At 42.9% G+C, this 60,948-nt stretch overlaps 1 protein-coding gene, 1 non-coding gene and 1 pseudogene across 5 annotated transcripts; 2 read left to right on the forward strand and 1 right to left on the reverse strand.

The window, feature by feature from the left end:
- Positions 1-6,561: 6,561 nt before the first annotated feature.
- ACSM1 (acyl-CoA synthetase medium chain family member 1) lies at positions 6,562-47,276 on the forward strand. 3 transcript variants are annotated; one of them, XM_077141729.1, is made up of 14 exons: positions 6,562-6,687; positions 12,444-12,678; positions 18,352-18,562; positions 21,160-21,367; positions 23,900-24,040; positions 26,262-26,421; positions 31,677-31,756; positions 32,945-33,068; positions 35,400-35,480; positions 36,028-36,129; positions 42,783-42,910; positions 43,881-43,980; positions 44,907-45,026; positions 46,927-47,276. In XM_077141729.1, the coding sequence occupies exons 2-14, from the start codon at positions 12,493-12,495 to the stop codon at positions 47,011-47,013; spliced, it is 1,728 nt and encodes a 575-aa protein (XP_076997844.1). In that variant the 5' UTR covers positions 6,562-6,687; positions 12,444-12,492; the 3' UTR covers positions 47,014-47,276. The 3 variants fall into 3 exon arrangements, with proteins under 3 accessions (XP_076997844.1, XP_076997845.1, XP_076997846.1); XM_077141730.1 differs by having other exon boundaries at positions 12,448-12,678; XM_077141731.1 differs by lacking the exon at positions 35,400-35,480.
- LOC143667894 (U6 spliceosomal RNA) lies at positions 16,937-17,039 on the reverse strand. The gene has a single exon (XR_013168199.1). It is a non-coding gene; the product is annotated as a U6 spliceosomal RNA (small nuclear RNA).
- Positions 47,277-49,918: 2,642 nt separating the features above from the next.
- Positions 49,919-53,879, forward strand: LOC143667470 (KH domain-containing, RNA-binding, signal transduction-associated protein 1 pseudogene; annotated as a pseudogene). The gene is made up of 2 exons (XR_013168051.1): positions 49,919-51,491; positions 53,720-53,879. The product of XR_013168051.1 is annotated as a KH domain-containing, RNA-binding, signal transduction-associated protein 1 pseudogene (transcript).
- The last annotated feature ends 7,069 nt before the right edge of the window (positions 53,880-60,948 follow it).

Genomic DNA, 60,948 nt, shown 5'->3' on the forward strand with positions numbered 1-60,948 from the left:
TCTGGCCAGCGATCCTTCCAAGCAAAATGAACAACCAGGTGCTCTGCTCGAAGTTCTGCCCACTGGGAGGATTTCCCCTCACCACTGTCCTTCAAGGACACCCCAGAAAGGGGTTGTAGTGCTACAGCTGTCCACTTTCGGGTGGTAGGGATGGGTTCCATTTCTGGTATATTGCTCCAGCAGCTAGCAAACTAGAACACCCATCAATAGATGAGCGGATCAGTGGTAGAATTCTCACCTGCCATGCAGGAAACCTGGGTTCGATTTCTGGTCCATGCACTTCTCAATAAAACAAGCAAAACAAACAAATAAAAAAATTCAACAAATGGTGCTGCAATAATGGAATACTCACATGGAAAAATAATGAACACCATACTAGCATATATTAAAAAAAACAGTTGTCTGTAGATGCAAGGGGTCTATATCTAAACTCTCAATTTGATTCCATTGGTCAGTATATCTATCTTTATGCTAATACCATGTTGTTGTGTCCATTAGAGCTTTGTAATAGGCCTTAAAGTCAGGTAGTATGAGACTTTCTACTCTGATTTTTCTTTCTCAAGATATTTTTAGCTATATGGGGCACACTGGCCTTCCAAATGAATTTGATTACTTGTTCTTCTACTTTGGCAAAATATATTGTAATTTTGATTGATGTTGCATTGAATCTATAAACCAATTTAGGTAGAATTCACATCTTAACTAAATTTAGTCTTTCAAACCATGACCAAGGTATGTCCTCAAATTTATTTAGGTCTTCCTTGATTTCTTTTAGCAATGTTTTGAAGTTTTCTGTGCATGGGTCTTTTATGTAAGAATATCTCTTCACTTTTAGTTTTAAGAAGTTTAATTATGATATGTCTAGATTTGGTTCGTTTTGTATTTATCCCATTTAGGATTTTCTGATTTTCTTAAATATGTAAATTTATATCTGTCACCAAAATCATGAATGTATAAATTTTAACACAATTAAAAGCATTAATTTTTAAAATGCTGCTTTTTCAACCCAAGCACACTGAACCCAGAATGGGATTGAAGGCTTGTAATTCTGTATGACTTAATGTAATACTCAGATACATTCCAGAGTATGTTGGGCAGATAATTTAAAAGTATAGGCAAAGTCCATGAGGGGCTGAAGAAAAAACATGGGACTATTATGCTTTCCCACCTGGGAAATCCTTGATACTCTTTCAAACATTAGTGACGCCCAAGTTAATAGGTCACACCCCTGATCTTGAGGCTTGCGCTTATGAAATATATTTCTATAGTGAAGAAGCTAAACCCACCTATAATTATGCCTAAGGATTAGTTCCAGAGAACCTCCCCTGTGCTCAGATGTGACATCTCTCTCTCTCTCTCTAAGCCCAACTCTGCAAGTCTTATCCTTCCCACTACATGGAACATGACGTCCAGGGATGTGAGTCTCTCTGGAAACATGGGACATGCCTCCCAGGGATAAGCCTCACCCTGACACTGTGGGATTGACAATGCCTTCCTGATCAAAAGGGGGGAAAGAAATGTAGCCAAAGAAGGTAGCAGTGGCTAAAGGAGTTCAAATAGAGTCAAGAGTATTCTGGAGGCTACTCTTATTCAAACTTCAGCTAGATATCTCTAATTGCTATTATTTGCCAAACTTCAACCAACATCACTACTGCTAACCCTAAAGAACACCATCTATCTGAGATGCTTCAAAAGTTGCATGCAAACTGTAATACAATTATGTTAAAACATTGAATGAAGCTGAATGTGAGAATGATAGAGGGAGGAGGGCTGGGGGTACAAATGAAATCAGAAAGAAAGATAGATGATAAAGATTGAGATGGTATAATCTAGGAATGCCTAGAGTGTATAATGATAGTGACTAAATGTACAAATTTAAAAAATGTTTTTGCACGAGGAAGAACAAAGGAATGTCATTACTGCAGGGTGCTGAATATAGATGGTAATCAATATTTTAAAATTTCAACTTATGTGTGAGACTAAAGCAAAAAATGTTTATTTGGTACAAAATTTATATTTTGACTAGTGCATTTTCTAATATAACTTATGTAGATAGCTTAATTGAACACCATAAGTACATGTAACCTTGAGTATGATATGAGATTTTGTTGGTTTGTCTAGAATGATGCCCCGATAAATTCCAGGGTGATTTGAACAGTGAATAAAAAGTATTTGCAAAGTCCCTTTTGGGGAATGGTGAGAACAGGGGAAAATTCAACCTCCCCAAGTTGAATTCTTGATATTCTCACAAGCAGTGGGGACAACCAAAGCTATAGACTGAGCCCCCAGTCTTGGGGTTTGTTCATATGAAACTTAACCCCACAAAGAATAGGTCAACCCTACTTAAAATTAGGCCTAAGAGTCACCCCCAAGAGAATCTCTTTTGTTGCTAAGATGTGGCCTCTCTCTCCAGCCAGCACAACAAGCAAACTCACCACCCTCCCCTGTCTATGTGAGACATGACTCCCAGGGGTGTGGACCTTCCTGGCAACACGGGACAGAAATCCTAGAATGAGCTGAGACTCAGCATCAAGGGATTGAAAAAAACCTTAGAATGAGCTGAGACTCAGCATCAAGGAATTGAGGAAAACTTCTCGACTAAAGGGGGAAGAGTGAAATGAGGCAATGTGTCAATGGCTGAGAGATTCCAAACAGAGTTGAGAGGTTATTCTGGAGGTTATTCTTACCCATTAAGTAGATATCACCTTGTTATTCAAGATGTAATGGAGAGGCTGGAGGGAACGGCCTGAAAATGTAGAGCTGTGTTCCAGCAGCCATGTTTCTTGAAGATGATTGTATAATGATAAATCCTTCCACAATGTGACTGTGTGATTGTGAAAACCTTGTGTCTGATGCTCCTTTTATCTACCTTGTCAACAGATGAGTAGAACATATGGAACAAAAATAAATAATGGGGGGGAAAATGTTGAAATAAATTTAGTTTGAAATGCTAGTGATCAATGAAAGGGAGGGGTAAGAGGTACGGTATGTATAAATTTTTTTCTGTTTTCGCTTTATTTCTTTTTCTGAATAGATGCAAATGTTCCAAGAAATTATCATGATGATGAATATGCAATTCTGTGATGATATTATGAATTACTGACTATATATGTAGAACGGAATGATCAAAATAAGAATGTTTGCATTTGTTTGGTGTTTTTTGGTATTTAAAAAAAAATTTTTTAACGTTTCACTCACCAAATTTGTTCTTCATAAACCTACAACATCCAGTTGGTTCTTAGGCCAGATAAATCCTGAGGCCCAGAGATACCAGCCTCTCCAAAAGTATCAAGCAGTTTCATTCCTCTACCCTATAATGTTGACACCCTTTCTCAACATGAAGAAGTTAGAATGGCCATTGCCTAAATATCCCAAAAGAATAGGAGAAGGATCAAAGAAGAAGGAGGAGTTAATAAATGAGTATGACTCCTGAATCATTACATTGATATTTCTTTTTAGTCTCCAGTGACTCAGAGCAGCTACAAGGAGACATCTGAAATGGCGGAACTGTAACCCATACTATACTTCAAAATGTGTTCTAAAACTACTTACTAAAAATGTAGTTTGAAATTTAACTCTTTGTTGTATATATATTATATTCCACAATAAAATATATAGGTGGTAGATGACCTAGCACCTATCTGATTACAGAAACCAAAAGCCTGAGAGTCCATCCTTGATTCCTTCATTTTCTCATTCTTTCCATCAAACCAACTAGGAAATTCTCCTAAAGTTCTCCCATGTCCATTCACTTCTCTCCATCTCCAATGGCATTACTCTTGTCAAAGCCACTGCCATTGCTTGCTTGGACTTTCACAGTAGCCTCCTAACTATGCATTTATTCCAGCTGCTATAAGATCCCTTCTCAACTGAGCTGCCAGAGTGGGCTTTATAAAATACAAATACGACCATTTCTTTTCCAATTTTTTTTAGTTTTAAGCATTATTTTATTTCAAAATTAAGTACCAAGGATATTAGTTACCTACTTAGATCATGTGTCTTCTCTGCTTGAGATCTTCTCAAGACTCCTCATTATACTTATGACAGAATCTAAACTTCTTGTTATGGCTACCAAGGTACTTCACAATGTGACTAGGTCTCTGACCCCATCCTCCATCACCCTTCCCCTCATTCAGTAATATTCTGCCACCCAAGCCTGCATCATCTATTCCTTGAAAATGTCAGCCTCAAGCCATTGCATTTGCTGTGCTCTCTTCCTAGAATGCTTTTTCCATATTCTTCCCATGGCTGGCTCCTTTTTCTCCTTCGAATTTGAGCGGCTCCCTTCTCAGAAAGAAGGACATGACATTTGAGTCACCTCCTTATTCCTTCCCCTCTGGCCAAATGATAATATTATTCTGTTCTGTTTCCTTTTTGGCACATACCACTATTTGAAATATTTTTGTTCATTCAATTCCTTCTTTCCATATTTTCTTTTGCCTGTCTCCGATGGTAACACAAGCTCCTTGAGAGTGGTAACCTTGTCTGACAAGTTCAGGTGCTTCCCAACCTACAGACTGCTCACTAAATACCTGTTGGATGAATGGCTGTGCCATAGAGTTTGTTATAGGAGTTAAGATGATAGTGGATGTAAAGTGCTCAGGCTGCCACAGAGACTGCTACACAAAGTCATTCAAGGAATTGGGCTGATTGAATCGCTGCCATTTTGTGACAACACCATCTCTACACATGGTTTCCAGGGGCATTTAATTATGGAAGGAAGGCACAGAGAACTCATACCTGCTCTTAAATACCCTAGACCAGAAGTGATTTATATCCCCTCCACTTGGAGTTTCTTGCCCAGAACTGGAGTTCAGTGGCCTCACCTTAACTACACAGGATGCTAGGAAATGAAAGGGTTACACAAGGAATATTCAGAGTTATTTCATCTCTACCATATGCCCATTGTTAGAGATGAGAAAAGTGAGGCACAAAGGGTTCAGGAAACTGCTCAATGTCACAGAGATAGTAATTGATTAAAGCTAGGCTCAAACCCAGACTGCCTGGTGCCAGAGCCTGTCTTCTCAACCATACGGGGGTGTTACGGTTCCATATGGAAGATCTGTTGAGACCCAGAGAGTGTTTGATGGGCTCTGCCTCCCGATCACGCTCTCTTCTCAGAAATGACTGCCCCTGCTGATAAAGTAACAGGGTTGGTATGTACTTTGATGTTTGCTGTTTAATCTTTAGCTGACTCTATCTGGTCCACTAGCCCTGCTTCTTCACGCTCTCCTCTCCATAAAGGCCTGTCCTGAGCTGAAAGTTCATCATCAGCGAGGAAGATCAAGGCCCACCTCTCACAGGCCAGGCTTGCCCCTCAGCTCCGGGAAGGATGTTCTAGGCGTCTCTCTAAGAGGTCCAGAAAGCAAGAGCAGAATATGGTGCTGTGACCTCCAGAAGGTCTTTCACATGATCAGAACAGAGACCTATGGGGCTTTATAAGGCAGATATTAAAATTCACACATTCCAAAGATATTTATCAAGGGGCTACGAGAAGCTGGGCACCTTGCAAATCACTGGAATGTGACACTGAAGGTGTCCATTATTGATAGTGACCAACACAACTAGAAAAGCTGAAACAGACAGATAAGCAGTGTCATGAGAATGAATAATAATAGGATAGGGATGCTGGGGGGATGGTGGTATTTTTCTACTAGGTTCAATCGAATTTGGAAAGGAAAGGATGCTGGAGAAGTTGGGACAGGATACTGTAGACCTCCCATCCCCAATAATACTCCAAAAAGGGCCCTAGTTGGAAAACTAACGGTACAAACCACCCCATGTCTCAGTCTTGGCTTATCCCATGCAATATCAATATTAACTCAGTTTCTATGTCCTGACACTGGACTAGGGGCCTTACATACTTCACACAATTTAATCCTTTCAACAATCCCATGTGACAGATCTTATTAACAATTGCCCCCACCCCCACTTTATAGATAATAAGACCGAAGTCCAAGAAGTATGTAGCTTGACCAAGTCTTGAACTCAAAGCTTTTGGATTCCTGAATTTTGCTACTACACCAAATGGTTTCTCTTAGAGTCCCATATTAACAAAAACAGCCAAAGTCAGTTATGCCCAGCACTGTGCTTTTCATAGATTATTTCATCTAATCATACCAAAAAGTCTTGGGAGATATGTGTCACTAATATCATACCCATTTTACAAGTAAAGGAACCTAGGTTTAGAGAAAAGAGGTCACCAAAGCTCACAAAGATGATAAGCGGCACCCTTGACCCTCAAACCCAGATCTTTCTGCCTCTAGATAACAGGCGCTGAGCTACTAAGCTGCATTGCTTCTGGACAATCATGTTAATGTAAATATTAGGGGTGCAGGGCTGGTAAAGGGGAGCAGGCCACAGAGACCCAATGAAAGAGCTAATTTGCCTCTGTTTATTCATCCACAACCAGGATCATCCAACAAGAATCAGAGATGACATCAGAAATGTTTGATATTGTTTTTCTGTCTCTCCTTGCCTTCTGTCCTGTGACTTCTGAGTATCTCCTCCCCCTTCTGAACCACCCAATCCCTGCCAAGTTCTCTGCTCAGTTCTCACACGTGTGCCCAGGAGCGAAGTTTTCCTGTGTGCATACACCTGGGGTATACTATAGAGAAGCAAAGATATAAAGCTCCTTCTGCAATACCTATCCCAGACTGATCCCAACTGTTTCTTGAACAGCCCTAGGTAAGATGGAGGTGCATGACAGATTCTTTGGTGTGTGTGTGTCTGTGTGTGTCTGTGTGTGTCTGTGTTGTGTGTGGGCACATGTATGCATATGTATGCCATAGGGCAGGTAAGTATATTTGATGTCTGGAACTTAGTCCCAGAAAACCTGATTTCAAATTCTAGAAATGCCACTTACAAGTTGGCTGACCTTAACTGCAAAATGAGGGTGGTGGCATTAGGTGAGAGGAATAAATGCGAACATACAGGTGATATCCCTTGCGCAGTGGCCAGCCTATGGGAGGTGAGAAGTTCAATGTTGGGCAGCTCTGACTGTGGTGGGGGCAGCAGGGGGAAGGTGCAGAGGGGACTAAAAGGAAGCAAAAAGTGAATGCTTGAAAGAAAATGGCACTAGGCAGAAACTGGCTCACGTCTATAAGGTGAATACTTTACATTGAAAAATAATTTTTGTTTAATCTCCCTGGTTGGGGTGGGGAGGGGTTGGCTGCAGAATTTGCTGAGAGTTAGAGAACATCTTGGTATTTACCAAGCCCTTACTGTGTGCCAGATGCAGTGACAGCAAAGAGGTCTGTATGTGTTGTCTCTCTAATCATCTGAGAAATCAGAGGTCAGCGACAGAAGACCCCCAAGTTCAGGGAGTAAATCTTGTCCAAGGTCACATGGCTGGTAATGGTTGCGCCAGAAGCCAAGCTTCATTTCTGTGACTATGGGAGTCCCTCATAATGTGCTAAGTATGTTGTATCCATAAAATAAATAGATTTTTCAGCCCAGTGGCTTGTGAAATCAAAGCTCCGCTGCTGAGGGAGCTTTTCAGTATTTATTCCACAAATGTTTACCCGGGCAAAGAGCATTGGATCACCCCTCAAAGCGGTGACACCTAATTGCTTTCAAAATACCCTAAATAGGGTGGGCCACGGTGGCTCAGCTGGCAAGACTGCTCGCCTGCCATGCCAGAGGACCCAGATTCGATTCCCAGTGCCTGCCCATGTAAAAAAAAAAAAAAAAAACAACCCTAAATGCACCTAAAAATTGCTCTTTAAAAAATATTTCATAGGGTGCTGTTAGACTACAAGCTCTAATAGGGGAGGACTCTTTCAGCCTAATGAATCCCTCCCTTCTCAGAACCTAAAACTAAAACATGGCTGGCACGTAGTACATACACAATAAATACTTGAATGAAAAACTGTTTTTTTCTATGATCTAGATATTTTGTGGGCAGAATGGCTTTTCTCTTCCCAACGATCATCTCCAAGTTCCCTGAATGAAACTAAGAAAGGAAGAAAATAACATTTTGTTGAGTACCTATTGTGTTGCTGGGCACTATAAAGAATAAAAACGTCTATATCTAAATTATAGATGCCATAGAAATAGTTAGAGAAATAGATACAGAAAGGTAACACAATAATCCCCATATATCTATATCTATTTATATAGATTTCGATATAGTTGGATGATAAAGATGTAAGTACAGGTGTGATTATAGACACAGCTATAGATACATAGTATAGATACATAGAAATAGATACAGGAATAGAAATAGAAAGATAGATGTAGATGTGATTTGGATATAGATGTAAATACATAGAGATGTGGTGATTAAACATAGATACCTAGTTATCTCTGTATTTAGTCCTCTTTATACACTGTGAGATCAAGTTTTTATGTATCAGTGAAGAAGCTGGAGGCTACAATATCCACACTCAAGGAAATATCCCCATTCGTTCTCTTAGACTCCAGCCCCAAAAGTTTGGCAGCCATTTCTCTTTTGTGAGGCTTAGTTATTCCATGAGAGTTTCCCCCAGAGAGTGTTAAGTAATAATAGCTCATGGATCTTGATATGTCTTCATATTTCATTCGCCATGTGTGCTGGCTCTGTGCTAAGTGCTTTACCCAGGATGCCATTCATTACCACATCTCCAGGAAGCAGGTATTGCCAATATTTCCATTTTCTACGGTGAAATTAAGGACATTGTCCAAGGTCGCCTGTGCGGTGGGGGAAGGAGCAGGGATTGTGAACTGAGCTGACCCCTCAGGCCCTGCTCTCAATGTGCCAGGTTCTCCTGAACTGGGCCCTGGGCTCGACCTTCTCACATGGTGTCAACTATATTAGAATTGCAAACACCTATATAAGATGATGCTAAAGTAATTGCCTCTTTGTTTAATCAAGAAGGTGCACTGAATTTCCCCCATTCTTTCTCTCCCTTTTGGGTTGTTCTTTAACCAATAACTAAGGGGCTGTTTGCACTGCTGTGGGGAAAATAGTTGATAGGCATTTTAAGGAAGATCCTGAGGCCATTTAAACATCTATGTATAAAAGCAGCCACTGAATTTAATGTTCTCAGCCTGTGGAAAGAGATATATGCTGGAAAAAATAACAAAGCAGGCTGCCCCTGGAACAAGCGCTGCTATTGAACGTACCTGGCAACTCTTGGAGGCAGTCCCTGCCCCTCCAGGACGTTGGCCTAAGTCAGAAATTTTAAGCTCAAATGTCCACTGAGGTTGGGCAGGCGTGGTTAAGTGGAGAAGCAGACGGGTATGGCAACGGGGAGTGGAGGGGACTGTGGCAAACTGGAGAGCAACCCATGTGAATGGAACAGTCCTTTCTCAGATCCGGCCTGTCGATGCTGGGTTGAAATGAAGGCCCAGCATTGCCAGATCTTCCGAGTTGTGAGAGAAACTTTCGATTCAGATATATATTTTAATGAAATCTCCCCAAATTGTACATGTTATCAATTCAAATTTTTTTTTTCTCCAAAACCCAAGAGCCAAATAGAACATGTCTGAGGTCTGGCTGTAGACCAGCTGCTATGTTAGGGTCTTGCTAGCCCCAAAATGCTCTGATGAAATGAAAGATGGCCCTGTTGAATGATGGATGCTTAAGAAGAAGTTGGGGGGGGGGAGGTGCATCGGTGGTCCAGAGGTAGAATGCATACCTTGCATGTGGGAGACCTGGGTTCAATTTCCGGACCATGCACCCCCCCCCCCCCCAAAAAAAGAAGTGTGGGCAAAGAATCAGTGCTGACAAGCACTCTAAGAGCTGAGCTTGTCACACATTCCTCATTTCTACAGACAATAATCCAAAGGTATGTTTAGCAGTGATTCATCTATGAAGAACGTGGGGCAGAGTTCTGGGGATTGGTAACCAGAATTTAATTAAGGTTAGGTTTTCACGGCTCTAAACTTCCAGAAAATAAACTGAGTCAAGTTTTTTTGTTTTGGTTTGTTTTTCGCATAGGCAGGCACCAGGAATTGAACCCTGGTCTCTGGCATGGCAGGTGAGAGCTCTGTCTGCTGAGCCACCGTGGCCCACCCTGAGTCAAGTTTTATAAGTCTGTCCTATGGTACTATTGTAAAAGTACCGTATCACCTTATTGCCGAAACTCAACGTTGAGAAGGACCTTAATATATGAGGGCTCTGCTCCTTGTTGCAGGCACTTGCCAGTATTTGTGAGCCGCAAAGAGGTATCATTTCGTGTGTTAACTGTGATGATTGGTGTTGGCTGTGGGAACACTGTTTAGGGAACATCCTGAGGCCATAAAACTAATCCATCAGGGAAGGGACCGAGATCTTAGCAGCAACTGCCCTGAGCGTGGAGATGTACTTTGGGCAATTCCCTTATAGTGCCAGGTGACACACGGCCAGTCTCAGGCAAAGGAGAGATTGTTGGCTCACAGAATCCAAGACTAGAAGAGAGGGGCAGGGATGCAGCTGGGCCACCAGAACCAGGGACTGACTGCATCTGGGATTCTCTCAGTCCCTCATCTCCACCTGTCCCTGCCTATCAGCATCAGAAATCATAACCACAGCTAGTTCTCAAAAATGTGCATTTTAATGCTTTCAGCACAGAGACAACAACTGCCTTATACACACCCTGATACCAAGCACGAGAATGTGTTTATTTGGTTTTGTTTTAGCAGTTTTATTGATATTTATTTGCAGATTATACAGTGCATCCGAAGAGTACAATCAACGGTTCACAGTATCATCACAGAATTGTGCATGCATCACCACGATCAATTTCAGAACATTTTCAATACTCAAACAAAAACAAAAACAAAAGAAATATGTTCCCTACCCCTTACCCCACCCCCATCATTGGCCCTTAGCATTGGTGTGCTATATATGTTACTATGGATGAAAGAATATTAATATAATAATGTTAGCTATAGTCCACGGTTTGCAGTAGGTGCATTTCCCCATATGATACTTACTCTATGATTAACTCCTTATAATAGTGATATCCATTTATTCTTGTCCATGAACGGACATTTTTATATATGTTCTTTCATGAACATACAACAGTTCATGTTTATAGCAGTTAATCACAGCCCTTCCTTGCCCACCATAGGGCTCACTGGGTTCTACAGTCCCCTGTCTGATCCTCTCGCTTTCTTTCTGCTGACATCCTCAACTCTAAACCTCCCCTTTCCACTACAATCGCACACGTAGTTCAGTGTTGTTAATTACACGTACCATATTGTGCTGCCATCACCTCTGTCCATTTTCAAACATTTAAATTCAACTTAGTTAAACATTCTGCACACAGTATCTGCTCCCCATTCTCCTCATTCAATTTCCTGGCAACCTATATTCTAGATGTTAAGTCCTTCGAGTTTGCTTATGAAAATTAGCTCATTAATGAGACCATACGATATTTGTCCTTCTATGTCTGGCTTATTTCACTTGACATAATGTCCTTCAGGTTCATACACATTGTGATGTGCTTCAGGATTTCATTCCTTCATACTACTGGATGATAGTCCATCACATGTATACACCAACTTTGGTTTTTCCATTCATCAGTTGATTAACATTTGGGTTGTTTCCGTCTTTTGGCAGTTGTGAATAATGCTGCTATGAACATCGGCGTGCAAATGTCTGTTCACATCCCTGCTTTCAGTTCTTATTAGACACCTAGTAGTTGGATTGCTGGGTTATATGGCAGCTTTATACTTAGCTTCATGAGGAACCACCAAACTTTCTTCCACAGCAGCTGCACCATTCCACGTTCCCACCACCAGTGAATGTTTTCCTATTTCCCCACATCCTCTCCCACATTTGTAGTTTCCTATTTCTTTGTTAATGGTCGTCTTAGTAGGTATGAAATGATATCTCATTGTGGTTTTGATTTGCATTTCCCTGACAGCTAGTGATGTTCAACATTTTTCATGTGCTTTCTAGCCATTCGTATTCTTTCTTTAGAAAAGTGTTAATCCAAGTTGTATGCTTATTTTTAATTGGGTTCAAACCTAAGAATTTTGGGAAGGGATTATGATTGGCCCAAGTTGTGTTCAAAGTTGTGACCAACTGAATTTTCCAGAGGGTGGATCAGTGAAAAGTTTGTGCCCATTCCCATAGAAACCTCATGAATGGATTCAGGGGAAGAGAAGTCTCCAGAGTAAGGGGGAAAAGGGGTAAACGGCCTTCAGAATGGTGACTTTCACCACAAGGGGGATGGTCATGTGGCTTCCAGGTGGATTTAAATCCTAGGGGATATCAGAGAGGAACCCCAGGAAGGAGTAGCTAATAACAGCCGCCCCCTCCCCAGCATTTTATGCCTTGTGGTTCTTCAGTCACAGAGATAAGAATGAGGTTTGGCTTCACAGAGATGCTCTGACTGCACCTTCCTGCCTAACCCCAAAATTCTGGGGAGCTGGAACAAAGCTAAAACTCTGTAAATTAACTAGGAAGATACATGCATTTTGGGGAGAAAACACCTGGTGCGCCCTCAACCTGTCAACCATCTCTTCCCAAGGCAGGTGGTGACGGAGGGTTCTGTGCCTGCTTCCTGAGGCCCACCCACCATGCAGCGGCTGATGAGGGTCCGGGTTCTCTGGAGCATCCACAGATCCTGCCCCAGGTTCCGCCCTGCCCCTCGGCACCTGCGCTGCCAGTATTTCTCAGAAGCCCTGAAGTGGAATGACTACGATGTACCTGAAGAATTTAATTTTGCAGGGGATGTGCTCGACTACTGGGCCCAAATGGAGAAGGTGAGGGGGCATCCCTGATGGCGGTTGGGGAGCATGAGTGGCCTCACTGGCCTTGGCTTGCTCCTGGGAGGCGGAGGCATACAGAGCCAAGGAGAACTTCTGCATGAGCTCACTAGGGCGGTGGAAGAAGGTTATATTTCAGAGTTCAGTTCCCAGTCTGTGGCCACTTCCTCACTTCTCTGAGCCTCAGTGGTTTTGACTATGAAATGAGGATAACATAAGATGTTTAAATCATCCTATCTGAGAGAAAAGATAACAGGTGAAAGTATTTGATACACAGTGGGAACTCTGTAATTGTGACCAAGTACAAAGTTCTCGTCGCAAGGTCAGCAGGTTCCTCTTAGAGGTCTCACCTTCAGCTAGTGGGGCTGTGAGTCCAACTGGAATTCGTCTTATCAGACTTGGGCTTGACTCCTCAGGTAAACCCAGAGAGAGGGTATAGTCCTCCTGGATGTGTGCATGGGTCTCTAACTCATTTGTCCAAGTCATGATATCTTCCTTCCTATGAAGATGGCAAGTCCTCCCTAGCAGCTCCCTCCTTAGCTGTGGCTTTGGGGAATGTCTGGAGAAAACGATCCCTGTGGCCTCCAGTGGCTTGACACGTCTCTGCGCAAAACCCAACTGCTTGGTTTTTCCTTTTTCCAAGAGCATGGTGGTGACATGAGGAGTTGGGGCAGCCAGTGGAGACATTTCTAGATACTAAGCCAGCGATGTCAACGGTATGAAAACTGGCCCAGCACGGTCCTTGGACAGAAAGTTGCATACACCTGAGATGGAGTCAGGGATTGCGTAATTTCTAAGTTTCACACGTACTATTGAACACTAAGGAATTTGCGATGTGTATAGCACTGATATTAGTGTATTAGGGACGATAGTATGAGACAGAGTGAGGCAGTGGCATTCAACCATTGGTTTTTAAAACTTTGTGGTCAATATATATTTGGCCATATGGGCTGAGAAATGTTTGATGTGATATTACATTAGGAATTGGTAGGGAGAATTTGTTCTTGCTGTGAGTTTTACGCAAACAAACAGAACCTAATATCCCAGATGTTGAAGTCACCTTTCCTTAGACACGAAATGGGGAATGTAGTTTGGTGAGGACCAGGGTACCCCCCGTCTGTTATGCTCTGGACATTTTGTTCTCGGGGAGCCCCCGCCTGCTGATGGTGCAGTGGGGAGCCAAGGCCTTGGCATTTCTACCTGGGTGGTGGAAACCCAGCTCTCAATTGTGGTCTGAGGCTTGCCCTCCCTCTCCCGCTCCCTCCTAATCTGTCTTTCATACATGTAATACCCCTCACCAGCCCCCACCCCTTACCTCTGTCTCAGCGTCTGTTTGCTGGAGAAATGAAATCAACACAAAGCCCTCAACAAATCCCAAGCAAGGCAAGTTTTTTAAAACCCACACCTGGACATACGTGTCAATCTGTGGAACAAAGAGGCAGAGAAGATGTGGCAGGAGGTCGGGGGCGGGGGGAAGACGTTACCCATCAGCAGCAGTGGATTGACAACTGATTTTACAGCAACAATGAAAGCCTGAAAAATAAAGGTGTGCTGAGAAAAAAAAGTCAGTCTAGAATTCTGTACCCTGTCAATGCTTTTCACTTAAGTGAGGGTTGGTTGTCAGTCAGCAACTATTTTTGCTCTCCAAAAAAAATGTCTTTATTTCACCCAGGTTCTTGAAAAGAAGGAAGGTTAAAAAGGAATGGTGAGTAAAGACAAGAGGAGATATTTTAACCATAAATGTTGATTGTATAAAACAGACTAGTTTGGTAGCCGCTAACAATGTGTGGCTATTAAATAAATTAAAATTAAGTAAAGTTAAAAATTCATTGTTTTGGTTACTTGAACCACATTTCAGGAACTTGGTGGAAATTAAAAAAAAAGGGGGGGGGGGCTCGGTGGCTGCATGGGCCAGTGGCTGTGGCACCGGACGATGCAGGCATGGGACATTATTTCTATATTGCTGAAAGCTCTAGTGGTCAGTGCTTATATAAAAGAGTAATGGTGTTTTACATTGTGGTCCTAAAAAAGTCAAACTACATCTAAAATTACAGGACACATAAAGCAGATATACCTTGCAATGAGGGGGGAAAAAAAGAAGCCATCTTTTGTGGACCATATATACAAGTTTCCATTAAGCATATACTTAGGGGTAAAAAGCTAAGGTCACAGGATACATGTGTGTACATACAGCTTAGGTAGATATTGCCACACAGTTTTCCAAAGTGGTTGTCCCAGCTTATTGGTTGACCAATAGGGTATGAGAATTTCAATCAGTACATGTTTTCACCAACACAATGCTTTCCCTCTCTGCCTCTCTCTGCCAATCTTGTGGGTTCGTAGTGTTTTTATTCCTTGATTTTAATTTGCATTTTCCTAATTATCAATTAGGTTGGACACCATTTTATATGTGTATGGGTCATGTGGAAAATCTTTTAAATTAAGTGTCTGGTCAAGTCTTTTTCTAATTTTCTATTGGGTTCTCGTATTTTTTTCACTGTTTTGTAGAAGTTCTTTATATATTCTGCCTACAAGTCCTTGGTCAACGTACATATTATGGATATCATCTCCTACTCTGTGGATTGCTTTTAAAGCACTTACTGGTGTCTTTTGGTAAACAAAAGAGTCTCATTTCGGATATTTTGTTGGTCAGTTTGTCTATCCTTATGCTACTGCAGTTTCAATTAGCTCTTTAATTCAATAGCAAAGAATGCATTTTGTATTATATATTATCTGGGTGCATAAGATTCCCAGTTTTGTTCTTCATCGAAATTTCCTTGATTATTCTTGGCTTTTGCATTTCCATAAGAATTTTAGAATTATCTTGTTAACCTACACAGACATGTGCCATTCTGAGAATTTGAATGGAGGTGCATTAAATATATAAAGTAATTTAGGAGAGCTGACATTATAATAATATGGAGTTTCTAACCCCTGAGCATGGGATATCCTTCTACTTACTTAGAGCTTAAATCCCTACTTACTTAAATCTTATTTAATTTTCCTCAGTAATGTTTTATAATATTCGGTATTAAAATCTTGCAATCTTTCATTAACTTTATTTCTACATGTTTGTTTTTTGTTGCTATGTAAATTGTTTCTAAGGTATTATTTCCTAATTGCTTGTTGCTTATATATAATAATTCAATTGATTTTGCATATTGACTCTGATGATCTTGCTAAATCTGTTCATTATATAAATGTGTCTATAAATTCTTTTGTATTTTCTGCATACATAGTGATGACATCTGTGAATAAAGTAAATATTATCTTTCTTACCAATCCTTATGCTTTTTATTTCTTTTTCTTTTGTTATTATGTGGACTAAAACCAGCAGTTCTATATTCAACAGACTAAGCATCTCTATCTTCTTCCAAATCTCAGGGGAAAGTTTTTTAATATTTTATTATTAATTATGAGGCTTACAATGGGGTTTTGGTAGATACTCACTATTAAATTAAGGAAATTTCTTTCTATTTTTAATCTTCTAAGAGTTTTTATCAGAATGGTATTAGATTTTGTCATATGCTTTTTGTGCATCAGTTGAGATGGTCACACAATTTTTCTCCCTTTTTTTCAATGAACATAGTAAATTACGTAGATTATTAAATGTTAGACTATCCTTTCATATCTAGACTGTATCCCATTTTTAAATGTATCATCCTTTTATATATTACTGGAATCACTCGGTAATATTTAGTTACATATTTTTTTTTTTTTTTTTTTTTTAAAGGAAAGACAGAGAGAAGGAAGGAAGGATAGAAGGAAGGAAGGAAGGAAGAAAGGGAAACATTTTTAAACATTTTTTCTTGTTTTATTGTATTCTGTTTCTCCGTTTTTGTTACATGGGCTGGGGCCGGGAATCGAACCGAGGTCCTCCGGCATAGCAGGCAAGCACTTTGCCCGCTGAGCCACCGCGGCCCGCCCTAGTTATATATTTTTGTATCACGACCTATGAAAGAGATTGGTTTGTAACTTTCATTTTTTTGTAAGGGTATTCTTGTAGGAATCAAGATTATAATAGTCTCAAAAAAGTTGGGAAGTGTTCCTTTTTTACTATATTCAAGAAGAGTTTTATAAGTTTGGTGTTGTTTCATCCTTAAACGTTGGTAAGAACCCACCAGTAGAGCCATTGGCCCTAGGGGTTCCATTGTGATAAATTTTTAATACTGTATTCCATTTCTCCAATAGATACAAGGCTGTAAGATTTTCATTTTTCTATCAGCTTTGGCAAGTTGTATGTTTTGAGCAACTTGTCCATTTCATACAAATTGTTCATTTGCATGTCATCCTTGTGCTGAGTCTATGCTAATCTTCTCTGATTCGTTCCAATTTTAGGATATGTACTGCCAAAGTAAGCGCAATCTGTAATGTCTTAGTTAATATCTTCCCCAGGTTGCAAGAGTTAGGGCCGGAAACACTAGTTCCATTTCTGAGCAACAATATCTGTTTTCTACTCAATGTACCAACTTTCCCACTGCACACATCGTCCCCCTTAGTAAAGCAGTGCAAAGCCAGTCATTTGCATCTGATAATGTTCTCTCATCTGTCAGTGACTTTTTCCTATGTATGAATGCATATAAATAGAACTTATATTTATCACAGACAAGATACGCTTCTTTGTGCCAATCAACTGAGGCAAAGCTGGTAGTGGGATCACGTTTGTACATAGGTGGAAAAAGTCACTAGCAGAAATGGCAGCAGTTATCAGACAGTACTGACCTCCAGGGAGTGAGAAATGCGATGGAAATTTAAAGGGCTTTCTCTGTTTACTTCATAAGCTTCAGATTACCTAAATTTTTACTCTGGATTTTGCCTTGAGAATAAAAATATGACTTCAGAAACAAACAAAACATGTTCATTATAGAAAACCTGAGCAAAACGAGAAAGTTGATTCAAATGAGAGGTGGAAATTAACTGTAATTTTTAAACCATATACATATGTGTGTTTATATCTATCTTGCTCACGGTTCTGTCCTTTTTGTCAAAGAACAGGGTCTAACAAATAATGAGAACTTAGTAAATGTCTAACAAATGGATAAATGGGTGAGTATTGTTACATAAAATCAGATGATAGTGTATATATGGTTTTGCTTGTCTAATTTAAGATTATACTGTGAGTAGAAAATATTCATTGATTCTGTAGTTGTTCGCTATATAGAAGTATCTTATATTTTTAATTATTCCCTTTTTATTGAGAAATTGTTATCCTCTTTTATTTTATTTTGTTGCAACAATAATAGCCATAATATTGAGGACCTACTATGTGCCAGGCATGGTTCTAAGCACTTGACTCATTTACCTAACTCATTTAAACTTTACTATCCTATAGGGGGCATTATTGTCCCCATTTCATAGATGAGAAAACCGAGACACAGAGAGGAATCCACTGTTCATACGGGGCTAAAACAGACATATGGGAGAATGATGTTTTAAATCTTTAGTAGGTGATTTGAAGGCTGGTCATGGTTTTATGGGGTTTGAAGGGGATGCAGAGGAGATACATGAGGCCAGAAGCTGTAGATCTTGCCCCACCTCCCACTTTTCTTGACTTTATATATGACTTAAAATGGACTCTCAACCCTTGAGTGACTATGGCGGTGGATTGGCCAAAGTAGTGCCATTTTCTCTGGAAGTCGGAGCTAACACATGCCATATGATCTTGATCAGGAGGGCAAGAGAGGGCCAAACCCGGCTCTGTGGTGGGTGAATGATGAAGGGGATGAAGTGAAATGGAGCTTTGGCGAGATGACAGACCTAACCTGCCGTGCAGCCAACGTCTTGTCTCAGACCTGTGGCCTGCAGCCTGGAGACCATCTGCTCTTGCTTCTTCCTCGAGTGCCTGAGTGGTGGCTGGTGGCCATGAGCTGCATCCGAACAGGTCAGTGACTCAATGGGACCCTAGTGGACTTCAGGGCTGACCTAGCCCATTGGTCCTGGGGATATCAGAAACCCTGCTCAGAGGCTCTAGCCTCAGCTCCTCCAGCTGGCACTGCAGAGCGAGCCCCCTGCCCTCTGGAAATTGACAATCCCGTGGGAAAAAAACACTTTCTCTTCCCTCTTTCTTACACTCCCTCTCACATTATCTTACTCTCCCCCCACCCCCATTCTCATGCTCATATACTCTCAAATACAATCTCCTACACTCCCTTTCTCTCTTTTTCATACTTCTTGCATACTCTTGGACATTCGCACTTATTAAAATATTCATCAGTTGTTAGCATGTTGCCACATTTGTGCCTGCTCTCTCTCTCTGTCTCTCTGTCTGTCTCCCTGTCTTCTTCTTTCTCTCTCTGTCTGAATCATTTAAGAAGCAGTTGCAGGGCGGGCCACAGTGGCTCAGCAGGCAGAGTTCTTGCCTGCCATGCTGGAGACAAGGGTTCAATTCCCCGTGCCTGCCCATTCTGAAAAACAAAACAAAAAAAGAATCAGTTGCATTGTGCTATTTCACCCATAAACACCACAGCATGCATCTGCTAAGATCAAAGCTATTTCCTTCACATAATGACAATGCAGTTATCACACAGAAAGACTAGAATTGATAGATCCATAGTAAGAGTTTCTCAACTGTCTCAATAATGCCCTTTTTGGGTATATATTTTTTCTTTAAATCTGAAATCCAGTTGACAATCTAGCATTGCATTTAGTTGCCAGGCGCCTCAGACCCCTTTAATCTAGTATGGTTCCCCACCCTGTTTTGCATGGTAATGACATTTCTGAAGAGTCCAAGCCAGTTATTTTGCAGAACGACCCTCAAAATGTGTATTTCTAACTCTTTCCTCCTGATTGCACTCAAAATGTGTATTTCTGACTCTTTACCCCTGATTGCATTTCAACCTGAGTGCAATCAGGAGGAAAGAGTCAGAAATACACATTTTTAGGCTGTAGCACTGCAAGAACGATGCCCTGCTTTCCATCAGGGGTCTAGAAAGTCACTTTGCTCATCATCAGTGATCTCGTTTAATCACCTGAATTAGGTGGTGTCTGCCAAATTTCTCCTTTGTAAAGGCTTCTTTTGCCCTTTGTAATTAATAAGTAACTGTGCTGTAATGCTTGTGAAACTGTGTGAATGCCCTGTTCTCCAACAGTCTTTCACCCAAAGGTTATAATGACCATTAGTGACATGACTCTTGGCTGAATTAAACATTACTATGGTGGTTTTAAGTGGTGATTTTCTATTTCTATCATCCCCTCTACATTTATTAGTTAGAAATCTTCTTTAAAGAAGAGCTTTCTCTCTTCCTTTTAATTATCTGTCTATTGATCGACTGATCGCTCTGTCTACCTACCTACCTATGCATCTCTCAACCACTCTCCATCTGTCTGTCTAACTTAGAATCAGTATGGGACTCATGGATTCTTGTTTAAGTCACTTTGCTTATTCTGTCTTGCATGCGCATACAACACACATGCTCTCTCTTTCCCTCTTTCCCTCCCTCTCATATTCTCTCACACATAAAATAGCTTATTAATTTGGCAAGATCACGTGGAATGAAGAATTAGCAGCAAGGGCAGTGGAAGTATAGGGAAGAAGAGTCCCATCATCTGTAGAACTAAGAGACAGCCCATGGGCAATCCAATACTTGAATTGAGCCCTTTGGGAAAATCCAAATTTAAAAGAAGCAGAAGCTAAGGAAGGGCATACCAAATGTGGTCACGGCACATGGAAAGGCTTGGAGTGTGTTAGTGTATATGTAGGACAGATTTATTATATAAGGAATGGGAGATTGGGAGAGAAAGATGGAGAGTGGGCCATTGCTTAATGTCAGGATGGGGCATCTGGTGCTTCCCTGAAGAGAGAACACTTAAGTGTTAGAGCAGGGAAGAAATGTGGAGGGAAAAAAGTTAGTTCTTTATGGAAATTAACCAGGCAATAATTTGGAAGATGGGATGGCGGGAAGATTCGGAACAGGGCCTCAGGGGGAGAGAGACTAGAACCCAAATGGAAGCCTGAAGGCCTGAACTAATCGTTGGTAGTGGAGATAGAGGGAAAGTCCAAAGACACTGTGGCTACTACTTAATTAGACATGAAGAATGAAGAGAGGGGAGGAGATTCAAGATAACGCCAAAAGAGCAGAATTGTGGAAGTGAGAGGAGAAATTCAGGGGACAAAGGCTCAGCCAGTCCTGCAGCTGGGGACACACTGTCCTACTCATATCCATCTTCCCGGGTCTGCTGTCAAGTTATATAAAATGGGATCCACATGTCTCTCTTCTGACTGGATCCATCTATGGTAGAAAAGGTTATGGCAGGGCCTTCAAAGGTAAGGGTGCATTAAGGGGTCTTCTTTAAATACAGATTCAGATTCAGCAGGTTTGGAGTGAGGCCTGGGATTCTGCATTTCTTAGAAGCTCCAAGGTGGCGCTGATGCTGTTGGTTCTTAAAGCACACTTTGGATTTCCATGCAGAGAAGTCAGGCCTGAAACCCATGGCTGTCGAAGATAACCAGAAAATGAGCAGTTCCTTTCTCATCCCCAGGGATTGTCTTCATACCGGCAACCACCCAGCTGAAGGCCAGGGACATTCTCTACCGACTGCAACTATCTAAAGCCAAGGCCATTGTGACCACAGAAACCCTGGCCCCAGAAGTGGATTCCGTGGCTCCTCAGTGCCCTGCTCTGAAATCCAAGCTCCTGGTGTCTGACCACAACCATCAAGGGTGGCTGAACTTCCCATCACTGGTTAAGTGAGTTTCTAGCCAAATGACCATGCTCTCTGCAGAATGGTGGACAAGGGCCCGGTGATGGGAAACTCACCGAGCTGGAGGCCAGCTATGGTGCCAACTTGCTGTGTGACCCAGGGCTAGTTCCTCTCCCTCTCTTGGTCTCGGTTGCTTTATCTGTAAAGTAGGAAGTTAAACTTCTATGTTCCTCTCATTAAAATATACTCACTTCTGGGACTGTGCTAAGAGAATGTGTAAAGTCAGAGGGTTGGTCAGTTACCTACCTTCCTTATAGGTAGGTAATCTAAAATACTATTTTATAGAAAAATAAATATTGTAAGAAGTTGAGTGAAACATTCAAATGGATTTTTAAGATGAAACTTGAGGGTTCAAGAAAAACTGAGGCAGAAGCTGGCAGGCCCCTCGGGGGGAAATGTTTCCCATTTCCCAGGGGATGAGTGGCAGGGACTCACTCTCCTGTGCTTTGGGGGACACCTTGCAGGCAAAGTTAGGGAAGTGTTAGAGGTAAGGAAGACCCTTGCCACCGCCGAAACTCGAATTCTGTAAACCTTCAGGCATTTCTCCCGTTATATACACACACACGTCATACTGCATCTGTTTTCTTGAAGTAACACCTCTGTTTTCAAAGCTCTTTATTTCAACCCCAAAAAGCAAATGCTATAGCAAACTCACACTTTATGCTAGATTCTAAAGCCAGAGAATAAAAAGAAAACAGTGAAAATCAAAACTGCCCTTGAAAACTCCCTTAAGTTGCCCAGAGTCGTCCTGGCAACCTTTCTTAGCAAGAGCAAAGGAATCGCGTTGGAATTATTTGCAGTTTCTTTGGCTGAACACCATGTAAGGTAGCTAGCTTGCGTTTAGAATCAGCTCAAGCCATCTTGGTCTAGGAGAAGCTCCCCAAAATCTAGGCAGCCAAGGTTACCACCCAGCCTGCCTGCCATATCAGGCTCACATCAGGGCAGGTACATGTCATGTGAAGTGACACAGCTGTATCTTATATATTTGTTATATAATAAGATACAGCCCTTCGGCTCTTTTCCCCATTCCCCATCACCAAGATCACAATTAAGTTCCTGCAAAATTTTGTGTGTTTATCAGACAAGCCCAGAAGCGTGATTAAATGCATAGACTTTGGATCAGACTGGGCTTGAGTCCGGCTGTGCCACTGTCTGGGTACAAGTCTTTAGGCGTGTTCTCTAACCACTCTGACCCTCTGTTTCTTCATCTGCAAAATCTGAACCAAAGCATGAGGACCCTCTGGAGCACATTGCCTGGAACATAGTGAGGGCAATACGGGTGTCTTTTTTTTTTTTTTTTTTTACTGTTTAAAAAATTTTTAACTTTTTTTCTTATTGTGATATAGGACGTATATACAAAAAAGCAATACGTTTTAACAAGTAGTTATAGAACAGATTTTAATGTTTGGTATGGGTTACAGTTCCATGATTTTTCGTTTTTTTCTTCTAGCTGCTCCAGGACACTGGAGACCAAAAGAAGTATCAATATAATGATTCAGCAGTCATACTCGTTTGTTAAATCCTATCTTTTCTGTTATACTCTTCCTTCTCTTTTTTACTTTTTTGCGATAAATAACATAAATACAAAAAAAAGCAATACATTTCAAAGTACATGGCAGCAATTAGTGGTAGGACAGATTTCAGAGTTTGGTATGGGTTACAATTCCACAATTTTGGGTTTTTACTTCTAGCTGCTTGAAGGTACTGGAGGCTAAAAGAAATATCAATATAATGATTCAGCAACCATACTCATTTTTGTTAAACACAGCTTTCTCTGTATAATTCTACCATCATCTTTGATCTTTCTCCCACTCTATAGGGTATTTGGAGTATGCTTTTCTAACTTTTTCATGTTGGAGGGGGTTGTTGAATCTGGTCCAGGGATCCATCTGGAGGTTGTAGGTTTCTGGAAGGTTACCCTAGTGCATGGAGCCTTTGTAGAATCGTATATATTGCCCTAGGTGTTCTTTAGGATTGGCTGGAATGGTTTTGGCTGGGGTTTGGCAGGTTATGAGAGGTAGCAATGTCTAACTGAAGCTTGCATAAGAGTGACCTCCAGGGTAACCTCTCGATTCTATTTGAACTCTCTCAGCCACTGATACTTTATTTGCTACACTTCTTTTCCCCCTTTTGGTCAGGACGGCATTATTGATCCCACAGTGCCAGGGCCGGACTCATCCCTGGGAGTCATCTCCCAAACCACCAGGGAACTATTCACCCCAGTATGTCATGTCTTCCATAGTGGGGAGAGCAGTGGTTTCACTTGCACATATATGAGTGTCTTGAATTAAACAAAAGTCCCATATTTCCCCCTTTTTTGAAATGAAGAAATGGCAATCCACTTGTCCAAATCACCCATAAAGTCATTATGAAGTCTAAGACCAGGAAAGCCAGTTTTGCCTCCAGTGAGGCAAACCCCCAGCTCCCTGACTCCAAGCCTCGCTTTCCTTCCTTTGGTTTGTGGAGGTGGAAAACAGCAAATGGGACTTCTCTCCTTTTGTCTTAAATCCCTTTGCAGATCAGCATCCCCAGACTACACCTGTATTAAGTCGAAGACCCGGGACCCGATGGCCGTCTTCTTTACCAGTGGGTCCACAGGCTACCCCAAGATGGCAAAACACAGCCATGGGTTTGCCTTACGGTCCTGCCTCCCTTCGTGGTAAGACAGAGGACAACACCTGAGAGGTGGGGCAGGCTGTGCGTGTGCGTGTGCGTGTGTGTATGCGTGTGTAAGGAGCTCTAAGTAAAAGTGATTCCATTCTGCTTTTCGCTTCTGCTCTCTTCGGTTCAGACCTCTGAGGGTCTGAGAGGTGAAGCCTGTGGAAACCTCAAGTGTTTGCTGACAGAGGCCTGGGGGTGACACAGGAGACGCATTTGTGCAGTGCCTGGGTGCTCTCACAGGAGATGGGGAGGACGTGTGGTGGAGGCAGCAGGGACTCTGCGAGCCACACAGATGACAAGCCATTGTTTCCCCATCCTTGGCTCCAGGGTTTGTGGGGGGGAGACAATATGTTGTAGCAGTGTGACCTGCAAGGTTGACAGGTCCCCTCCTGTCTCCCAGTATAGGCAACTCAGACTTGGAGTGCCCAATCATGAGCTGTCTGGGAAGACAATAACTGTACCAAGCCATGCCTCCAAGCCATTGCCCCCAAACTAGGACAGACAACACAAAGAAACTGAACCCCTACCTTAAGAGTTAATTATCTCCAAATCAAACCTCTTCTCCCCTTCCCATCCCCAGCAAACTGGCAATATTAAGGCCAGATCAGGTTCTATATATTTTGCAAATTATTAAACTAGATAAGAGGGCAGAAAAGGCTTCTTGAGGACAGTAGGTTTTTGAGCTAATTGGTAACAGGTGAGTAGCAAAACCTCAGGAGGAGGTTGAGAGTGAGAGGAAGGGAGGGCTTCCCATTCATTGAGTGGAAAACCACAAAGGTACAAAAAATGGTATTCACAGAACTACAAAGACTTGAGAATAGCTGTTGCTTAAGGTGTGGGATGAAGAACCAATGGGGAGAACTGCGGAAAGTCAGCAGGGCCACGTCATGCAAAACCTGTGTGCATCACACCGTGGAGTTTAGGACACGTATTGCTTAACAGGAAAGCAATGGGGAGGTACTGAAAGGTTTGAACTTGGAAAATATCCCTGTCGCTTCAGGATGAAGAATGGTTTGGAGAAAGTGAGAATGGAGTCGTGGAAGACGAGTAACAGGCTTTTGTAAAAATCCAGGTGCAAGGTTGTGGTCACGTGGACTAGGTGAAAGAGAGATGAGATATTAGAGGACAGAGTAGACAGGATCTGCTCAGTAGACGTGGCAGGTAAGAGAGAAGAAGGAGTTAAGGTTGGCTCCAAGGCTTCTGAGTGGGACACATTCAAGGTGTTGACATTCACTGAAATACTGAGAATGCTAGAGAAAAATCAGTTTTAGGGAAGCAGAAGAGATTAGGGCCTGCTGGGTTGGGGGGAGTCTGAGAGACATTCCAGAAGAGATGTGCAGTGAAGACAGAGGCCCCTAGGCAGTAATTTTCTGTTGGTGTGACATGATCTTAAGACAGATGGGATGAGGGGGTGTGGATGGCTGATCCAAACCTCTACCTGTTCACAGAAAAGCTCCTTAGACAAAGTTGAGTTTTCTCAAGGCGTTGCTATGCACACAGCAGCAGTGAGAATGGGGTGGACAAATAGGAAACCTTCCCCGCTCTATCTTACAACCATGGATAAATGGATAAGTGGTTGTCCTCTGACTCATTTCTTCTACTCCCTTGCCAAGATGGCGTATTAATTAGGTCTCTCTTTCTGTCTCTTTGTCTCTCTGTTTCTCTGTCTCTCTGTCTCTCTCTCTTACTCCCTCCCTCCCTTCATCCCTCCCTTCTTCTCTCTCTCTCTCTCTTTCTCTCTCTCACCTCTTTAAATCAAAGAAGGAATAAAGGAACTTATTGGCTCATGAAACAGAGCAGCCTAGGGTTTGGCTTCAGACATGGCTGAGTAGCCTTCAGATTATGTTTTCCTCCCTATGTTTCAGCTCCATCCACACCCCTCTCAGAAAGGATCATCCCTCACTGTCCCAAAACGGCTGACAACATCATCTGGGACCATATCTGGAACATTCAAATCCAGCAAAAGAACAGCTGACTGTTCCAACATTCCCAATCATTATGATTGAACCAATTTAAGACACATGTGCCCAGGGAAATAAGCTTGGTTAACTGGCAGCATAGCTTTGGGATGTGGTGGGTGGTGGGGTGTGGGTAGGGTGGGGCTTGGGGGAGGGTAGTCTGGAGCCCCACCCAAAACACCCAGATTTAAGTGGGAGGAGTGGGCCACTATTGACATTCTCCCATGATCACCCACTAAGATGATTGCATTTCGGAGTTAGCAGGAAATGGCTGCAGCTAAAGACATCGGATATCTGCTGGTGCCTGTCCGACCCAGGTTGGATTTTATCTACCATAGGAAGTCTGACGGAACCATGGGCAGCAGGGTCTACAGCCTTCATCCATCATATGCCCCGGTTCAACCCCAAGGTCATTGTACAGGTAAGCAGGCCAACCTTCTAGTATCAACAAACTTCCCAGAAATCTGTGTTTCAAAGCCAAAAAGGCTGGACCCCATGAGAAAGATTTCATTTAGCAAAGAACAGTAGCATAGTACACACCTGGTCGTGGGTTCCTAGAGCATAGCACATTAAACGAGAGTCAGTCTATCAGCATCCTATCAAGATGTCACCTCAGTGAAAACGCACATTTCTCAGTCCTTCCTCAGACCTACAGCTCAGGCTTTGGCTGGGGGACCTGAAACAGACATTTTGAAAAATTATAGCAACAGGAGCAAGCTCTGGTCTCGTGAGTCTTGGTTGCTGGCTCAACGAGGGCCAGGTAGCTGGTGTGTGTGTGTGTGTGTGTGTGTGTGTGTGTGTGTGTGTGTTTGCTGAGCCCTTGGAAAATGACAGATCTAGCATCTTGTCCCAGTGTTGTCATTCATTAGCAGGTTACTTAACCACTCTGAGCCACAGATTCCTTATTTATAACAAGGGAGGGTTTACTAGTTACTGCCTTATATAATTACAGTGACTATTAATGAGATGATATGGGTTAAGTGTGTAGAGTGTTTAACCCAAGGGCTAGCACACAGAAGAAACTCAGTAAATGGTGGCAATTGCTCTTAACCTCACCAGGCAGTTGCCCAGCCCGGTGACGATTGAAAACATCTTCGTGAACCCCTTCCGTGTCCATCCCTTCACCTGAAAATCTCTTTGTATCTCCTCTCACACCCTGGCCTTCCATCTGAGAGGCCAACCTGCCCCTCCATCTCTCCAAGTTCAACCCCTTTCCCCACAACTGCTCTGGGCCCTTTTCTCTAAGTCCTTCAAAGACCTCCCTCGGCGTATCATTTACCTTTTTTATTAGTTAGGGTTCTCTAGATAAACAGAATCAATAGGGAACACTCGCAAATATAAAATGTATAAAAGTGTCTCATGTGAACCTTCTCGACCAAAAGGGGGAAGAGTAAAATGAGACAAAGTGTCAATGGCTGAGAGATTCCAAACAGAGTCGAGAGGTTATCCTGGAGGTTATTCTTACGCATTAAGTAGATATCACCCTGTTGTTCAAGATGTAGCGGAGAGGTTGGAGGGAACTGCCTGAAAATGTAGTGCTGTGTTCCAGTAGCCATGTTTCTTCAGGATGATTGAATAATGATATAGCTTTCACAATGTGACTGTGTGATTGTGAACACCTTGTGTCTGATGCTCCTTTTAACTACTATATCAACAGAAGAGTAGAACATATGGAATAAAAATAAATAATAGGGGGAACAAATGTTAAAATAAATTCAGTTTGAAATAGTGGTAAATGAAAGCGAGGGGTAAGGGGTATGGTATGTATAGTTTTTTTTTCTCTATTATTTTATTTCTTTTTCTGTTGTCCTTTTACTTCTTTTTCTAAATCGATGCAAATGTACTAAGAAATGATGAATATGCAACTATGTGATGATATTAAGAATTACTGATTTTATATGTAGGATAGAATGATATCTAAATGTTTTGTTTGTTAATTTTATTTTAATTAATATAAAAAGGTATAAAAAAAATTGTCTCATGTGACCGTGGGAATGCAGAGTCCAAAATCCGCAGGGCAGGCTGTGAAGCCGACGATTCCGATGGAGGGTCTGAACGAACTCCACAGGAGAGGCTCGCCAGCCGAAGCAGGGAGAGCCTATCTCTTCTGAATCCTCCTTGAAAGGCTTTCAGTGATTAGATTACGCACCACTCATTGCAGAAGACACTCCCCTTGGCTGATTACAAATGGAATCAGCTGTGGATGCAACTGACGTGATCATGATTTAATTCTATGAAATGTCATCATTGCAACAGACAGGCGGGCACTTGCCCAGCCAGACAACAGGTACCACCACTTGGCCAAGTTGACACATGAACCTGACCATGACATCTTTCCTTCTGAATTTTCAATCTCTTCAAGCTTCATTAGCTCTACTCTCTCAGTCATAAACAGGTTCAAAGTTCCCATTCTAAGAAACCTTCCCTCAACCCTGCCACCTATCAGGCCAACTCCATCTTTCCTCCTTCATACCAAAGGCTCCACAGAGTATTGTCCGCTTGCTGCAGCCTGATCCTCTTCAGGAACATTCTGTCTCACCTGACTTCTAATGACTGCAGTCCCTCCAAGGCTCTACCCTAACACTTCCTCTCCCTTCCAAGCAATCTCTTTCACTTCCATTTCTCCCACAAATCCGTCAATGCAGGTGACTCCCAAAACTGTGCCCAGGGTCTCATCTCTCCCCTGTGTTTAACTGCTAGCAGGTCAACTTCATCTGATAATCCCTCCAGCACCCCAAATGCACTTCCCATAACATCACCCACCTCCCTCTCCCCTATACCAATGTCTCCTCCCTGCATCCCATCATTCTTTATGGCACCACATCCTGCCAGCATCTGAGGCTTAAAGCTGCACAAACTTGTCTAAGGGAACACTGCTTAGTATGTAGGGATTAGATGTAATGTGTCAAGGGTCTTTCCCAGAGCTTGGCACTTAGTAGGTGCTCACAAATGCTGGCTGGGATTATTGCTGGCTGAGCTACAATTTATATGACTTGGCAGCTTGCCCCCAATCTGCCCCCACCCCTTCCCCTCGCAAAATCTAAGTCTTCTTCTCCTCTATCGGAATCTTAGTGCTATGTTTTAAGCTTGAAATATTTCAAAAGGATTATGTTACACATTAAAAAAAAAAACAGCATTGGAGAGTTTAATCATTTAGATTTAGGTTCCACATATTCTTTTTCTGAAATTTTAATAGCAATTATTGATTTATTAAGTCCCTCTGATTGAGGATGGAAAATGTTGACTAAAATGAAAAAAATACATATTAAATCCATACTGTTTAAAATTCATAAAATAAAACATTCTTCCCATTTCCTTTTTATCCAACCCCTCAACTTTGCCTTTTTTCCAGCTCTGCTCTAAAAGCCTCCTTCTCCCTGTCCCCCCCACTCCCCCACCCTTTCCACACACCCCCCACTCCTGCTGCCCCCACCCCCACCATGCCCTGGCCCAAGCTGCCAAGTCATAAATTGTAGCTCAGCCAGCAATAATCCCAGCCAGCATTTGTGAGCACCTACTAAGTGCCAAGCTCTGGGAAAGACCCTTGACACATATTATATCTAATCCTTACATACTAAACAGTGGTCCCTTAAACAAGTAAACAGAAGTCTGCTTCATGGAAAAGTGAATGTATCAGAGGGCAGGTGGCAGGTGGCACATTGAGGCATCTCAAGATACCGGAAGGGAAGAAGAGCAGTTGAGTCTGACCAGCACTGGAATAGAAATCAAGCAGCTTCTGGATTCCTCTCTGCTTCTCTCTGCCCCCTTCTTTCTGTTTGTGGATCTCCTTTTGCTACTTGGCATGCACAGAGCCAAACGTGGTGACCACAGCTTTCTCAGGCTTACCTCTTCCCTTTCCAAATGCCCAAGCTAGATCAATTTGAGTCCGAGTGGCCCAGCCTGAGCCAGCTGTCTGTCAACCATTCAAACCTTGGTGCCAGCAGCAAGGTCACAGATACAAAAGTGGCTGGCATGGGGGGTGGAGTAAGGAGATGGAGAGGGACAATCTGGAGTGGGAGTAGTAGCCTTTGGGTAGGGGTAGAACTAAAAATATGAAAGAGGAGAAGAATAGGAGTTTTGCAGAGAAAGAAACCAGAGATGAGAAGCTGACTGGGTCCAAGGAAAGAGAGAGACCAAGGTGGTATCAGGCTCTCCCCCATAAAGTACTCATTAAACCTCATCACCAGCCGTTTTCGTTTGCTAGCTGCCAGAATATAATACACCAGAAATGGAATGGCTTTTTAAAATGGAGAATTTAATAAGTTGCTAGTTTATAGTTCTAAGGCCATGGAAATGTCCCAGTTAAAGCAAGTCTATAGAAATGTCCAGTCTAAGGCATCCAGGGAAAGATACCTTGGTTCAAGAAGGCCGATGAAGTTCAGGGTTTCTCACAAGTGGAAAGGCACGTGGCGAACATGGTCAGGGTTTCTCTCTTGTCTGGACGGGCACATGGCAAATATGGCATCGTCTACCAGTTTCCTCTCCAGACCTCTTGCTTCACGAAGCTCCCCCGGGGCTTCCTCCTTCATCTCCAAAGGTCGCTGGCTGGTGGACTCCGTGGTTCTCTCGGCCTCGTGGCTCTGCTCAGCTCTGCTGTGGCTTTCTCATTGTTCTCAAAAGGCATTCTGTCCAAACATGTCACCTCCTTTATAGGATCCCAGTAAACTAATCAAGACCCACACGCAATGGGTTGGGACGCGTCTCCACCTAATCAAGTTTAATACCCACAATTGATTGAGTGACATCTCCATGGGGATAACCTAATCAAGTTTCCAACCTATAGCACTGAATAGGGATTAGAAGAAAGCGTTGCTCCCCCAAGATCGATCAGGGTTAAAATGTGGCTTTTCTAGGGTACGTAAATCCTTTCAAACAGGCACACCATTCTACAGGGAAGGTATGGATATCCCGTTTTGCAAATGAGGAAACAGAGTTGCAGAGAAGTTAAGTAATAGTCAGGATTTAAATTCTGACCAAGCAGAGCCCCAAACCCACACTGTCTTCTCTTTACTGCTTCTCTCCCTTCCAGCATATCTCCATCCTGATCTGAAACCCTGAAAGGCTCCCATTTCTAAGCAAATGAGGGTGAAGGGCAGGCATTTTTTTTATCCTAAAGAATGTGGGTCCAACTAGCTCTTATTTTCCTAAATGTCTTTCTTTCTTTCACCTGTGTGCCTAAATAAACTGCATTAACTTGACTTAAATATGTTTCCAGCTCCTGAGTCTTTGCTCCTGCTATTCCTGCTATCTCCAAAGGCCTCCCGGCTTCTCTGCATACATATGCTATCCACCTGTCAATGCCCCACTAAATGCCACCTCTTCCGTTGAGTCCCCTGGACAACCCAACCAGAAGGAATACTTCCCTCTCTCATATCCTTATAGAACTGTCTTTGCAGCTGTCTTCTGACATTTACCAGTTTCAGCTTTATCATTTGATTCCTAGTCTGCTCAATATTAGGGCCTACTTTCTATGAGAGTTGGGGCTTTATCTTACTCGTCTAACTTTCCCCCAGCACCACGGACACAGTGCCATGCTCAATGTATGTATACTGAATGAATTAACAAATGAATAAATGGACTCTCCCAGAGGAGAGGTCAGAACCAAAATGCTAATAGGGAGTGGATATTTGTCACCTGAACTGTAAAAATAAAATTCCTTCTCTTATCACTTCCCAGACGTTGTTCAAATACCCCATCACCTACTGTTTGGCTGCACCTTCCATATATCGAATGATTCTGCGGGAGAATTTCACCAGGTATTGTAAAAGTGGTTGGTGTCAACGGTCTTTGGTTTGGGTTTTAGGGATCTGATCCATTATGGTCTGACCAGGTTTTCCTCTGGTTCTTTGAGAGTAAAGTGTGTGTGTGTGTGTGTGTGTGTGTGTGTGTGTGTGTGTGTGTGTGTGTGTGTGCGTGCGTGCGTGTTAAGATTGGTGGTGATAATTATCCACCAATCTATGTAGTGTAGGAAATCAGGGCCCAGAGAAACACTTTAGTGAACCTCGCATCATTATGAGTTTTGGTTTTTAAAATATTTTTCACGGTGAAATGAAAAGCACACCAAAAAATGCATAATACACAAATGTACAGATTAATGAATTGTTGAAAAGAAAACGTCTGTGTAACCATCCACTCAAGTCACAAAAATAAAACATTGCCACCACCCAGAGACCCCCACATGCCTCCCCATCTTCCCGAAAAGACACCACTATGTTGGTTTCTATAGTGTCCGCTCCTTGCTTTCCTTCCTTGTTTTCTTCCTTATGAAGTATCCCTGAGCAAATAATCGGGTTTATATTCTTTATGTTAGACTTCATGGGTAAAATGGAAAAAAGCATGCATATCACACAATGTACCTTGTAAACTACTGCAAACGTTCACATCAGGCTTCCATGTTCTCTCCTAAATGCCTTCTTTCAGGGCTGCTTTCCAGTGACCCTTCTCCTCTCTTTTTTCACACTCAGCCCAGAAGCCCTTACGTCCTGAGCATTTCATTTCCAGCCCCCACTCAGAAATACAAAAGCCCCTCTATGCCCTCTATAGAGGGCAGGATAGTTCTGTTATTATTCTAACATGTCCTTGGGGTTTATCCCTTACCACTTTATGGTTTATAAAAATATGCCTTTCAGCTGCATAAAATGCTTTCCTCAGATGGGTTCTGATAAATATGCTTTTCTCCTTCTTGTTACATCAATATCCACATTCCATCCAAATCTCCCCAATTTACCCAATAGCCTCACCCTTCTACCCACTGCCAGAACGGTTAACAGGAAATGGCGAGAAGTGAGTGACATCCACGTGGCCTCAGCTATGGGTCAAATATCCAGGAGACAAGTGAGAAAGTGAAGAAGGAAAAAGATGAGTGATCCAGATGACAAAGCTGAGTTGGCTTTTAATGCAATTGGCCTGGTGTGGGATGCACTGACTCCTTGCCTCCCCCTAAGTCTCAGATTCCCAACCTTGGAGCACTGCATTACTGGCGGGGAAGCCCTGCTGCCCCAGGAGCAAGAGCAGTGGAAAAAACAGACAGGCCTTCTGCTCTATGATATCTACGGACAGTCGGAAACGGTAGGTGGGTGGGTCCTTTCTGGGCCGGTCCCCCGCAGTGGGTGAGTGTAGGAGGAAAGCTTGCTCTGGGCACAACACTGTAGGAGCACACGCCTGGCTTCCGCATGCCAAGTGAATTTGCCCAAAATGAATTTGCAGAGAGAAGATTCATAACTCCTCAGCTCATCAAGGAACCACGTACTAAAAACTATTGAGCTACTAGACTAATACTTAAGAAGGGGTCTAAGGACACTTGGACAGTGGCCCTGTGATCATTAGTTCGAGGAAGCCCAGGGTGGTGATGGGATGGGAAGGTCTCCACTGCAGATGTGGCTACAGCTGGCAAGTCCTGTGCACTCCACCATCCCTTCCTAGGGTGGCAACTACAGACGTAGCATGGAAGGGTCTCAAGATGTTCATTTCTGAGTATATAGGAGAATAGCTGAGAGGTTTGATTGCAAGATGCTAGCAGGGGCAGAGAGGACAAGACTTCCTGTATGCATTGCTCCGTCTCTCCCTCCCTCTCTGCATCTCTTACCCTTCTCCCCTCTCTGTCCCACCCCTATATCCCCCCTCTCCCATCCCCCTCCCTCTCTTCTTCCCCTCCTTTTCTCTCTCTCTCTGTCTCTCTCTCTCTCTCACACACACACACCGTGATCCCAAAAAGAGTTCCCGAGCTGCCAGATAGACATGGCATTTAGAATATTCGGCACACCACAAAGCTCAAGGATTTCAATGGCAGGGTGGCTGGGTATCTCTTCCAACACATTCTCAATCCATTTGCAATGTGGGACAGAGCCCCTTCACCCCAGCACCCCAATCTCCCTCCAGCTAACAGAGGATTGTCTCCCATCTCAGGCCCTATAGGAAAATGGCTGCCTTAATCCCCATTCATTTACTTGTCTAACAGTTTTTTACTAAAATAATCAAAACACGGTCTTCTCGCAGGTCTGAGAAATGTTGAGATACAGGTCCTGACCTCCAATGGTTCAGAGTTTCTATTTGGGCAAGGAGAGCTAAATGCTATATCTATGACCCCAGTCCCTTTGCATCAGTCATTTGCAGCAACAGAATACTCAGTCCCTTACACACGGATAGCACTTTATTTCTGAATGTACCCTTCCCACGTGTTCACTCATCTGTGCAAACTTTCTCATGAGTCTACAGTGCAGGCAATGATAGGGCAGAGGGGAAAGAGCATCATCTCCTAGAGCTCAGGCTTGGGTATCAGCCCAGCCCTGCCAGGTATAGGCTTCAAACCTTCAGGTATAGCATTCAGCCTTCCTGAATCTCACCTTCCCCAGCTCTAAAGTGCAATGACACAGGTGACCTTGCCGGGTTGTGATAAGGTAAATGAAAGGAAAGTGTGGGTCACAGTACCAGCTCAGAGAATGTGCCCACATTGTAGCTGCAGGTATAAGTAGGTAGGTATTGTATTAGTTGCTGAAAGTGCAGAGATGAACAGGGCATCTTCTCAGGATGTCCATTGTCTACCAATGGACACTATAAATAAAAAATATTCATAATGCCCTATAGGCTAATGACAAAAATATGGGAAAATATGCTATAGAAAGGGACCCTTGCAACTGACTTTTCTTGGGGCCCAAGGAACAGCTAGTAATTGTCACTTAATTGAATGCTCTGTCTGTGCCAGGCACCGTGCTAAGAGTTCTACATCCATTCACAAGCCCTCTGTGAGATGAGTATTATAATTATCCCCTCATATGGAGTTGGAAATCAAGGTGGATTGATTGGCATGCAGCTAGTGAGTGGAGGATTCAAGATTCACCGACTGGTCTCCCTGACTTTAAGGCTCCCAGCCTGAGAAAGACTGATATTTGAGAGAACCATAAAGAAGGAATGAATTCCATCAGGAGGTTGAAAGGAAGGCGGTGCAGGGCTAGCAGAAGGCATGGCAATGACAAACGGACCCTCAATGCACATGGAGTAGTTGAGGCAGCTTTCCTCTATCTGTCCCATGGCCTCAAATGTGTGTTAAATGGACGCATGGCCTTCCGCTGGCAAGCTGGCCCTTACCTGGTATATGACGCGCACCCCACTGCCCGCATTACGTGTCCACAGTCCCCCGTGGTTGTCCCTGTGCACGACCATGAGCTCCCGAGGACTCAGGAGCTCCAGCGCTTAGAACAAGCCCAGCCCATCTTGCAAACAAGTCTGCTCCATAGACTTCAGTTTCAGCATTGGGAGTGGACCTGGATGCCCTCCCTCCCCAACGAGGGGTCCTTGTGCACCTCAGTGACACTGTGAACAGAGGAGGCTTGCATCGTTCTTGCTGCTGTCTTACCAGCCAGGACTCCTTTGCCAACCCCAGCCCTCTTCCTTTGTTAACAGGGCTCAGCTTGTGGCATTTTACGGGGCCTGAAGGTCAAGCCAGGTTCCATGGGGAAGGCCCTCCCACCCTTCGAAATCCAGGTCTGGTCCGCAGGGCACTGGCAGAGCATGCACAGGGCGTGGCTGGGGTTGGATTGTGTGTGGCACCAGGTGGCAAAACCAGCCATGCTTCCCTGCCCTGATTGTCTAGCCTCGTCCCTCCCTATTTTTCCTCCGATTTCCCATGGATGCGTGAGTTGAGACGTGCAGCCCAACGCCCTGCACGCAGGGGAGGAGACCAGAGGGTCCTGGGTCAGCACTGGCAGTTCTCTCCACCATCTGTGCTTTCACTTTTTCTTAATCAATGTCATAAGGCTTGAAGAAAATTGGCAAGGTCTATGCACTCCTGAAACAAATAGACTCATGACTTGAGTCTCACCATTTGCTGATTTCAAAGACCTTTGACGGTTTTCATTTCCTTTCTGAAAAGTTTCTCCACCATTTCCCCACTCCCGTTGTCCCCACGGAGGCCACGTGAATGAGCCAGGCAGTGCCTGGGTGGGGCAGGAGGGAGGAGGGAGCCCTGTGGGTTAGGGCAGGAGGGAGGGGGGAGCCCTGCTGGGTGGGATTCACAGACCTGTTTCTCCAGATCATTGACAACGAGGGCAACATCCTGCCACCCCAAACGGAAGGAAACATTGGCATCAGGATCAAGCCTGCCAGGCCCTTGGGTATCTTCTTAGGCTACGAGGTAAGGGCGCCCACCCCCACCCCAGCCCCCAAATCCCTGCAGGGAGCTGTGTAGGTGGGAAGGCATGGATGCAACTCTGCATCCTGCGGCATCTTCAGCTCCTCCCCCATCACTCCAATTCAGCGAACTCAGCGATGGACAGGTCCCCACCCCCAAAGCTCACCACGCATCCCCCCATCTTTCCCTGCCCCAATCCATCTGGCACTTACGGACTGACTGATGGGTAGCAAGACCGGCTTCAGGACCCCCCAGGCTTCAGTCCCAATGAACTCCTGTGGTGAAGAACCAGGCTTTGTGGTCAGCACTATCCACCCCGCTTGCCAACAGGGTGTGGCCCACTCACCAGCCTCGCTGAGCCTCTAGAGCAGCTACTATCCCCACTTCACAGAGGAAGAAACTGCCACTTGGAGGCATTATGAGACTTCCCTATATCAAAGAAATGGCAGGTCCAGCATATGAGTCAAGTCCATGTCTTCTGGGCCCTAAACCCTCACTCTTTAATTCGGGGGAGAAACCTAGAGAATACGGAAAACTGAGATAGGCCATAAGGAAACCTGCTGAAATTCTTCCTCAAAACAAACCCTATCCCTCCCAGCTGAGTAGTATCCATGAAGGGGAAATTCTCTGCTTCCAAGAACGGCCGTGGAAGGGTGACCAGGCCTTGCAATCCATCCCCTTTCCCCAAAGTCACAGTCCCTGGGGACACTCCAGGCATCATTGTTGTCTCGCGGCGTGGCCTCAAGGGGGCGCTGCTCCTCTGGTGAGTTGCCCAAAGGCAACCGTGGAGGTCTTAGCCTTTATTCTCAGGAGCACAACTTTAAGCTTGAATCAAAGGGAAAATAAGTACAGAATGACATTTCTCTTTAGATCATCTCACTATTTTACTGGCAAACGTGTTAAAAGGAAAAGGTTACCTGGCAACCCTACGTGGAAAACAGTATCACTTGCCAAAAACTGAAGGCACATATAACCGTAAGTGTAATACAAACAAAACAATCGTCTGAAATTCTAGTTGAATGGTTTCCTGCCAAAAATCGCTGACCTTGAAGTCCTCCCCCACCCTTGGGGATTAAAATGGAGATGAGCAAGGCTTTCAGAGACGCTAAAGACATGTTAGCACCAAACCTGAGATTTTCCTCGATACATTCAGTAGCCTGGAAGAGAATCCCAAAAGGAATGTGGTCCAATATTTTGTCAAGTATCTCTTAAATCATTTCATGTTTCGCCAGAGGGACAAAGACAACACAAAGCATAGTCACGAATTGCTCAGGCTGGGGAGGGAGGTTTACACCAAATACCAGCCCTTCTGCTCTCCAGCTTCTCTGTAAAGTGGGCTGTAAAAGCACTTATTTGTGAGTGGTGATAGCGCCAAATGAAAACAGCCATTTGGTGAATGAATGATGCTGAGACAACAGTGACCAATCACAAATCCTGGATGATTCCATTCATATAACATTCCTGGAATGAGACAATTATGGAAACGGAGAACAGATGAGATCTTGCGAGGGGTAAGGAAGGGGTGGCTGAGGAGGGAGAGAGAGAGAGGAAGAGGGGGAGGGTGTGGTTGTGAAGGGGACAGCACCGGAGATACCTGTGATGGTGGAAATGGAACCCACGTGTATGATGAGTGTGTGGAACCAAATACACACGCACACACGCACGCACACAAATGAGTACAAGTAAAAAAAAGGGGCAGCTTCTGGGTCAAGATGGCAGCTTAACAATGCGCACATTTTAGTTCGTCCTCCAGAACAACTGCTAAATAACCAGAAACAGCACAGAACTGTTCCTGTAGCCACGTCAGTGACCGGACACACAGCATACCCCGGTCTGGACCAGCTGGACCAGCTGTGAGCCCCCACAGAACTGTGAGTTCCCAAACTGCAGTGGCTGGTGCCCCACCCCCACAGGCTGCTTCGCAGAGGGGAAAGGAAAGGAAATTTACCAGCAGCAGGGACTGAGCACAATTAAATGCCAATTGTGCAATTAATTAACAAATTCTGGCTACTAAAAATAGGGCCCCAGCTTAGGTGAATGTGGTCAAAGTGGAAGTTGCTCATTTTTGCCCCAGTGCCAAGGGGGCAGGGCTGATGGAAAAGGGGGGGGGGGGAAGAAGGAAACAGAGGTTTTTGTGGCTGTGTTTCTACAAAGGCTTCACTGCCTTTGGATATAGCAGCAGGACTTCTCAGGTTGCAACTACCCCAGGCATAGGCAGAAGTAAGCTCTTTTGGGGGCTTGTCTGGAGCCTGTGCCTTCCCCAGGGGAGGGGTGAAGCCCAACTCAGATAGAATCCCTCTCTCAAGGAATTCAGACACCAGGGCTTGGTAATTTGAAGCCATTAAAACCAGCCTACAACCTCTCCTCTGTCTCCACCATGCCCCCAGCAGGGAGAGTCCACCAAAGTTAAAGGTACCACATCATCTTATGCTGGTGGGACCTGCAGGCAGACAAGCACCACATACTGGGCAGGATAAGAAAAACAGAGTCCAGAGACTTCACAGGAAAGTCTTTCAACCTGCTGGGTCTCACCCTCAGGGAAAACCAACTCAGGTGACTCTTTCCTCCTGATAGGAGGCCATTTTGGTCTGAGAAAATCTGGCTGGGGTCTATAATATCTAAGCAGACCCTCCTAAGAGTGTGGGGGTGGGGGAAGGCACCATACAAGCAGGGCAAGAAACAAGAAAATAAGAACTGAAAAATTCTCCTCTGTTAAACAAAACTTAAGCTAGAGGTCCAGATAAAGCTGAACTGAATGTCAAAGAACAGACAGACAACAAATTCATCCAGCAAGAAAACCCTAGGTAAAAGAAGTGAAAGCAATCTCCAGAATAAACTAATTAAGGTAATTAAATGCCTTGACACCAGCAAAAAATAACAAATCACACTAGGAAAATTGAAGATATGGCCCAGTCAAAGGAACAAACCAACAATTCAAATGACATACAGGAACTGAAACAATTCATTCAGAATATATGAACAGACATGGAAAACCTCATCAAAAATCAAATCAATGAATTGAGGGAGGATATAAAGAATGCAAGGAATGAACAAAAAGAAGAAATTGAAAGTCTGAAAAAACAAATCACAGAACTTATGGGAATGAAAGGCAAGGTAGAAGAGATGAAAAAAAACAATAGAAACCTACAATGGTAGATTTCGAGAGACAGAACATAGGATTAGTGAAGTGGAGGACGGAACATCTGAAATCTGGCAAGAAAAAGAAAATATAGGGGAAAAATGGAAAAATATGAGCAGGAACTCAGGGAATTGGAGGACAATATGAAGCGCACGAATATATGTGTTGTGGGTGTCCCAGAAGGTGAAGAGAAGGGAAAAGGAGGAGAAAAGCTAATGGAGGAAATTATCACTGAAAATTTCCCAACTCTTATGAAAGACTTAAAATTACAGATCCAAGAAGTGCAGCGTACCCCAAAGAGAACAGATCCAAATAGACATACTCCAAGACATTTATTAATCAGAATGTCAGAGGTCAAAGAGAAAGAGAGAATCTTGAAAGCAGCAAGAGAAAAGCAATCCATCACATACAAGGGAAGTCCAATAAGACTATGCATAGATCTCTCAGGAGAAACCCATGGAGGCGAGAAGACAGTGGGATGATATATTTAAATCATTAAAAGAGAAAAACTGCCAACCAAGAATTCTATATCCAGCAAAATTGTCCTTCAGAAATGAGGGAGAAATTAAAACATTTTCAGACAAAAAGTCACTGAGAGAATTTGTGACCAAGAGACCAGCTTTGCAAGAAATACTAAAAGGAGCACTAGAGACAGATATGAAGACAGAAGAGAGAGATGTGGAGAAGAGTGTAGAAAGGAAGACTATGAGTAAAGGTAAAAAGAAGGAAAATTAGATATGACATATAAAATCCAGAAAGCAAAATAGTAGAAGAAAGTACTACCCATGCAGTAATAACACAGAATGTTAATGGATTAAACTCTCCAATAAAAAAAAATAGTCTGGCAGAATGGATTAAAAAACAGGACCCATCTATATGCTGTCTCTACTCAAAGGACATGAGGGCAGGGACACAAATGGACATTTACACACCAATGTTTATAGCAGCATTATTTACAATTACCAAGAGATGGGAGCAGCCAAAATGTCCATCAACAGACGGTTGGCATCTACATAAACATGGAATATTATGCAGCTGTAAGACAGAATAAAGTTATGAAGTATGTAACAACATGAATGGACCTTAAGGACATTATGCTGAGTGTGATTAGCCAGAAACAAAAGGACAAATACTGTATGGTCTCATTGATATGAACTGACATTAGTGAATAAACTTGGAATGTTTCGTTGGTAACAGAGACCATCAGGTGATAGAAATAGGGTAAGATATTGGGTAATTAGAGCTGAAGGGATACAGATTGTGCAACAGGACTGAATATAAAAACTCAGAAATAGATAGCACAATATTACCTAACTGTAATACAATTATGCTAAAACACTGAATGAAGCTGCATATGAGAATGATAAAGAGAGGAGGGCTGGGGCATAAATGAAATCACAAAGAAAGATAGACAATAAAGATTGAGATGGTATAATCTAGGAATGCCTAGAGTGTATAATGATAGTGACTAAATGTAAAATTTTAAAAATGTTTTTGCATGAGGAAGAACAAAAGAATGTCATTACTGCAGTGTGCTGAAAATAGATGGAAATTAATATTTTAAAATTTCAACTTATGTGTGAGACTAAAGCAAAAAATGTTTATTTGGTACAAATCTATACTTTGACTAGTGCATCTCCTAACATAACTTATGTAGATAGTTGATTGAACACCTTAAGTACATGGAACTTTGTTTAGGACATGAGATTTTGTTGGTTTGTCCAGGTGATGCCCTGATGAATCCCAGAGTGATTTGATCAGTGAGTGGAAAAGTATTTTCAAAGTCCCCTTCAGGGAATGGTGAGAATAGGGGAAAACTCAACTTCCCCAAGTTGAATTCTTGATATTCTCACAAGCAGTGTGGGCAACCAGAGCTATAGGCTAAGCCCCCAGTCTTGGGGTTTGTTCATATGAAATTTAACGCCACAACAGATAGGTCAAGGTACTTAAAATTAGGCCTAAGAGTCACCCCCAGGAGAACCTCTTTTGTTGCTCAGATGTGGCCTTTCTCTCCAGCCAACACAGCAAGCAAACTCACCACCCTTCCCTTGTCTATGTGGGACATGACTCCCAGGGGTGTGGATCTTCCTGGCAATGTGGGACACAAATCCCAGAATGAGCTGAGATTCAGCATAAAGGGACTGAGAAAAACTCTAGAATGAGCTGAGACCCAGAATCAAGGGATTGAGAAAACCTTCTCGACCAAAAGGGGGAAGAGTAAAATGAGACAAAGTGTCAATGGCTGAGAGATTCCAAACAGAGTTGAAAGGTTATCCTGGAGGTTATTCTTATGCATTAAGTAGATATCACCTTGTTAACCAAGATGTAATGGAGAGGCAGGAGGGAAGTGCCTGAAAATGTAGAGCTGTGTTCCAGTAGCCATGTTTCTTGATGATGATTGAATAATGATATAGCTTTCACAATGTGACTGTGTGATTGTGAAAACCTTGTGCCTGATGTTCCTTTTATCTACCTTATCAACAGACTAGTAGAACATATGGAATAAAAATAAATAATAGGGGGAACAAATGTTAAAATAAATTTAGTTTGAAATGCTAATGATAAATGAAAGCAAGGGGTAAGGGGTATGGTATGTATAATCTTTTTTTTTTCTTTCTTTCTCTGTTATCGTTTTATTTCTTTTTCTGAACTGATGCAAATGTTCTAAGAAATGATGAATATGCAACTATGTGATGATATTGTGAATTACTGATTATATATATAGAACAGAATGATATGTTAATGTTTTTGTTTGTTCTTAATTTTTTAATAAATAAATAAATTTAAAAATAAAAAAGGGGGCATATCTGAATAGCTGATGGACTGTATCTGAGTCAATATATTGTGATATTGAGCTACAGCTTTGAAGATGTTTCATTGGAGGAAACAGGTGAAAGGGACATGGGATCACTCTGTATTGTTTCTTATAATTCTATATAGATTTACAGTTACCTCAAAATTAAAAGTTTCATTTAAATAATGCCAGCCTAAATCCTAAGGCAAATAGTTAATAGTACAACGACAGAGATGCGCTTTCAGCAATGGCAGCACATGTACCACACCCATGCAATGTTAATAATAGGGCAGTAGATGGGAATCCTGTTTCTTACGCATGATTATTCTCTAAACCCACAACTTCTCTAATAAAAAAAAAAAAAGGTAGACTCAGGATTTATGTGAAAATCAAATGAGATAGTGTTCGGGGAAGAAAATTCACTCAGCAAATGTTTATCGAGATTACCCTATGCTGAGCTCATAGAAGTGGATAAAAAAAAATAAGCAGGGTTCTCGCTCTCATGGGAATATTTGTGGGGTGCCATGCGCAAGTGAGTTATTTTCACGGTGATCGAGAAAATTGCCTTTATAGCTTCCACCCCTGCAGCAGGAGCTCACCTGTCAAGCAAATAGACTCAGTGAGTTACAAAACCTGCCTGAGTACTGGGAAGTGCTGGAAGTGGGAGTCGAGCCCAGATCTGAGCCCCATCGCCCTGCCCACTGGGTACTTCTCTCTCTGCAGGGCGACCCCGTGAAGACAGCCGAAGTGGAGTGCGGGGACTTCTACAACACGGGGGACAAAGCAACCATGGATGCCGAAGGCTATTTCTGGTTCCTGGGGCGGACTGATGACATCATCAATGCCTCTGGGTAGGGATGGGGGGGGCCCGATGGGAGGTCACCTGCCAAGTCCCTCCTCCCGGCACTGAGGAGGGGACCCTCAGCCTAATTCCAAACAGAGACGCGACAGAGGCCCTGGCCCGGGGTCGTCTGTTTGTACACCTCCCCCAGCCACGTGTCCAACAGAGTCCAGCAAAAGAAAGATCCAGGGGGTCTGCAGGGGGGAGCCAAACTCAGAGTCAGATATCCTGCCATTTAAGGGGCAGGTATGGGAAGGACAGGGCTCTTGGGTCCACATTGGTTGGAGAGCTTATTTTTTTATACTTGTGCGCCTCAAATGGGGTGCAAGATGTCACGGCGGAAATATAAAAAATAATAGCTAACCTTTAGGAAGCGCTTACTAGGTGAAGTCACTCTCCTAAGGGCTTTATGTCTATTAACTCGTTTAACTCACCCTCAATATGGGTAGATGCTATTATTTCCTCCCATTTTACAGATAAGGAAACTGAGGCACGGAGCAGTGAAGAAGTATGATGAGTCTCAAAGAGAATACGGGGTGGGGTGGGGGGAGCCCAGATTTCAACCGAGGTAGTCTGACTTCAGGACTTGGGGGAAAAAAAAGACGTTTCTGTGCAGCAACAATTTCTCTTGGATATTTCCGGAAATGGAATTTTTTTTTTTAAACGTAATTCTCTAATCAACACTGATGTAGTGGGAACTAGAATGGAGAATTTGCATGAATGTTTGAGATGAAGTTTGAGGCTTCCGAGAAGGTTCACGCTGGTGGAAGCTGCTAGAGCGCAGGGCCCGGGGCTCTGGGCGGACGGAGCCTTGGGGGAGGAGAGGTGAAACCCCGGGGTGGGTCCAGCTTCGAGCCTTCCTCGCACAGAGAGTCGAGGTCTTCACGTCCAAGGCAGATTTGATCGTCCAAAGCACAAGATTGGGGGCCCAAGCCACCCCCACCCTGGCGCTGCCTCAGAATGCCTGACCTCTCTTCCAGGTACCGCATCGGGCCTGCAGAGGTGGAGAACGCCCTGGCGGAGCACCCGGCAGTGGCCGAGTCAGCCGTCGTGAGCAGCCCGGACCCCGTTCGAGGGGAGGTGAGCTAGAGGACAGGGAGACATCGTGACGGGGTGCGGGCTCTGGAAAGCCGGGCCCAGGAGCAAACCTCCAGGCGTTTTCTACTCAGCTCCGGCCCTGGGGTGCAGGGCGGGCACGGCGGATGTGTGCACTAACACAGTGTGGGCGGCAGGGGGCACTGTGACCTCCTCTGTAATGCTTTTGATGTGACTGATGATGATGATGCTAGCTATCATTTAATGAGCGCTTACTATCTGTCAATGCATTTAACCCTCACCTCAACCGGATGAGCTAAGGAGCCAAGGATTCTTATTTTACCCTTTTTAAAATAAGTGGGTGAACAGTCCTTTTTTTTAAATACCCTTTTTATAGCTAAGGACACAGATGCATACAGAGGTTAATTAATTTGCTCAGATCATTTAGCTAATAAGTGAGAGGGCTAGAAAAGAAATCTATGTAAGCTTGCTGCAGGGCATACATTCATTGATTCAACAAGTATTTATCGAGCACCTACTATGTACAAGACCCTAATAAAAATAATAACATACATTTACGACACTTATTAAACACCCAGCAGGTTCCAGACAGAAACCATACAAAAATAACGGTACGAATGAGAAGCATAATAAGAATAAAAGTAAATTGAAACTAGTCAGGGATTTTACATGTATCATCTCCTGGAGTCTTTACAGAAACCCTACGAGGAAAGACCTTTTACTGTCCCCATTTCACAGAGAAGGAAACTGCAGTTAAAAGGGGTCAAATAACTTTCCAAGGCATAGAGCAGAAACTGGATTTGAATATGTCCTATTCCATAGCCACCATGACCTTAACCACTATATATCACAAGCATCAACTTGCTGTTCCATTCATTCAATAACATTTCGTTTTTCTTAACTATATAATTTGCTGACCCTCACCCCGAATCTCTGCTCCTGTTCTGCAGGTGGTGAAGGCATTTATTGTCCTGACCCCGCCATTCCTGTCCCATGACCGGGACCAGCTCGCCGCGGAGCTGCAGCAGCACGTGAAGTCAGTAACGGCTCCCTACAAGTACCCCAGGAAGGTGAGTGGGGGGACAGTGGATGGGGTCTGGCCCAGGCTGGGCTGCCACAAGTCCCCAAGGGTGGCTGAGCAGAAGCCTAGGGAACCAAGAGCATTAGCCTTTTCCGTGGCAGAAGAAGTCATTCAACTTAGGGGCGGAGTGGCGCAGACTTAATCAGATGGAAACCTCTAGCCTGCGTGAGACATGGAAAAGGAATTCGCTGCTGGCAAGTTCACCTAAGGAAAACTCAGACAAGCACCTGAATTTATGCATCCATGAAAGTTATTTATAATCTTGCAAAATTTGAAAAAGAAATCCAATCAGAAGCTTCCAAGCTTTTAAAAACATGATTAGTAATAAGAAAGGCAATCCCTATATGTATACATACAGCACGCATACATGTGTAAGAAAACATCCATGTACATACATAAACAAGCAATTAAGTTAACAAAATCGTGGCCTTACAATGTGCTGTACACCCTGGTAGTTTTATTCTACTTTATTTTTTATTTATTTATTTTTTACATGGGCAGACACTGGGAATCGAACCCGGGTCTCCGGCATGGCAGGTGGGAACTCTGCCATCGAACCACGGTAGCCCACCCTATATTACTTTTTTTTTTTTTTTGCATGGGCAGGCACTGGGAATCAAACCTGGGTCTCCAGCATGGCAGGAAAACTCTGCCTGCTGAGCCACTGTGCCCTCTACTTTTTTAATGCTGGCTGCAATCTACAAAGTTAAGCTCACAACCTACTGAAAATCACTGATCTAAATGTCTACCAATAGAGTATTGATTTACATCTTTCACAAAACTGTGATTAAGATTTTCACAAAATTTTAATCTTACCATTAAAAATAGTGAGGGAGATCTTAATTTTTGACATAATAACAAACTTCTACAGTATATTATTGAGAACAAAGAGCAGGATATGAACTATTATACATAGTATACTCCTATTTGTTTAAAAAGAAAGTTTGAAAGGATATGTAGGCCAAAAAGTAGCATTTCCTTCTTTGCTGTGTAGTCTAAATACATATTACACAGCCATAAACCTCACAGATATTGAGTGCTTATATGCACCAATGCATTTAACCCTCACAACAGCCCAGTGAGCTAAGGTCTCTTATCACATCCTTTTTATCAGCGAGGAAGCAGTCATTTAAAGGGGTTAAGTAACCTCTATTATATAGCTATATGGTCAACAATTATGGACACTTACCACATGTGCCAAACCCTGTGCTCAATACTCTAAGGCACTGGCATTTTTTGTAGTCCTTGCCACAACTTGAGAGGATATAACTATCCTACTTTACAGACAAGAGACTGAGGCCTAGATGCTCAAATGGGCTGAGATTACAGATTGTAAAAGGCAGAGCTGGAACCCAGAGCCAGGTGTGTCTGACAGCAAAGTTCATGCTTTTAACGCTAGGCTATGCTGCCTCCTAGAGAGTAAGACTGGGCAATGTGTAGCAGTTAGGATGGGATTGGTTATATGGTAGGTAACAAACATCCCCAAAGGCTTAACAATATATAACAATGAAGGCATGTTTCTTGCTCATGCTACATACCCTGCATAGCTCTCCTGGATCTCTTCTCCTCATCCCCTCATCATGGGACCAGGATAAAGGAGCAGCCACCATATAGATAGCTGTTGGGTATTTTGGCAGGTGGAGAGAGGGGATGGCCCTCTCAGTGGTTCTGAATGCTTCTGCCTAGAGGTGACATCTCGTTGGCCGAAGTTACTCCCATGTCTACATCTACCATCAGAGACTCAGGAGGAGAACCTGGATACTTGTGGGCCCCATTAAGACATGGTGTCAGCGTGGCAGGGGGTCTGTGCAGGGTGATGGAGGGGAGCAGGGAGTTGTCCGGGCATAAAGGCCAGGCTGAGCCAGGGTCGCTCTGCTTTCTTCAACCAGGTGGAGTTTGTCCCAGAGCTGCCCAAGACCATCACCGGCAAGATTAAACGGAACGAGCTTCGGAGAAAGGAGTTTGTTCAGAAGTAACCAGCATGAAGACCGATAAACTCAGACCCCAAGCGTTCTTGCACAAAGCCCTGGCTGTTTTGGTATCCCCACGATGGTGACGGTGTGAGAATATTGGTACAGTTGATTCAGGAAGGAATCAGGAGCACCCAGGTTCCACCTTTTCTGTTTGGTCTTCAAAGCTAACTGCAGTCACTGCCTGTCCCCTGAGTCCTCTGCCCACTTTGGATTACCCAGGGGAGCCCTGAGCTTGGGTTTGGGTGTAGTAAAATTCGAGCATCTGTTGTCCCTGCGTGGTGAGTATCTGTTGTCCCTGCGTTGTGACTGCCCTTCGTGTCTCAATCTGTGCTAAGCACTTTCCAGAATTGCCTCCATCGTTCTCCTCAATCCTTGGTCTGAGATAAATCCAGGGCCAGATTCTCCCCACGTGGCAGCCCTGCATGCCCATTTGATGGCCAGGTACACTGAGACCCGGTAGGGACCCTCCACACAGCCAAGGCCCAGGCCCTGCTCCACTCTGCCTGTGTCCTGCAGAAGAGTGAGACCAGCACAGGCCCTCTAGGAACCCAGGAATCCCACAGGAGCCCCCAGCCCTGCCCAAGGGTGCCCACCCACTCATCCTGAACTCGCAGGGCTTGCCTAGGGATGCCACCCCCCACCCAGTTATTCTTTCCAGGAGACTCGGGATGTGTCCAGCCCTTCCCAGAGACAGAGCCCTCCCCAGAAACCCCCTCCCACCCACTTTAACCCTCTCCAGCCACCCAGAGCTCTGCCCAGCCACCCAGCCCGAGGTGGACAGCAGCCGCTGAGAGCAGTGGAGGAAGAAGAGGCCCAGCTCCATTGGGGGGCGGGAAGGACATATGGTCACCTTCTCACCCACCCCAGAGTGGCCTTTGGAGAGGTGCCTTGTGCAGCTGCCCAATTCTAGGGTGCACAGACACCGCACTCACAGGGAAGTAACAGACAGCGCACCAGACGGCAGGCACAGAGGCACCCCTGGGCACACAGGTGTGGGGGCTTCAGACACCCTCACACTAGACCCACACTGCACACACGGGCAGAGACGCCGGAGAGGTGCGCTCACACACACACACACACACACTTAGGGTTCCCAAGATAGGACCATGGGGCAGACATACAGTGGACACATAATACACACACGCATACACACAGAGAGAAATGCACACATGTAGACACACAAACTGGAACATAGGCACGCGTGTGCAGACACCGTGAGGAACACACAGACACAGAGATGCACACTCAGGAACACCCACAACTGATGCAATGATACAAAACCCAGACACTCCAGCAGAAACACACAGGTACATACACAGATTTACACAAGTGACAAACTCCTTCATTGACACAATACAGACACACAAATGCACACAGAGACACCCAAACACAACTACAAAGAGAAACTCACACACACAATTGATACCCTCATGGACACAGAACCTCACACACTCCAAGACATAACACAGAGATATATACATGGATTATACAACTGAAACACACACAGACGTGCCCAGGGAAATACAGACACACACAGATTCAGACACTCAGGGTGACACACACACACACACACTCCCAGGCTCACAGGATACCCAGGCAGCCCCAGCACCCACCAAATTGAGTCATTATTCCGATAACCTTTATCTCAAAAGTTATGGCACTTTTTAGGGTCTCAGCCTGAAGATGTTTGCCAAGACCGTTTTGGGACCTGAAACACGTAAGGCACATGGGATGTGCTTTTATTAAGGAAAAAGAGAGTAGTTTAGTTCTAAAGTAAGTTGGCCAGTTGTTGCAGAATGAAAAACAGAAAAGACTACGGCAAGATAGAAAGTTGTAGAAGGCTTGTAGAAATGTCATATTTATTTGTCATAGTCAACACTGGCTAAGATTTGATAGGTTTATTTATAAGAGCTTTTAGGATCCTTTGTAGCAAACAGTATATTTGTGCAAAACTAGAATTGTTTTTTTTCTCTTTCAAAATGATGAAATTTTCTTGGATTATCGGTCTGCTCTTAGTAGGAGACTATAAACATTCTTTTCTAAACCATCTGAGTAATCTATCCAGAAGACAAAGTTCCTGTGCTTCATGTTAACTTATTAAGAGAATTCTTCTCACTTTTAAAAGAATTAATGTTTTGTTTTTGTTGACATTCCTGTTACCTCCTATATTTACTTTTAAATATTTTATTGTCACTTTGGTTAAACAGGTAGCCACCTATTGTTTATCAGTGACCTATGATCCAATTTAACCAAATGTGCAAAGCTCCTGACAACTTTTGACATTTTGCCTTCTCAAACTCAAACCCCAAATGCTATTTTTAAAATTTCAATCTGCCTGTGATGGTTCGAAGCTGTATATACCCTAGAAAAGATCAGGTTTAGAAAAGAGAAGCTAATCCGTTCTTGTGGGTGCAAACCTATCCTGAGTGTGGATCTTTGGGTAAGTAGGGCCTTAAGTTGAGATGTGGCCCATCTCCTTCAGGGTGGTTATTAATCCTCTTACTGAAATCTTTTATAAGAGGATAACAGACAGAGAGAAGACACAGAAAAAAGCCCCAGAGAAGCTCATAAAGAAAAGTTAGAGGGGCTGAGCGATGGAGCAGCCAGAAGCTGAAAGCAGCAAAAGAGGAGAGAAGGACCAGCAGGGGACGCCATGTGCCTACTCCTGAGACAGAGGAGTCCGGATTGCCAGGAGCCTGTTCTCAGGAAGACGGTGTCTTCTGCTGATGCCTTGACGTGGACATTTTCACAGTCTCAGAACTGTAAACTCATAAATTAATAAATCTCCATTGTAAAAGCCAACCCATTGCTGGCATACTGCACGTCATCAGCTTTAACAAACTAGAACATTGCCTTTGTGATTTTCTGGAGGCCCCCTGGAAAATCACGACAGCGTCTGTTCTTTCATCTTATAAAAAGAGACATGCTGTTTTTCGCTGGGTCGCTCGGGTTGGCTTCGGTCGCCGTCGCTCCCGCTCTCCCACCTCTGCCAACCGCCGCTAGGGCCTCTGCGGTTGCCGCGTCGCTTCCTCGATCCTTCGACTACACAGCCTCCCAGCTGCAGCGCCGGGACGACCCCGCCGCGCGCGTGATCCGGTCCTCGGGCCGCAGTGGCTCCATGGACCCCTCAGGAGCCCACTCCTCGGTGCGTCAGGCGCCGTCTCGGCAGCCTCCGCTCTCTCACCCGTCCCGGGGAGGCGGAGGAGGATCCCGGGGAGCCGCCCGGGCCCCGCCCGCCACGCAGCCGCCACCGTTGCTGCCGCCGTCGGCCACGGGTCCCGACGCAACAGTGGGCGGTCCAGCGCCGACCCCTCTGCTGCCCCCTTCAGCTACTGCCTCGGTCAAGATGGAGCCGGAGAACAAGCACCTGCCTGAACTCATGGGCGAGAAGGACTCGCTCGATCCTTCCTTTACTCATGCCATGCAGTTGCTGACGGCAGAGATCGAGAAGATTCAGAAAGGGGATTCAAAAAAGGATGATAAGGAGAATTACTTGGATTTATTTTCTCATAAGAACATGAAGCTGAAGGAGCGGGTACTGATACCTGTCAAGCAGTATCCCAAGTTTAATTTTGTTGGGAAGATTCTTGGACCACAAGGGAATACAATCAAAAGACTGCAAGAAGAAACTGGTGCAAAGATCTCTGTGTTGGGAAAGGGCTCAATGAGAGACAAAGCCAAGGAGGAAGAGCTACGCAAAGGTGGAGACCCCAAATACGCCCACTTGAATATGGATCTGCATGTTTTCATTGAAGTCTTTGGACCCCCATGGGAGGCTTATGCTCTTATGGCCCATGCCATGGAGGAGGTCAAGAAGTTTCTAGTACCAGACATGATGGATGATATCTGCCAGGAACAGTTTCTAGAGCTATCCTACTTGAATGGAGTACCTGAGCCGACCCGCGGACGTGGTGTGCCAGTGAGAGGTCGAGGAACTGCACCTCCCCCTCCACCTGTTCCTAGAGGCCGTGGTGTTGGACCACCTCGGGGGGCTTTGGTGCGTGGTACACCAGTGAGAGGAGCCATCACCAGAGGTACCACTGTGATGCGAGGAGTGCCACCCCCACCTACTGTGAGGGGTGCTCCGGCACCAAGAGCATGGGCAGCAGGCATCCAGAGAATACCTCTGCCTCTACCTCCTGCACCAGAAACATATGAAGAATATGGATATGATGACACATATGCAGAACAGAGTTATGAAGGCTATGGAGGGTATTACAGCCAGAGCCAAGGGGACTCAGAATATTATGACTATGGACATGGGGAGGTTCAAGATTCTTATGAAGCTTATGGCCAAGCCGACTGGAATGGGGCCAGGCCATCACTGAAGGCCCCTCCAGCTAGGCCAGTGAAGGGAGCATACAGAGAGCACCCATATGGACGTTATTAAAAACATGAGGGGAAAATATCAGTTATGAGCAAAGTTGTTACTGATTTCTTGTATCTCCCAGGATTCCTGTTGCTTTACCCACAACAGACAAGTAATTATCTTAAATGTTTTTCTTCGTGGTCCCCTTCTACTCTCCTTATTCCATTCTTACTCTGCATTCTGGCTTCTGTATGTAGTATTTTTAAATGAGTTAAAATAGATCTAGGAATATTGAATTAATTTTTAAAGTGTGTAGATGCTTTTCTCTTTGTTGTTTAAATATAAACAGAAGTGTACCTTTTATAATAAAAAAAAGAAGTTGAGTAAAAAAAAACCACACAAACCTGTTAGTTTCAAAAGTGACATTGCTTGCTTAAAGGTTCTGAAGTTAAGGCTTGTTAACTTTCTCTTAGTTTTGATTTGAGGCATCCCGTAAAGTTGTAGTTGCAGAATCCCAAACTGGGCTACATTTCAAAATTCAGGGCTGTTTAAGATTTAAAATCACAAATGTAAACGGCAGTAGGCACCACCATGCAAAAGTGAGCTCAGACGTCTCTAAAAAATGTTTCCTTTAAAAAGCACATGGCCGTTGAATCTTAAGGTTAAATTTTAATATGAAATATCCTCATGAATTAAATAGTTGATGCAATTTTTAACATTAATTGATTTAAAAGCAACAACAGAAACAAAATTAGGGTTGTAAAACTAACCGTTTCATTTGTGGGTTTTGAAATCTAGCCCCAGACATACAGTGTTAAGAGATACTTAAGAGGGAGAATAGGTTTTCAAAGGTCGATTAGGAGAGCAGGATTGGCCACCTGAATTGAATTTAATGCAGAGCTTTTTAGCCAAGAAAACAGTCTTTGAGTCATAGCACTAATAACTAAAATTTCAGTATTTAAAAAGACAAAGCAAAGTGTTGTGTCCATCTGAGGTTCTGCACTCTATGAAAAACTCACTCGGACACTGGAGCCAAAAGCTGATGATTTTCGTGAGTTGACGGTTGTCAATATTGAACTGTTCCAAGATAGTCAAGTATGTCTCAACACTAGCATGATATAAAAAGGGACACTGCAGCTGAATGAAAAAGGAATCAAAATCCACTTTGTACATAAGTTAAAGTCCTAATTGGATTTGTACCGTCCTCCCATTACACATGTAAATGCTACATGTGTAAGTCTGCCTAAATAGGTAGCTTAAACTTATGTCAAAATGTCTGCAGCAGTTTGTCAATAAAGTTTAGTCCTTTTTTAATAAAAAAAAAAAGAGAGACATACTAGAAATAGTGAGGTTTATTTGATAGGAGTTGCATGGGAAGTTTTGTCAAATTAAAAGGGATTTTCTAACTTGTTGGTTAAATTTGTATGGGAAAAAAATTATTACTTTAAATATCCCAGAAATTATATAGAATTCCTAGAGATTTGACAACATTCTCACTGTCTATAACATGTCCTGATACTGACCTGCCTGATATTAGGCAACAGCAAAATGTTGTTGGTTAGAATTTTAGTTATTCTTTTCAAATGTTACATGCCACAGAAACAACCACAGTTTCTTGTCAGTTGCATTGTTTTACTCTGCTGCTTCCCTGAAAGTGCTTGCAATCAGTTACAGGTCAGAGCTTCAACTTCAGCAAAAAAAGGGACTTTAAATGAGAAGCAACACAATGATATAAATCATATTCTACCTGTCAATTAACATTACCCTAGCAAAACTGTAAAGGTAGGACAAGTCCAAATATCTTGAACAACAGGGTCCTTTTGAACATCTTCAAATGGAATTTACACAGCTACCTCCTTCAATGGGATAACAATATAGCCATGTTATCATTATCTATTTTCTGGAGGGATAGAGGCTTTCCCTTGTCACAAGGCTACTGCCCTCCCAGTGGCTACAACAAATACTATTAGATTTTGTCTTCCCCCTGGGAATCCCTACTATTCTCTCAGGTCATAGAGGCACCCACTTTACTGGAACTATAATCAAGGAATTTTGCAAGCTCTCATCCATCAACCAATGCTTCCCTGTCCCTTAGCATTCTCAATCATCAGGATAGGTAAAAAGAACAAATGGTATCTAAAAACTTAAATTAGCTATGTTATATGAATCTCTGCCTTGGCCTAAGGTTCTTCTCTTAACTTTGATGACCATAAGACCTTGACTCTGGAGAGGATACCAGATGACCCCTTTGAAGTCATAATGGAAAGACACATGAGATTCATTATATCTCCTACTATACCGGACTCCAATATACTACAATTAGAAATTGCTAATTATTTTAAGGGATTAATCACATCTACTCAATTATACCATCCACAAATTCTGGCTCTCTCTCCCAAGATTCCTCTACAATGGACTCTACTGACCTTCAACTCAGAGACTTGGAATACTGGAAGAGACATCAAGAAATGACTACTTTAGGACCTAGATGGAAAGGGCCTTATCAGGTCTTAGCGACCACCACTATGGCAATAAAGCTACGATGAATTGACCCCTGGGTCCATGCGTCACAACCGCAACATCCTCTAAGCCCTTGGGAAGTTACTCCCATCTCAAACCTCAAGCCAAAATGGGCATGAGGATTCCAGAAGCAGATGGCATCCAATGTAGACAGCTTCTGCCAAGACATCAGAACAAGTAGATGACGCCCAAGATCATGGATCAAGATGCCTGTATTTCCTTATCTTATTCCCTGTCTCTTCCTTTTAACCATCTGTCTAAATGTTCAGTTATTCAGCCTATGCCCTTTATGATGCCCACTTTCCATTCCCATAGTACCCCACCTTCACCATGATTTTCTTTTATTTATTTATTTTTTCTCATGGGCAGGCACCAGGAATTGAACCTGGGTCTCTGGTATGGCAGGGAAGGACACTGCCACTGAGCCACCATCCCACCGCCCTTTACCTTATTCTTAATCCTACCTTGAACACAACACCTCTGTCCTTCTGGCACATCACATAACAATGAAACCAGAGTAACTGGTGGGTCTGTGCCCATCCCCCAGTAGTCCCCAAACATGTATTCCTCTAATAGCTATTCCCCTTTCATTTGTAGACCTTGCCCTGCCAGGAGACATCAAGCATACCCATTTGGATCTATCTCCTTTTTGGAATGATTCTAGGCTACACTTTAGGAGTCCCCAAGCCTGGGATTACAATGTAGCCTCTTTAACCCAAAGGATGGGCTGTTTTACTAAAAGCTAGAGAGATATCAATGACCTCCCTGTAGGGCACAGTAAATGTTGTTTCTTTTCACAAGACTCCTTTTATTTTCTTGAGACAGGAGGAGACTGTAGCAGCCAGATCCCCTTTAAAGACACCATTTTTCTGCAAGAACCCTATGGTTTTCTTAACATCAAAACTTCTTCAACCCAAGGCACAAGTTTCTGGTGGGCAAAAGGGTCAGGCAAAAGCAGCTGTTGGTTAAATGGGACTAAGATATCAGCTAACAATGAAGATGATTATGATCCTCCTTTTAGGGTTTACACACTTAGCCCTTCAAGCCAGTATCCTATTCCTTAAAGGAAATAGATACCCTTATTATTATCTTCAGGAATACAGTTTTTTTTTTATTAATTAAAGAAAAAAAGAAATTAACAACATTTAGAAATCATTCCATTCTACATATGCAATCAGTAATTCTTAACATCATCACATAGATGCATGATCATCATTTCTTAGTACATTTGCATCGATTTAGGAAAAGAACTAGCAAAACAACAGAAAAAGATAGAGAATGTTAATATAGAGAAAAAAATAAAAATAATAATAATAAAAAAAGAAAAGGAAAAAGAAAAAAACAAAAGACACAAACAAACAAACAAAAAAAAACTATAGCTCAGATGCAGCTTCATTCAGTGTTTAAACATAATTACATTACAATTAGGTATTATTGTGCTGTCCATTTTTGAGTTTTTGTATCTAGTCCTGTTGCACAGTCTGTATCCCTTCAGCTCCAATTACCCATTATCTTACCCTGTTTCTAACTCCTGCTGGTCTCTGTTACCAATGACATATTCCAAGTTTATTCTCGAATGTCCGTTCACATCAGTGAGACCATACAGTATTTGTCCTTTAGTTTTTGGCTAGACTCACTCAGCATAATGTTCTCTAGGTCCATCCATGTTATTACATGCTTCATAAGTTTATTCTGTCTTAAAGCTGCATAATATTCCATCATATGTATATACCACAGTTTGTTTAGCCACTCGTCTGTTGATGGACATTTTGGCTGTTTCCATCTCTTTGCAATTGTAAATAATGCTGCTATAAACATTGATGTGCAAATGTCCGTTTGTGTCTTTGCCCTTAAGTCCTTTGAGTAGATACCTAGCAATGGTATTGCTGGGTCGTATGGCAATTCTATATTCAGTTTTTTGAGGAACCGCCAAACTGCCTTCCACAGTGGTTGCACCATTTGACATTCCCACCAACAGTGGATAAGTGTGCCTCTTTCTCCGCATCCTCTCCAGCACTTGTCATTTTCTGTTTTGTTGATAATGGCCATTCTGGTGGGTGTGAGATGATATCTCATTGTGGTTTTGATTTGCATTTCTCTAATGGCCAGGGACATTGAGCATCTCTTCATGTGCCTTTTGGCCATTTGTATTTCCTCTTCTGAGAGGTGTCTGTTCAAGTCTTTTTCCCATTTTGTAATTGGGTTGGCTCTCTTTTTGTTGTTGAGTTGAACAATCTCTTTATAAATTCTGGATACTAGACCTTTATCTGATATGTCGTTTCCAAATATTGCCTCCCATTGTGTAGGCTGTCTTTCTACTTTCTTTTTTTTTTTTTTTTTTTTTTTTTTTAAAGGAAAGACAGAGAGAAGGAAGGAAGGATAGAAGGAAGGAAGGAAGGAAGAAAGGGAAACATTTTTAAACATTTTCTTGTTTTATTGTATTCTGTTTCTCCGTTTTTGTTACATGGGCTGGGGCCGGGAATCGAACCGAGGTCCTCCGGCATAGCAGGCAAGCACTTTGCCCGCTGAGCCACCGCGGCCCGCCCTGTCTTTCTACTTTCTTGATGTAGTTCTTTGATGCACAGAAGTGTTTAATTTTGAGGAGCTCCCATTTATTTATTTCTTTCTTCAGTGTTCTTGCTTTAGGTTTAAGGGCCATAAAACTGCCTCCAATTGTAAGTTTCATAAGATATCTCCCTACATTTTCCTCTAACTGTTTTATGGTCTTAGAACTAATGTTTAGATCTTTGATCCATTTTGAGTTAACTTTTGTATAGGGTGTGAGATGCGGGTCCTCTTTCATTCTTTTGCATATGGATATCCAGTTCTCTAGGCACCATTTATTGAAGAGACTGTTCCGTCCCAGGTGAGTTGGCTTGACTGCCTTATCAAAGATCAAATGTCCATAGATGAGAGGGTCTATATCTGAGCACTCTGTTCGATTCCATTGGTCAATATATCTATCTTTATGCCAATACCATGCTGTTTTGACCACTGTGGCTTCATAATATGCCTTAAAGTCCGGCAGCGTGAGACCTCCAGCTTCGTTTTTTTTCCTCAAGATACTTTTAGCAATTCAGGGCACCCTGCCCTTCCAGATGAATTTGCTTATTGGTTTTTCTATTTCTGAAAAATAAGTTGTTGGGATTTTGATTGGTATTGCATTGAATCTGTAAATCAATTTAGGTAGGATTGACATCTTAACTATATTTAGTCTTCCAGTCCATGAACACGGTATGCCCTTCCATCTATTTAGGTCTTCTGTGATTTCTTTTAACAGTTTTTTGTAGTTTTCTTTGTATAGGTTTTTTGTCTCTTTAGTTAAATTTATTCCTAGGTATTTTATTCTTTTAGTTGCAATTGTAAATGGGATTCGTTTCTTGATTTCCCCCTCAGCTTGTTCATTGCTAGTGTATAGAAATGCTACAGATTTTTGAATGTTGATCTTGTAACCTGCTACTTTGCTGTACTCATTTATTAGCTCTAGTAGTTTTGTTGTGGATTTTTCTGGGTTTTCGACGTATAATATCATATCGTCTGCAAATAGTGATAGTTTTACTTCTTCCTTTCCAATTTTGATGCCTTGTATTTCTTTTTCTTGTCTAATTGCTATGGTTAGAACCTCCAACACAATGTTGAATAATAGTGGTGATAGTGCACATCCTTGTCTTGTTCCTGATCTTAGGGGGAAAGTTTTCAATTTTTCCCCATTGAGGGTGATATGAGCTGTGGGTTTTTCATATATTCCCTCTATCATTTTAAGGAAGTTCCCTTGTATTCCTATCTTTTGAAGTGTTTTCAACAGGAAAGGATGTTGAATCTTGTCAAATGCCTTCTCTGCATCAATTGAGATGATCATGTGATTTTTCTGCTTTGATTTGTTGATATGGTGTATTACATTAATTGATTTTCTTATGTTGAACCATCCTTTCATACCTGGGATGAATCCTTCTTGGTCATGATGTATAATTCTTTTAATGTGTTGTTGGACTCGATTTGCTAGAATTTTGTTGAGGATTTTTGCACCAAATTCATTAGAGAGATTGGTCTGTAGTTTTCTGTTTTTGTAATATCTTTGCCTGGTTTTGGTATGAGGCTGATGTTGGCTTCATAGAATGAATTAGGTAGCTTTCCCTCCACTTCAATTTTTTTGAAGAGTTTGAGGAGAGTTGGTACTAATTCTTTCTGGAATTTTTGGTAGAATTCACATGTGAAGCCGTCTGGTCCTGGACTTTTCTTTTTAGGAAGCTTTTGAATGACTGCTTCAATTTCTTTACTTGTGATTGGTTTGTTGAGGTCATCTATTTCTTCTTGAGTCAAAGTTGGTTGTTCATGTCTTTCCAGGAACCCGTCCATTTCATCTAAATTGTTGTATTTATTAGTGTAAAGTTGTTCATAGTATCCTGTTATTACCTCCTTTATTTCTGTGAGGTCAGTAGTTATGTCTCCTCTTCCATTTCTGATCTTATTTATTTGCATCCTCTCTCTTCTTCTTTTTGTCAATCTTGCTAAGGGCCCATCATCTTATTGATTTTCTCATAGAACCAACTTCTAGTCTTATTGATTTTCTCTATTGTTTTCATGTTTTCAATTTCATTTATTTCTGCTCTAATCTTTGTTATTTCTTTCCTTTTGCTTGCTTTGGGATTAGTTTGCTGTTCTTTCTCCAGTTCTTCCAAGTGGACAGTTAATTCCTGCATTTTTGCCTTTTCTTCTTTTCTGATATAGGCATTTAGGGCAATAAATTTCCCTCTTAGCACTGCCTTTGCTGCGTCCCATAAGTTTTGGTATGTTGTGTTTTCGTTTTCATTCGCCTCGAGATATTTACTAATTTCTCTTGCAATTTCTTCCTTGACCCACTCGTTGTTTAAGAGTGTGTTGTTGAGCCTCCACATATTTGTGAATTTTCTGGCACTCCGCCTATTATTGATTTCCAACTTCATTCCTTTATGATCTGAGAAAGTGTTGTGTATGATTTCAATCTTTTTAAATTTGTTAAGACTTGCTTTGTGACCCAGCATATGGTCTATCTTTGAGAATGATCCATGAGCACTTTAGAAAAAGGTGTATCCTGCTGTTGTGGGATGTAATGTCCTATAAATGTCTGTTAAGTCTAGCTCATTTATAGTAATATTCAAATTCTCTATTTATTTATTGATCCTCTGTCTAGATGTTCTGTCCATTGATGAGAGTGGTGAATTGAAGTCTCCAACTATTATGGTATATGTGTCTATTTCCTTTTCAGTGTTTGCAGTGTATTCCTCACGTATTTTGGGGCATTCTGGTTCGGTGCATAAATATTTATGATTGTTATGTCTTCTTGTTTAATTGTTCCTTTTATTAGTATATAGTGTCCTTCTTTGTCTCTTTTAACTGTTTTACATTTGAAGTCTAATTTGTTGGATATTAGTATAGCTACTCCTGCTCTTTTCTGGTTGTTATTTGCATGAAATATCTTTTCCCAACTTTTCACTTTCAACCTATGTTTATCTTTGGGTCTAAGATGTGTTTCCTGTAGACAGCATATAGAAGTATCCTGTTTTTTAATCCATTCTGCCAGTCTATGCCTTTTGATTGGGGAACTCAGTCCATTAACATTTAGTGTTATTACTGTTTGGATAATATTTTCCTCTACCATTTTGCCTTTTGTATTATATATATCATATCTGATTTTCCTTCTTTCTACACTCTTCTCCATACCTCTCTCTTCTGTCTTTTCGGTTCTGACTCTAGTGCTCCCTTTAGTATTTCTTGCAGAGCTGGTCTCTTGGTCACAAATTCTCTCAGCGACTTTTTTGCCTGAGAATGTTTTAATTTCTCCCTCATTTTTGATGGACAATTTTGCTGGATATAGGCATCTTGGTTGGCAGTTTTTCTCTTTTAGTAATTTAAATATATCATCCCACTCTCTTCTAGCTTCCATGGTTTCTGCTGAGAAATCTACACATAGTCTTATTGGGTTTCCCTTGTATGTGATGGATTGTTTTTCTCTTGCTGCTTTCAAGATCCTCTCTTTCTCTTTGACCTCTGACATTCTAACTGGTAAGTGTCTTGGAGAACGCCTATTTGGGTCTATTCTCTTTGGGGTGCGCTGCACTTCTTGGATCTGTAATTTTAGGTCTTTCATAAGAGTTGGGAAATTTTCAGTGATAATTTCTTCCATTAGTTTTTCTCCTCCTTTTCCCTTCTCTTCTCCTTCTGGGACACCCACAACACGTGTATTTGTGCACTTCATATTGTCCTTGAGTTCCCTGATCCCCTGTTCAAATTTTTCCATTCTTTTCCCCATAGTTTCTGTTTCTTTTTGGAATTCAGATGTTCCATCCTCCAATTCACTAATTCTAGCTTCTGTCTCTTTAAATCTACCATTGTAGGTATCCATTGTTTTTTCCATCTTTTCTACTTTGTCCTTCACTCCCATAAGTTCTGTGATTTGTTTTTTCAGTTTTTCTATTTCTTCTTTTTGTTCAGCCCATGTCTTCTTCATGTCCTCCCTCAATTTATTGATTTGGTTTTTGAAGAGGTTTTCCATTTCTGTTCGTATATTCAGCATTAGTTGTCTCAGCTCCTGTATCTCATTTGAACTATTGGTTTGTTCCTTTGACTGGGCCATATCTTTAATTTTCCGAGCGTGATCAGTTATCTTCTGCTGGCATCTGGGCATTTAATCAGATTTCCCTGGGTGTGGGACCCAGCAGGTTGAAAGATTTTTCTGTGGAATCTCTGGGCTCTGTTTTTCTTATCCTGCCCAGTAGGTGGCACTCGTGGCGCTCGTCTGTCTGCGGGTCCCACCAGTAAAAGATGCTGTGGCTCCTTTAACTTTGGAAAACTCTCGCTGTAAGGGAGGGTCGCCAGCCAAAGCGGTTTGGGGGAGTGCTAATCCGAATCTTCCAGCCGGCCCGGGAATCCGCGCATGGGGAGTGTTGCCAGCCTCCGCGGCTTGGGGGAGCGCCTGTCCAAATTTTCCAACCGGCCCGAGGCGCCAAGCGTGGTGGGGGGGCGCCGGCCTCCGCGGCTTGAGGAGCGCCTGTCCAAATTTCCCAGCCAGCCCAGCGCGCCAAGCGTGGCGGGGGGGCGCCGGCTGCTGCGGCTTGGGGGAGTGCCTATCC

The sequence above is a fragment of the Tamandua tetradactyla genome, chromosome 23 (genome assembly GCF_023851605.1).
Source record: "Tamandua tetradactyla isolate mTamTet1 chromosome 23, mTamTet1.pri, whole genome shotgun sequence".
NCBI classification, from domain to species: Eukaryota; Metazoa; Chordata; class Mammalia; order Pilosa; family Myrmecophagidae; genus Tamandua; species Tamandua tetradactyla.

What these genes read in the sequence shown, in the direction of transcription:
- ACSM1 (XM_077141729.1), top strand. Translation starts at nt 12,493, where the DNA reads ATGCAGCGGCTGATGAGGGTCCGGGTTCTCTGGAGCATCCACAGATCC. An exon ending in AACTTCCCATCACTGGTTAA is followed by an intron (nt 21,368 to 23,899) that starts GTGAGTTTCTAG and finishes ATCCCTTTGCAG; the next exon opens with ATCAGCATCCCCAGACTACA. An exon ending in TCCCACCCTTCGAAATCCAG is followed by an intron (nt 35,481 to 36,027) that starts GTCTGGTCCGCA and finishes CTGTTTCTCCAG; the next exon opens with ATCATTGACAACGAGGGCAA.